The following is a 64,483-nucleotide window of genomic DNA, read 5'->3' on the forward strand; positions in this document are numbered from 1 at the left end:
ACCGATCTCTCCTTGGATGGCTTGTGGTCGTTTCAGGGGAGTGTGTGATCTCCCCATCTTTCCCTATATGTTTCAGGAATCAGAATGGGGATTATTTGAATAACCCTGCCTGGCTTTCCCCGGACAAGTTGTAGATAACTGAGACAAACGGGAAGTACTGATGCACTTGGGAAGTGCACTGAGCAAGCGGGAGGAGAGATATGCTATCAAGCTGTGGCAAGTGACCAAGAACCAACAGGAATTTGGGGAAATAGAACTGTTTGGGGAGTTCAAGGCAAGCTTGTTCTGTAAGCCTCCGGGAGACCTCTTGGTGGGGCACGGGGCCATAGGAACTTCAGGATGAGAGATGGCTATAAGTTAGAACTGTGGTGTTAAGCCAAACTACAGGCAGGCCAGGTAGTTTGGAGCAAGACAGCTGATCCCCTGGGAAAGGTGATAACCACCACATGCTGGGAGCTTGGGGAACTACAAGCAGAAAGGACTTGAGACAGGATGGCAAAAGGACTGTAACTCCAAGTGGCAATTGCTGGAAACTAAAAAGGATTGTAGCAAAGGGAGGCTATGGGAGAGGCAGGCCAAAGGTGGGGCAGTGTTTGATGCCAAAAGGACTGCAGAAAGTAGTCATGTACAAGAAATGACAAAAACAAGAAAGAAGTAATCCTGTTCAGACAGCCAGGGGATCCATAGAGGTGTGTACCAACGAGGAATAGCAACCTATCAGGACAGCTAGGTGGCACTACAGTGGATGGAGCACCTGGCCTGGAGTCAGGAAGACCTGGGTCCAAATTTGTCCTCAGACATTTACTAGCTGTGTGACCCTAAGTAAGTGATTACTTTGCTTCTATTGGCCTCAGTTTCTTCAACTGCAAATTTGGGATAATATAGCACCTACCTCCCAGGGTTTTTGTGAGATTCAAATGAGATAATATTTGTAAAGTGCTTAGCACAGTGCCTGGAATATAGATGCTATATAAATGCATATTCCCCTCCTCTTTCCCTCTTCCCTTATAGTGTCTTTATTAATCATCTTGTTGTAGTCAGTCACTAGACATTTATTCTATGCCTACTATGCGTCAGGCACTACTAAGGGCTAGGGGTACGAAGAAAGATGAAAGGCACTCCCTGACCTCAAGGAGTTTTCAATCTAACGGAAGAGACAACAACCATGCAAACAACCATGTACAGCTAATTTATTTACAAGATAAATAGAAAGTAATCAACAGAAAGATTCCAAGCTTGCCTACCACTTTTGAATTATCTAAAATCTTTACAACTCTGGCTTTTTGTAGTCACCTAAAACATAGTAAATATTGTTTCAGACCCTTAAATAACGATAAATTTTGTTTTTTTAAAGGCTCCCAAAGCCTACCTGGACCCTTTGGATCTGAAGGGAGCTTATCACATGAGTGTTATCACTATATGCAAATGAGGCTTTAAAGGTCTCTGGGAAGGATTGTTCCTTAGTGCGTACTGTTATTTTTTACAGGCTCTGTTATGAGATCTTTTGGGGGGTTTTTTTTAACCTGCAAATAAAACTCTCCTCCTTTGAATTTTGTTCCTCAGATTTTCTGAGTGGAGACAAGGAACCACTGAGCTGAAGCATTCCCTCAAAGTGTGCCGAGATTTTGCATCATGTAACCCATGAGAGGTGATGGGACATAGTGGGTTGAAGGCTAGACTCAGGATCTGGATGACATGGAATTAAGACAAACTGTGTGTCCAGACCAAGTCCCTTAACTTCTCGGTGGCCCAGGCATCTCTCTATGACTACAAGTTGTCCATCTATATCAGTGAAAAGGTTTCTTCCATACCAGTAGTTCTCCATACCAATAAAATTACAGGTCTGAATAAAAAAAAAAAGTAATCCAAAATAACTGCTATTTCCCATGCAACTGGAAATTATTTATTGCCTATGGTTTTATCTTTGCAAGTAATCTTTCCATCCTCTGTCATTCTGAGTAATTCTTATCTGCTTTTTTATTACATGAATCTTTCATAGAAGGTCTAATCAATGTACTGGAAGCCACACTGGTGTTTTTTAAAAGAATATCTCAGGGGCAGCTAGGTGGCGCACTGGATTAAGCACTGGCCCTGGATTCAGGAGGACCTGGGTTCAGGTCCGGCCTCAGACGCTTGACACTTGCTAGCTGTGTGACCCTGGGCAAGTCACTTGATCGCCATAGCCCCACAAAAAAAAAAAAGAAAAGAAAAGAAAAAAAAAAGAATATCTCAGTGGTTAGTAATGTTATATTCAAGCTATCTGCCTGTTACGTTTTATTCTCCCCACATAATTGGTCCACATCCTTTTCTGGTCATAATTATCCTTATTGATGTCTTCTGTGCCATTTACTTCTCATGGCCAAGTCGCCATTGGTGGCTAACAATTGGAAATCACCCATCAATTGGGGAATGGCTAAACAAACTGCATGTATGTATTTACAGCCACATATACATATAAAGCACTCGTTGGTCTATTTTAAAGTTGGAGGTGAAAAATCTCCAAGTTGACAAAAAGGACCAGTGAATGAGCAGATATATATCATATGCTAACATTTCTGGAAGGCCTCTGATGAACCCTTTTATCACAGTCTTATGACGAGATGGAAAAATTTGGACTGAATAATAAAACCATTTAAGGGGATTCAGAAATGAATGAACAACTAGACTTAATAAATATTGATCAATGGATTTATATCAACCTGGGTTGACATGTAAAACATTTTTGATATGCATATATTATTCTGGTGGTTAGAAATCTATCCTTGGCCTTCCATTATGTCCAATATTTTAAAAAATAAATGATTGGATGAAAGAATTGATGTCATGATTATAATTGGTGGAATATACCAAGATAGGAGAAAGAATTCACATGATGTATGGTTAAGGCATGATCCAAAAAAACTCTCAACGGGTAGAATGATGGACCAAATCTTGTAGATAAGTATGTAAAATCAGATACTTGAGTTACAAAAGAGTAGCTTCACATGCACGGGATGAGAGAGATGTAGCTAGACATCTTAACTCAACATGTCATGAGAAAAAAGACCTACTGGTTTTTTTGTGAACCATAAACTCAGTCGGAATCAACAGTGTAATGTGGTCGTCAAAGGCCCAATTTAATTTTAGGCAGCAATTAATAGAAACACTGTTTTCAGGATGAGAAAGGTAACATATAATTCCCATACTCAGTCACAATCAGAACACATGTGACATCTTAAGGACGCTGCCAAATTGAAGTATGCTGATGGAAAGGAGACCAGGGTGGTGAAGAAACCCAGCATTATCACTTGTAAGGAGACCCTAGAAGAACAGCTGAAGGCATGCTTGTCTTAGAGAGGGGAAGACAGGATAGGGAGGAGGAAAAACATGATGACATCTTCAAGTATTCTGAAGGGCTGTCATGTGGTATGCCTGAGCCCTGAGGGCAGAACAGGAAGCAATGAATGGAAGTTTCCAAGAAGCATATTTCAGTTCTCTATATGGAAACATTTAGAAATTGGAAATGGCCAGAAGTGGAATAGGGATACACATGAAAGCAGTGAATTCCATGGCTTTAGACACTGTTGGGAGAACAAACAACACTTGTTAGGAATGTTATGGAGGGGATTCCTACTTAGGTATGGCTTAGACAAGATGTCTTCCACTTCTGAGATTATAAGAGTGCATCATGACTTACATGGAAATGACTACACATGCATAACCTATGCCAAATTGCTTGCCTTTCTAATGTGGGGTGGGGGTGGGGGGCAGGGAGAAAAAGAAGGGAGAAAGTTCAGAACTCAAAATTTGAAAAAAAAAAAAGAATGTTAAAATTGATTTTGCATGTAATTCGGGAAAAATAAAATATTAAATTTAAAAAACAACTAACAAAGGCAACATTAATACTTCAGCTTATAAGAGTCTTCCCAAGTTTCTCTTAATTCTTTAGATGTTATTTCCTAGGATGCAATAATACCAGAGCATACATATACCACACTATCTATTCCTGATATTCATATACATTCTGCACTCTGAGTCTTTCATCTTTCTATCAGGAGGTGTATAGAATGCTTCTTTAATCCTCTAGAATCATAGTTGGTTTGATTTTTCCTTCTTTATCACTTGGAAATGATAGGGAGAGAAGGATGATTTTTGCTGAAAATCAGCAGCTTTGGGGGGAAAATATATATTAGATATACATGTGTGTATAATCAAATAAGAATATAATAACATTTGCTCTCTAGCTCATTGTTCCTTTTTCCAAAGAAGGAGAGATTCTTTCTGAGATTCTGAGAATTATCTTTCAGTTCTGCCCTCTACTTCCATTCTAGTTGGGTCATCATGTTAACAGCCAAGTTGTGAGATTTAAAATTGGTTACTAGAGCATTAATTTCCCCCTCTTTAACCTTTCCCTTAATTTATCTCTCAGACTAGTAAATGGAAGAAACTTCTGGTCTCTAGTTAGAGCTTTTATTGTGTGGTAGTTACCAGGTGATGTTGATTAGAGGGATAGGAAAGTAGAAATACAAAACAAATGGTCTTAAGTCTAAGCTTAGTCTATATTCTGTATAAAACTCACCAAAAGCCCAAGGCCACCTTTGGGGAGAGAGAGAGAGAGAGACTGAGTCAAGCACGTGCTGCTAACAGAGAGCCGGGCCATGTCCAACTCCAGTCCTCATCTGTCTGTGTGTCCCGCCAGTCATTGGACCAGGAGAGCAGGAAGAGCTCCCACTTCTGTTCTCTCCTTGCCTTTTAAGCTCGCACCCTGGAAGTGGAGTGCTTAGCAGCCAGGCTGGCATGCGTAGCCCATGCATGGCCGCCGTTGGTCTCCCCGCCCCCCCCCCACCCCGAAAGGGTGGTCCTTTAAAAACTGGTGTCTTTCCGTATTCACTAACCGACTGTTAAAAAACTTTTTACCACAAAATTCTTGAATTTCCTAGGTCTAAGGCTTACTCAGCTATTCCCTCTTGAGGACTAGAAGCTGTGTCATGGGGCAGCTAGGTGGCACAGTGGATAAAGTACCGGCCCTGGATTTAGGAGGACCTGAGTTCAAATCTGGCTTCCGACACTTGATACTTACTAGCCGTGTGACCCTGGGCAAGTCACTTAACCCTCATTGCCAAGATGAAGAAGAAGAAGAAGAAGAAGAAGAGGAAGAAGAAGCAGCAGCAGCAGCTGTGTTATGCCTTTTGTATTTCAAACTTTATCAGATCTGAATCTTAGTGAGAGTCCCTTTTTTCCAAAAGATGAGGCTGTTTTGAATCAAGGGAGTCCTACTCCTTTCTCAACAGACATCCAATTCTTTGCCTCCACCAAAAAAAAAAAAAGCTTTTGTTTAGGGTTAATCCTCCCCTAATCCATCATCCCTCTAATTCTCTCTACTCCCTGTTCTGTTTTCCTTTCTATTTTCTTATGGAGTGAAAAGTATTTCTGTATCCAACCATGTGTTATCTATTCTTCCCCATTCCTTTCACCAGTTCAGATGAGAATGAAGTTCAAGTGTCAGACACTCTCCCCACCCCTTCTTTCTTGTTTACATAAACTTCTACTTGTGTACCCCAATTACAAAAGACAATTTCCCCTAACTTTCCTCTTCATTTCCCCCTATTGTATTCTTTACCCCTTTCTTTTCCATTCTTTTTATGCACCACTTCACAAATTTGCATGTCATGTTTGCTCAGGGGCCATGCTAATCTTCTTTGTATCAGTCCAATTTTAGTATATGTGCTGCCAAAGCAAGCACTTTTCCATTCTTTTTTCTAGGATTACAAAACATATGGAACCAACCCCAGCCTCGGTCTGCTTAGATTCCCTCTGTGGTTCATGGTAATAATAGGGTTCAGAGGGGACACAAAAGTAAGCAGCTAATCTTTGTTTAGTACTTCATGGTTCTTCATTAACATTTGTCCATTTACATTTCTCACTCCTGTGTTAAACTTTCTCCCAAGTTTCTCCTAATCCCTTAGAAATGTCATTTCATATGGGGCAATGATACCAGACATTCATATACCACACTTTGCAAAAACATTTGCAAATAATCCAACAACTGGTTTGTTTTTAGAGTTGCTTTTTTTTTATTCTTTATAACCACAAAGAGTATGTCTATTAAGATTTTGAGAAATAAGGACCTTTCTTTTTACTTTTGATTACTGACCTATTAGCAATATGTGCCCGATAATGGGATCACTGGGTAAAAGTCTATGAATAATCCAGTGGCTTTCTTTGCATTATCTCAAACTATTTTCTAGAACAACTGGAGCAATTCACAGCTGTAGCAAAAGCGTATGTCTTACTCTGAGCTATCACCTCACATTTATCAAAGTGGCAAATATAACAAAAAAGGAAAAGTTTGGATCTTGGAGGGGATGTGGGAAAACTGGCATGCTAATCCACTGTTGGTAAAGTTGTGAACTGATCCAACCATTCTGGAGAACAATTTGAAACTATGCCCAAAGGGCTATAAAATCACATACCTTTTGATCAAGCACAAGAAAATTTGAATAAAAAATGAAAGAAAGTGAAAATAGCATGCATCAGTCTGTGTTCAATCAATATTAGTTCTTTCTTTGGAGGTGGATAGTGTGCTTCATCCTTAGTCCTTTGGAATTGTCTTAAATCAATGTATTGCTGAGAATAGTTAAGTCATTCACAGTTCTTTTGTTTTTTTGTTTTTGTTTTGTTTGTTTTTTGGTGAGGCAATTGGGGTTAAGTGACTTGCCTAGGGTCACACAGCTAGTAAGTGTCAAGTGTCTGAGGCCGGATTTAGACCCAGGCCCTCCTGAATCCAGGGCTGGTGCTTTATCTACTGCACCACCTAGGTGGCCCCACAGTTCTTCATTATACAATATTGTCACTATGCACAATGTTCTCCTGGTTCTGCTCACTTTACTATACATCAGTTTATATAAGTCTTTCCAGGCCTTTCTGAAGTCATCCTTATGAGATTTAAAATTGGATATAAGAGCATTAAACTCCCCCTTTAACTTTTCCCTTATATATCTCCCAGACCAGTAAGAAAAAGAAGCCTCTGAGGTTCAATCAGTGAGGGATTAGCTTTTATTGTGTGGGAATTAATTAGACAACAAACAGGTGATACCGATTAGGGAAATAGGAAAGTAGAAATACAAATGAATAATCTTAGATCTAGGCTTAGTCTATATTCTTTTATAAAAACTCACCAAATCCCAAACTGCCTGCCAGAGAAACCTAGGAAGATTTCTTGTTGTGGTGGTTGCTTGTCCTTCATTCTCGAAGAAGACTGTGATATTGGAGGTGATGTCATGATTTGCAGTGAATTGGATTTAAGTGAGGCAGTGCTTTGCAAAGTCACCAGCCTCACTCTCTGCTCCAGAGCTATCTGGGTTCAGTAGCAAGATATACATCAAGACGACTGGGAATGGCCCGGGATGTTTAAGGCAATTGGGATTAAGTGACTTCCCTAGGGTCACACAACCAGGTAAGATTTGAACTCAGATCCTCCCAACTTCATGGCTAGTGCTCCATCCGCTACACCACCTAGCTGCCCAGGGAGACTTGTAGACTTGTATGAACCGACGCAGAGAGAACCAGGAGAACAATTTCTACAAAGACAACAAGATTATAAAGTCAAACAATTTTGAAAGATTTAGGGACTCTGATTGGCATAATGACCAACCAGGGCTTGTGGTTATGATGTTCCTGGGACTTTTCATTAGGGAATTTATTTTATAAGGTAACCAGTAGACTCTATTTCCAGAGGTCTAGAAATTTTTCTTTTATGATTTCTTGAAATATGATGGCTACCATCTTTTTTTTTTTTTTTTGGTCATAGTCTTCAGGTGATCCAAAGATCCTTAATTGTCTCTTCTTGATATGTTTCCCAGGTCAGTTGTTTTTGCTTCATTCAACAATACATACTAATACATTGTTGATGGTGCTATGAAATGGTACAACCTATTTTTACTATGATATACTTTATGTTTTCTTTTATTTTTCTGTCTTTTGACTTTGCTTAATATTTCTTATTATCTTATGAAGTCATTAACTTCTATTTGGTCCATTTTAATTTTCAGAAAGTTTGTTTCTTGGGCAAGGTTTTGTACCTTTTGTACCAAGCTATGAATTTCCTTTCCAATTCTTTATTCCACAGCCCTCATTTCTTTTCCAGTTTTTTCCTTCTAATACTCTCATTTCATTTATAAAAATAAATTAACTCTTGCTTCATCTCTTCTAGAAATTCTAGTTGATTTTGTGCCCATGCTGTGTTTTTCTTTGAGGCTTTGCTTGTAGGTGCTTTGGAGTAATTTTCTCCTTCCGAGTTTGTGTCTTGAGCATCCCTGTCACCATAATATATTTTTATGGTGGAATTCTTTATTTTTATTTGCTCATTCTTCCAGTGTCCTTCCTGACTTTGGACTTGATATTAGGTGATGTAAGAAACAGAAAACACTAATTAAAATTTAAAAAATTTAATTCAGAACTATTTTAACAAAATAAATAAAATATAATAAAACACAGATAATATGAGTTTGTGGTTTTTAAGTCAATATGTGGCCAGCAGGGATGTTTCTATCTGAATTTGACACCACTGCTATAGAAGAGAACTAGATAGATATTGTTTAGCTTGGCCTCAGGGGGCATGACTACAACCATTGGGTGGAAATTACAGGGGCATATTTAGTCTTGATTGTAAGAAAATGCTCCCCACCTGAGCTGTTTAAAAGTGAAGTGGGCTCCCTCAGGATGTAAAGAGTTCCCCTCACCGGGGGTCTTGGAGTATGACCTGGATCTTCACCTTTTGGGGAAGTGGTGGTGTTGAATCCTTATTCAGGTACAAGTTGGATAATCATTATTCAGGTACAACAAACCTCTGAGGTACCTCTCAGACACAGATTCAATGATTGTGAGACTTAGAGAGAAAGATTTCAGCTCAGGAAGAATGCAGCGAGATAGCCATCCCTGGGAGTGTTCAGTTGGAGATAGGATGACCCATTGTAGGAGGTAGGTGATACAGCAAGTACACCACGGGTTGGGAGTCAGGAAGACATGAGTTGTGTGAGCCTGGGCAAGCCACTTCACCCTCTGCTTCTCGGTTTCCTCATCTGAAGGATGGGGATAATAATAGCACCTACATCATAGGGCTGTTGTGAGGCTCAAATGATTTAACATGCATAAAGTATTTTGCAAACTTTTAGGTACTATATAAATGCTAGCTATTTATAGTCATCATTATAAGAGATTCAAACATTGGAATAAGGGTTGTACCATATGACTTCTGAGGTCCCATCCAATTCTAATATTCTATGATGCCACAATCCAATGATTTTATGGTCTTATGGTTTCTTATTCTATGGCACTGTGATTCTGTAAGTCTAATGATTGTATAATTCAATGAAAATCAATAATAACAATAATAATAGAAGAAGAAAGGAGGAGAAAAGGAAGAAGAAGGAAGAGGAGGAGAAGGAGGAGAAGAAGGAGAAAAAGAAGGAACATTCATTTATGGAGCTCTTTGCAAAGTACCTTGCATATATTATCTCAATTCATCCTGGGACAACAACCCTGGGAGAGAGGAAAGAAGGAAACAAATATTTTCTGAGCACCTCCTATGTGCCAGGCATTGGGGCTAAGCACATTACAAAATATTATCTCATTTGATCTCCAAGACAACCCTGGGAAGTAGATACTATTATGATCCCCATTGTACAGTTAAAGAAACTGAGAGGGGCAGCTAGGTGGTGCAGTGGATAAAGCACCCGCCTTGGATTCAGGAGGACCTGAGTTCAAATCTGACCCCAAACACTTGTCACTTATTAGCTGTGTGACCTTGGGCAAGTCACTTAACCCTCATTGCCTCACAAAAAAAGAAAAAAAGAAATTGAGACAGGCAGAAGTTAAGTGATTTTCCTAGCATCATATAGCTAGAAAGTATCTGAGGCTAGATTTGAACTTAGGTCTTCTGGACACCAGAGTCTCCACTCTATCCATTACACCACCTAGCTACTTCTTAAAGAGGCATGGAGTGTCAAAAGAAAATGTTATCTACTTCCCAATTTCGCTGCAGATTTCCTGAAATCTTTGCAGATACATGTCTGAAAATAAATGCTTATGGCACAGTGTTCCCTGGGTAATATGATTTCCGCCCAGTTTCTTGGAGCTCCACCCTTGATCTCCCCACTGTCCCAAACCAATAGTACTACTACCACCATCAGACAGTTTTTCTTTTCTTTTCTTTCTTTTTTGCTGATATGGAGAAGTAATACTTGTGGTCAATAACACGATCAAAGCATTTCTGCATGTATGATGAGTAAGCTCCTGAAGAAATGAAATATAGCACCCTGATAGTTCCTATTCTGAAAACTTGCCAAATCCCCTAGAGCCCAACTTCTGTGGCTCAGGAAGCTGAGTGTTTCTTTATCAAACAGAATCTTGAGCCTAGGAAGAAGACTTAATTGGAGCCAGTCCTGTGAAGTAAGTGACTTTTTCTTTTTTATGATTTACTGCTCAAGGCTATGTTGAAAGGGGTGGTTAGAAAGATAGCTGGACTTGGCTTCAGGAGATGGGGGTGTGATACTGGTCTACTAGATTGAAAAAGTCACTCTATCTCAGTTTATCTTGCTTTTTCCATCTGAGAAATGAATAGCTGAATTACAGGAATTCTAAAGGCCTTTTTATTTTTTTTAGTTTTCACCATTCATTTTTGTAAGATTTTAAGTTCCAAATTTTTCTCTCTCCCTCCTCCCTACCCTCCTAAAGACAGCAAGCAATCTGATATAGGTTATGCATTACAATCATGTTAAACATATTTCCACATTTCATGTTGTGAGAGAAGAATAAGATCAAAAGGGAAAAAAACAGAAGAAAGTAACAACATCAACAAAAAAAACAACAAAAGTGAAACTAGTATGCTTCAATCTGAATTCAGATTCCAGAGTTCTTTTTCTGGATGTGGAGAGCATTTTCCATCAAGAGTCTTTTGGCATTGTCTTGGATCATTGTATAGCTGAGAAGAGTTAAGTCTATCACAGTTGATTATCACAGAGTGTTGTCAATATTGTGTACAATATTCTTTTGATTCTGCTCATTTCACCCAGCATCAATTCATGTAAGTTTTTCCAGGTTTTTCTGAAATCCACCTGCTCATCATTTCTTACAGCACAATAGTACTCCATTACATTCATATAGTATAACTTGTTTAGCCATTCCTCAATTGATGGGCATCCATTCAATTTCCAATTTTTTTGCCACCACAAAAAGAGCAACTATAAATATATTTTTTGTACATGTAGGTCCTTTTTCCTTTTTTATGATCTTTTTGGGATATAGACCTAGTAGTGGTATTGCTGGGTCAAAGGGTATGCACAGTTTTATAGCCTTTTGGGCATGGTTCCAAATTGCTCTTGTAAGAATATTTTAAAATGACTAGCTGGGCCTAATTTTGGGGGAACTAATCTATGGAGGACTAATCTGGGGACTTTTGACTAACTGGCTATCTGACTGCTATTAATTTAATGTGGGCCGTTTATAAAGTTCCACCACACTGCTCCACTCTCAAATTGATAAGCAAAATATTAAGAAGTCTCTTAACTAAATAATCAAAGCAGAGTTTATTTATGAGATACTTATTAAAATTAAGAATACAGGGAAATAAAATGTACAACCTGACTGCATTGCAGTGCGTCTCTTTCCCACCTGCTGTGCTTCGAATTTTTTCAATACAGTAAGGGCCTTAGTTGCTGCTTGCCTTAGGGCACTCAGGTCCTTTATTCTAACTCTGAGCCCCTTTCACTTTGTAAATCCCCCTGCTTCTAACTTTCCTCTCCTTACCGCCACTGCTGAACCCGTGTTTCTCTCTCACCAACCTTCTGTCTGTCTGTTCCGTCAGTCTGCCCTTTGGCCTCTCTTTTCTCTGCTCCTAGTCCTTCTCGTCTTCTCCTGCGTCCTTGTAGCCCCGTCTCTCATCTGCCACGCTCCAACCTTTCTAATCTTGTCCGCCCCCCCACCCCAATCTAACCCCCAGGTCTATATATATGTATATACCTTTTCTTCTCTCCACTCAAATCTCAGGGCTTCTTGCACCCTCACAGACCAAGCTAATCTGCCAGCCAGGGCTGCGGCCGGTGGGGGGGGGGGGCGCTCCAGCTTCACGTGCTGCACCAGAGCCCAGCCTGGACAAACCCACGATCTCTCAGATACCTCCGCTCAGGGCAGAGGGAGCTGGGGGCTTTTTCTCCCCAACTGTCTGACCTGGAGTCTTATACAGTCCACGGGGCTTTGGGGCTCAGCTGAAACAGAGGGGGAGGGGCACCAGCACCTCCCACACAGAAGAGACCCTGAGGGCCTGAGGCTTTCTAATCTCAGCCTAAAGGTAGGGTCCCCAAATCAAGATAAATTTCCACACTCTCCAGAATGGTTGGATCAGTTCACAACTCCACCAATAGTGCATTAGTGTTCAAATTTCCCCACATCTCCAATATTTATTATTTTTCTTTTTTGTCATATTAGCCAATTAGATAGGTGTGAGGTGGTAGCTCAGAGTAGTTTGAATGTACATTTCTCTAATCAGTAGCAATTGAGAATATTTTTTTCATATAGCTGTAGATAACTTTAATTTAACTATCTGAAAACTGCCTGTTCATATCCTTGGACCATTTCTCAATTGGGGAATGACTTGCATTCTTACATATTTATTCAGTTCCCTATATATTTTAGAAATGAGACCTTTATTAGGAACAACAGCTGTAAAAATTGTTTTCCAGCTTTCTGCTTTCCTTCTAATTGTGGTTGCATAGGTTTTATTTGTATAAAATCTTTTAAATTTAATGTAATCAAAATAAGCCATTTTGCATTTCATAATGTTCTCTATCTCATCTTTGATCATAAATTCTTCCCCTCTCCATAGATCTGACAAGTAAATCATTCCTTCCTTCTCTAATTTGCCTACAGTATCACCCTTTATGTCTAAGTCATGTGCCCATTTGGACTTTACTTTGTTATATGGTATAAGATCTTGTCTATGCCTTGTTTCTTGCCATACTATTTTCCAGTTTTCCCAGCAATTTTTGTCAAATAGTGAATTCTTATTCCAGAGGCTAGAGTCTTTGGGTTTATCAAACAGCAGATTGCTACATTCATTTACTGCTGTGTTTTGTGTGCCTAACATATTCCATTTATCCACCACTCTATTTCTTAGCCAGTACCAAATAGTTTTGATAGTTGCTGCTTTATAATATAGTTTTAGATCTGGTACAGTTAGGCCACCTTCCTTTGCATTTTTCCCATTAATTCCCTTGAAATGCTTGACTTTTTGTTCTTCCATATGAATTTTGTTATTGTTTTTTTCTAGCTCTATGAAATATTTTTGGTAGTTTGGTATAGCACTGAATAAGTAAATTAATTTTGGTGGAATTGTCACTTTATTATATTAGCTCAGCCTACCCATAAGCAATTGTATTTTTCCATTTGTTTAGATCTGATTTTATTTGTGTGAAAAGCATTTTGTCATTGTGTTCAATTATAGTTCCTGGGTTTGCCTTAGCAGGTAGAGTCCCAAATATTTTATATTGTCTCTAGTTATTTTAAACAGAATTTCTCTTTCTAACTCTTGCTGCTGTGCTTTGTTGGTCATATATAGAAATGATCATGATTTATGTGGGTTTGTTTTATATCCTGCAACTTTGCTAAAATTGTTGTTTCAAGTAGTTTTTTATCTTTAGGATTCTCTAAGTATACCATCATATTGGCTTTTTTGTTTGTTTTTGTTTTTGTTTTTGCAGGGCAATGAGGGTTAAGTGGCTTGCCCAGAGTCACACAGCTAGTAAGTGTCAAGTGTCCAAGGCCGAATTTGAACTCAGGTCCTCCTGAATCCAAGGCTGGTACTTTATCTACTGCACCAGCTAACTGCCCTTATACCATCATATTGTAAGGAATTAATTGTGATTTGGGGTTTTCATAACCATATCTTTGCTTCATTATGGTCAGACTGAAAAGATGTAATCTTAAAAGCCATGCCATGTTAGCATCCGGAAGCTGGCCAGCTTGTAACTGTAGAGCCACCTATTAGTTCTGTCAATCAAAGCTACCAGCCAATTAGCTTGGGGCTGTGTGTGTGTGGACAGCCCTGTTTCTGGTTTTGCATGAGGCTTTGGAAGAAGCCTGGAAGGAGAGCACTCTTCTGGTCGCCCGGTAGTGAGGGAGAGAGTAGCTGGGGTGTTTTGAGCTTCTGACCGAGCCAGGAGACATGGCACATTCTCCTTAAAGCTGAAGATTCCAGGTGGTGGTGAGTTTGTGTTGTTGAAGCTAGGCTAGTTCTTTGGGCTAGCTGGGCTGGAGGCAGGTTTGGGGTGCCTGGGGTCTTTTGACCCTAGAGATTCAGATTCTAACTATCTGGGGAGTGGGGCATATTTTTCCCTTTTTCTATCCCCTTTCTCATTGTCCCTAGCTCTATTAACTTCACCTATGTGGTAGATTTGTTCCCATTAATACAACCTGATTTTTTTGTGGAAAAGAGGCTGATAATCTCCTTTCTTACCCCAATATTATGGTGAGCCGCCCAATTAACCCTTCCTATTTAAATTTGGCCCTTACAATATCATCTGCAAAAGTGATAGTTTTGTTTCTTCCTTGCCTATTCTAATTCCTTCGATTTCTTTTTCTTCTCTTATTGCTAAGGCTAATATTTCTAGTACAATTTTGAATACTAGAGGTGATAATGGGCATCCTTGCTTCACTCTGATCTTACTGGAACACTTCTAACTTATTCCCATTATATATAATGCTTGCTGATGGTTTTGGATAGAGAGTGTTTATCATGTTAAGAAAAACTCCATTTATTCCTATGCTTTCTAGTGTTTTTAATAGGAATGGGTGCCGTATTTTGTGAAAAGCTTTCTCTGCATCTATTGAGATAATTACATGATTTCAGTTAGTTTTGTTATTGATGTGGTCAATTATGTTGATAGTTTTCCTAATATTGAACCTGTTCATAGCATTATCCTGGTGATAAATTGCTGTAATGTCTTTGCTAATATTCTATTTAGAATTTTTGCATCAATATTCATAAGGGAAATTGGTCCATAATTTTCTTTTTCTGTTTTTGCTCTTCCTGGTTTAGGTATCAGCACTATATTTGCTTCATAAAAAGGAATTTGGTAGGATTCCTTCTTCACCTATTTTTCCAACTAGTTTGTATTGTGTTGTAATTAATTGTTCTTTAAATGTTTGGTAGAATTCACTTGTAGACCCATCTGGTCCTAGAGATATTTTCCTTGGGGAGTTCATTGATGGCTTGTTCGATTTCTTTTTCTAAAATGGGCTTATTTAAAGATTTTATTTCCTCGTTGGTTAATATAGGCAATTTATATTTTTGTAAATATTCATCCATTTCATTTAGATTGTCAAATTTATTGGCATATAATTGGGCAAAATAGTTCCTAATTATTGCTTTGATTTCCTCTTCATTGGTGGTGAACTCACCCTTTTCATTTTTGATTCTGGTAATTCAGTTTTCTTCTTTCTTTTTTTAAATCAAATTAACCAAAGGTTTATCTATTTTATCAATTTTTTCATAAAACCAGATCTTAGTTTTATTTATCAATTCTATAGTTTTCTTACTTTCAATTTTATTAATCTCTCCTTTGATTTTCAGAATTTCTAGTTTGGTATTTAATTGAGGATTTTGAATTTGTTCTTCTAAATTTTTTAGTTGAATGCCCAGTTCATTGATTTCCTCTTTCTCAATTCTATTCATGTAGGCATTTAGAGATATAAAATTTCCCCTAAGAACTGCTTTGGCTGCATCCTCTAAGTTTTGGTATGTCGTCTCATTATTGTCATTCTCTTTGATGAAATTTCTGATTGTTTCTATGATTTGTTGCTTGACCCACTCGTTCTTTTTTTTTTTTTTTTTTTTTTTTTTTTTGGTGAGGCATTTGGGGTTAAGTGACTTGCCCAGGGTCATACAGCTAGTAAGTGGTAAGTGTCTGAGGCCAGATTTGAACTCAGGTCCTCCTGACTCCAGGGCCGGTGCTCTATCCACTGCGCCACCTAGCTGCCCCAACCCACTCGTTCTTTAGGATGAGATTATCTAGTTTCCAAATAATGTTTGGTCTATTTTCCATGAACCTTTATTACACATAATTTTTTTTTGCTTCATAATCTGAAAAGGATGCATTTACTATCTCTGTCTTTCTGCATTTGGTTTTTATGCCATAATACATGGTAAATTTTTTTTGTGGGTGCCATATACTGCTGAGAAAAATGTATATTCATTTATATCCCTATTAAGTTTTCTCCAGGGGTCTATAATATTTAATTTTTCTAAAATTCTATTTACCTCCTTAACTTCTTTCTTATTTATTTTGTGGTTGGATTTATCTAGTTCTAAGAGGGAGAGGTTGAGATCCCCCCACTAATATAGTTTTTCTGTCTATTTCTTCCTATAACTCACTTAACTTCTTCTCTAAGAATTTTGATGCTGTACCACTTGGTGCATACATGTTTAGTATTTATATTACTTCATTGTCTATGGTGCCTTTTAGCAAGATGTAGTTTCCTTCCTTATCTCTTTTTACTAGGTCTATTTTTGCTTTTGCTTTAAGATAAGGATTGCTATCTCTGCTTTTTTAACTTCAGTTGAAGCATAATATATTCTGCTCCAGCCTTTCACCTTTATTCCATGTGTATCTCTCTGCTTTAAATGAAATGTGTTTTTATAAACAAAATGTTGTAGGATTTGGGTTTTTAATCCACTCTGCTATCTGCTTCCTTTTTATGGAAGAGTTTATCCCATTCACATTCAGAGTTATGATTACTAATTGTGTATTTCCCTACATCCTATTTTCCCCTCTTGTTTATACTTTTCTCTCTCCTTTTGCCCTGTTCCTTCTCACCAGTGTTTTGCTTCTGACCACTACTTCCCCCATTCTACCTTTCCATCTATTGGCCCCACCTCCCTTTCTTTCCCTTTTTGTCTCCTAGTTTGGGCCTCCCTTCTATCAGTCTCACCTCCCTAAAGACCCTTTTTGCTCTAAACTCTATGAGAAATAGGGGTCCAAGGGAAGTAAACTTTCAAATAAGACTAGGAACTATTTATCCCTGGAAATTCATAAAAATAAGGATAGACTGGGGCAGCTAGGTGGCACAGTGGATAAAGCACCAGCCTTGGAGTCAGGAGGACCTGAGTTCAAATCCGGCCTCAGATACTTGACACTTACTAGCTGTGTGACCCTGGGCAAGTCACTTAATCCCAATTGCCTCACCAAAAAAACAAACAAAAAACAAAACAAAAATAAGGATAGATTAGATTTTCAACTGCCCAGAGGAAAGTGAATGGACTAGATGAGCTACCTCCCATTTAGAGATACTTTCCAATTCATAATAAACACAGAATCATAGAGCTAGAGCTGGAAGGGACCTCAGGAACCATTGCATCCAATTTCTTCATTTAATAGATGAGGCAAAAAAGAATTAGTTAAATGATTGACCCAAGGTAACAGGCAATGAATGTTGGTGACAGGATTTGAACCCAGATACTTTTATTTCAGAGCCAGTGATCTTTCCACTGTACCATACTGCCTCCCCAGAAAAAGTCAGGGGCATCATCTTTGGGGCAGCTAGGATTTGCAGTGTATAGAGTGCTTAGAGTCAGAAAGACTCATCTTTCTGAATTAAAATCCAGCTTCACTTACTAGCTATGTGAATCTGGGCAAGTCCCTTAACCCTGTTTACCTTAGTTTCCTCATCTGTAAAATGAGCTGGAGAAGGGAATGGCAAACCACTCCAGTATCTCTGCCAAGAAAACCCCAAATGGGGTCAGGAAGAGTAGGGCATGACTGAAATGACTGAACAATAAAAATCATCTTAAGGACCAAAATTCAAGGTTGACTTAAATCAGGTCACCAAGGCTTGACTCAGATAGAAAGCATACAGAATAGGATTAGGGAAAAAGCTGGTCTGAGAAAATTTTGAAGATGCTTCAAAATAGTGTTTCCCAAGGAAACCCTTCTTAGTGATATTTGGATGTGCTATCACTTGGCACAATAGAGGAAAAGAGTGCCAATCTCAAAGCCAGGAAGATCTGGGGTCATGTGCTCCCTCGGACACATGCTAGCCACATGACCCTGGGCAAATCATTAGAATTCTCAGTGACTGAAGCAACTTCCTGACTTTAAATTTTAGAAAAGGTACCACCCTGAATTGGCAAGGGGAGTTTCCTCACCTAGAAGTTCCCTGGACCAGTGAAATCACTCCCTACTCCTATCAGTTACTTACAAAGCAGGTGAAAGTTGAGTCAGATGCTGCCTCAATCTGAAGGCTGGATGTTTCCCCTTTTCGGGCTGTTCCTCAAGTTTTTAGGTTCTTGCCCTTACTCAGGTCAGCTTGGGATCATAAATTAAGAGTTGGAAGATAATCTGGTCCAGCCTCCTCATTTTACAAATGAGGAAACTGAGGCCCACAGAGGAGCTTACTTGACCAAAATCACCCAAGTGATTTTGATCAGGGAGGACACAGTGAGTTGAGCATAGGACTTGGAGGGAAGACCTGAGTTGGATACTTCCTAGTTGGGTAAGTCAATCAACTTCTCATTAGAGACAAGATTTGAACCCAAGTCTACTGACTCCAAAGTCAGTGTTCTTTCCACTATACCATATTACCCTTGCCAAGAGACTTGTAACAAAACCAGAGTCTCTAATTTGGACCCACACAAACTTCTAGGCCTGGGAAGTTCCAAAGTTATGACCAAATGCCCCTCAGCCACTGGTATCTCAAAGGGAATTCCCAAGTCATTGAATCTTAGAGCTGGAAAGCACCCTGTATGCCACTCAATCCACCTTGCTTGAGGTATGAATGCCCTCTATGACATCCCTTTGTCAGAAGCATGTCAGCCTCAGCTTAGATATTTGAGGGACTCACTATCTAACAAAGTTGCCTATTCCATTTTCACACAGCTTCTTTCTTAAGTTCAATCATCAGCTCATAGATCTAGAGTTGAGAGGGATCTTAGAGATTCTGTCTAACCTCTTCATTTTACAGATGAAGAAAATGACTGGCCGTCATATGAGGCTTGGGTGTTCCTCATATCGAGTGGAAATCTGCTTCCTTGTAGCATCATGAGGTCTTGATGTATGTAAGCCATAAGAATGTAGCAATGTCTTTCTCATGGATTATGGAGGACAGAATTGCCAGCCATGCACATCTGCTTTTTCTTTCCCAGCGGACCCCAAAGCCTTTTAGGTCATTTGCTTTCTGAGCATTGAAAGGTTTCAGAGCAGCTACACAGTGACCAATGCAACAAGCATTTATTAATCTCCTACTATGTACAAGATGAAAAGCAGAGTGACAGAATTGTATAAAAAGAATGGGTCTTGGCATAGAAAACCTTGGGTTTAAGTCCAGTCTCTGATGTATACTGACTGAGTGACCTTGGGCAGGTCACACCCTTTCAGTCCCCAGACAAATCTCTAAGATTGTAAACTGCAGAGTAGTTATAGATCTGTATCCCTGGAGAGAGTTTGCACACTGGAAGTTCCTAGCTTGAAATCGCGAGTCTGGGGACAAAATTGTACCAGACACTTTGTTAGGTACTGGGGCTATAAAGACAAAAGGAAAACTAGTCTCTGCCCTCCCAGATATTATATTCTCCTGAGAGATACAATCATGGTGTGCTGGAGCTCATGTGTACTGCCCTGTGAGAGCGGAGGGTTCAATTTTTAGTATGAACATCTATACCTTGGAAATGCTCCACATCACTGCTTGACATGTTTTGTTCATTGTCTGGATTTACAATTTCCAGTGCACCACTGGAGACTACACATACACAGACAAATACACGTATGATCATTTTAGTAGAGGTTCAACAAGGGAAGCCAGGAAAGGCTGTGTTGGAATATGACCCATAAACTGAACTTGAAGGAGGATAGTCATGTCCTGGGGAGGGGAGGAGTGAGTGCACTCCAGGCACAGAGGGCTGATGAGAGATGGAATGCCCAGTTCAGAGAATAGTGACTAGGTCAGCTGGACTGGACCATAGAATGCAGGAAATGGACAAATAGGAAATAAGCCTGAAAGGCTAGGCTCCCTTCAGATGGCGAAGCACTTTAAATGCCAAACAGAAGAATTTAATTTATTCTAGATTTGATAGGGAGCCGCTGAAGGTTCTTGATTGACATCATCAGTCTTGTCCTTAAAGAAGATTATTTTGGCAGCAGTGTGGAGAATGGATGGGGCAGGTGAGAGATTGCAAGCCAGGAGTCCCAAATAGGAGGAGGCTGTTAAAATAATAAGGACCAGGATTTATAGAGCACTTTAAGGTTTACAAAAGACTTTGCAAACATGATCTCATTTGATCCTCACCACAGCCTTGAAATAGGTGTCCTTATTATCCCCATTTTAGAGTTGAGGATTCTGAGGCAGACAGAGGTTAAATAATTTATCAAGGGTCACACATAAGTGTCTCCAGCTGGATTTGAACTGAATCTCTTCCTAAATCTGGGTCAGGCACTCTGTCTGTTGCAATTATCCAGGCAAGAGATGATGAGAGCCCAAACTTCTTTCCTCATGAATATGATAGTGATAGTGGTGGTGGCATCAGGGATTGAGTCTTCCCTCTGAAAATTAGTATGTGAAAAGTCTCTTTCCATGGGTTTTTACGTTGTTCCATAGGATGTAGGGTGCTGGGCTATGGGACAGCAGCGCTTGCCATTGTGCAGTTTGTCATTAGTCACTGCCTGACTCTTTTGCTCAGCAGCCTGCCTGACACTTCTGCAGAAAATGGGCCTTCTCCTCCTCTAGGTGCTAGCTGGCTGACTGAATTCTATTGTCTTCCACACAGCGGGCAGGAGACAGCAATATGTACTTCATTCATTAATGGTCTTCTAGTTAAGAGACCAGTATCTCTGACCAAACAGATGGATTCAAAGACTTAAAAACTCATGGGCTCTTAATCTGGGTGGAAATGGGAGAGGAGAAAGGAGGGAAAGGGTAGAGACAGAAGGAGGAGGAGGAAGGGAGGGAAGGAAGGAGAGAGAGAAAGAGAAAGACAGACAGACAGACAGAAAGACACAGAGACAGAGAGGGCCTAGGAACTTTAATTAGTTCAACTCCCTCATTTTGTAGATGAGGAAGCAGAGATGCCTACCTAGGTATGTGACCTTGGACTTGTAATTCCTTAACCTCTTCAAAACTTGTTTCCTCATTTGTAGTTCAAGGGAAGAAGGAACTGAAGGCATAAACTAGGGAAGGGCAAGTTTTAATGGGGGAGAAATATCCTAAGCCTCAGTTTTCTCTTCTCTTAATCAACCCCATGACCTCACCCTGAGTGATTTCCTGGTGATTTATGTGCCTCTCTAGCATTTAATAAACAAACTGATGACTTGGCTTCACAAGAGTCAACCTTGGTTGTACATCATATGGGGACCCCAGCTCTGAGACAGATAATATACTTGTATCTCAATACTTGAGAACATCCTCACAGTTGGTGCTTCCTCCCCAGATGTAGAGTGCCATCCCCCATTCTCCTGTATGGGATCTCATGAGTTTCCACGGATCAGAAATGCTGTTGCCTCTCTAGATGATGAGCCAACCCTCTCCGGTCCTTTCTTAAACAATCCACACCCAGTCCATTTCCAGTCCTCTGATTTGAGCCAATCCAACAAGCCTTTATTAAGCAGTTAATATGTATCAGGCACCATACTCTGTATCTCTGGAGATACAAAGACAAAAATCAAAACAATCTGCACCCTCACAACGCTTCCATTCTACTGAAGGGAAGTGCCTGGAACCTTTTCAGTTTGGTGTGACCTATCAGGGCCTGTGATCCCTTAGCAAAGCCTTCAACCTCACCACCATATCCCAATGATGGGAAGAGAACTGTAGCAGAAATTGATTGATCAGTGATTAATCAGCAAGCATTTATCAAGTGCCAGGAACCATGTTAGTTGTTGGGAATACTAAGACAAAAAGAAAACAGCCCCTGCCCCCAGTGAGCTTACATTCTGTTCAGAATTGCAAAATTATGTACTGGACATGTTAGACAACAAGGCTTGATGACCAATCAGTCCACAAGTATTAATTAGGCACCTATATGCCAGGCACTGTGCTAGGCGCAATGGCTATACAAAGGAAACAATCCCCACCTGTAAAGAGTTTACATTCTAATTTGATCAGACTACTTGGGAGGTTTGTGGAAGAAGAGATTCTTGTTCAGGTGTGGGTTACGTTAAGTGGTCACAGAAGTCCCTTCTCACTCTAACATTCAGTGATCTGTGATTCTATGAGCCTCTATGAATCTTTTGGCAAAACGAACACACAAGTCAAACCTTTTCCTTTCTTACAGGGCAACCCAGGATGGACAATTCTACAGTATCACTGGATCCCACTACAATTGAATATTATGACTATGGTGAGGATGCCACTCCATGCCACAAAACTGATGTCAAAGAATTGGCCTCCATGTTCTTGCCTCCCCTGTACTTTCTGGTGTTCATCATAGGCCTGCTGGGCAATGCCATGGTGGTGCTGATCCTCGTGAAGTACAAAAGACTCAAGACCATGACAAACATCTACCTGCTCAATTTGGCCATCTCAGATCTGCTTTTCCTCATTACGCTTCCATTCTGGATTCACTATGAGTGGCATAGGAACTGGGTCTTTGGGAACATCATGTGTAAACTCCTTTCAGGGTTGTATTACATGGGCTTATACAGTGAAATCTTCTTCATCATCCTGTTGACTATCGATAGATACCTGGCCATCGTCCATGCAGTGTTTGCTATAAGGGTCAGGAACGTGGTCCTCAGCTTCATGACCAGCATCATGACTTGGGGCATGGCCTTCCTGGCCTCTCTCCCTGACGTCATTTTCACTAGATCTCAGAAGGAGTTTTCTAGTCACACCTGCAGCCCTCATTTCCCGTATGAGAATGCAAGGATGTGGAGACAGTTTCAGGCTTTGAAACTGAACATCCTGGTATTCGCGTTGCCCCTGCTGGTCATGATCACCTGCTACACAGGGATTATAAAAAGACTGCTCAGACGGACGAGTGAGAGGAAATGGCGGGCGGTGAAGCTGATCTTTGCTATCATGGTTATCTTCTTTCTCTTTTGGACTCCCTATAACCTCACAGTTCTCGTTTCTGCTTTCGAAGACTTCTTTTTTCCACCCAAGAGCAAAGAGCTTTCGTGTGAGAGGAGCAAAGAGCTAGACTTGGCAATGCAAGTGACCGAAGTCATCGCTTTCACACACTGTTGCGTCAACCCTGTGATCTATGCCTTTGTCGGGGAACGTTTTCAGAAATACCTCTCTCATTTTGTCCGCCATCACATCGCAGTGCACCTGTGCAAACGTATCCCGTTCTTCTTGAGAGACAGGCTAGAGAGGGCCACTTCCTTCTCTCCTTCTACTGGGGAACAAGAACTTTCAGATGAGTTCTAGACTGGCCTGAGAATAGCTTACCTAGGAAGGCAGGTTATGGACATTAAAGGTTACCTAGCTGGAATGGGAAAATCAAAATCCATGCACTGATCTCCAGATTGAGCTTCTCAGATGGGACAAAGTCAAGACTCAACTGGGAGGTGACACGTCCAAGAGATTGGGATCTAGGCTTGCCTAGACGATAAAGACAGAGCTGTTTGCAAAATTGCTCTATAGACACAAAGAACTTTGTAGACACAAGCAGAACTTAATGTAATTTATTTCCTTTTGAGGTTTGTTATTAATTATAAAAGATTCTGTACCCTCAGACTTGAAAATCACGCTTTTCTACTGTGCAGAAACATAACAGAATAATGTATAATATATAGATATATACACACACCTGTATACATATACATGTGTGTATATATATATATATATATATATATATATATATATATGGATGTATATGTTTTTTATATCTCTGTTCTTTTGTTGTTTTCAGTCATGCCCAGCTCTTTGTGATCCCTTTTGGGATTTTCTTGGCAAAGATACTGGAGTGGTTTGACATTTCCTTCTCCAGCTCATTTCACAGATGAGGAAACTGAGGTAATTAGGGAGAAAATGACCACCAGAAAGAAGAGTAGCCCTAGCCTGGCCTGTTTTACTAGAAGGCGGTAGGCCAGGAGTTCTTTGGAAAGTACCTAACAGCAGTGAAATGTAAAACGCCTAATCATCTCAACATATTCTCATGACAAGTGAGGCATAAAAATGAAGCTGAATTCCCATTTACTCCTCTGTCCATTTTCCAAAAGGCCAGTCCAATTCTTTACCTATCCCTCTCCTTCTACAACATGAGCAATTGTTGTTTTGGTGTAAGTGTGCTTATCACACACTCATTTCCATTGTTTCTGTTATGGGATTGTGAGCTCTATTCTTTGAGCAGCTGGGTCAGAGGACCCAGATTCAAGTCTTACCTCTGACCTTGGGCAAAGCACTTCACCCCCGTTGGCCTGAGTTCTCCCACTTGTAAACGAAGGGGGGGGTGGTCTCTGAGCTTCCTTCCCACCTCTGTGTCTTGAATCTGTACCCTCACATCTTGTTATCCATTCTTTAAGTCACATCATATATAGTTGTCAATTGACCAACTGGCTGGTTTCAGAAGACCATCCTTTTCCTCCTTATCTCACATTTTCTTATTTTTAAAAATTTAATTTAATTTAATTTTTTGTGGGGCAATGAGGGTGAAGTGACTTGCCCAGGGTTACACAGCTAGGAAGTGTCAAGTGTCTGAGGCTGGATTTGAACTCAGGTCCTTTATCCGCTGCCCCCAATCTTCTGAATCTCTTAGCCAGCTTCCTTATTTGGAAAACGAAGGTATTGGTCTAGGTGACATCTATAGGATTGGGAGTCTATGAATAACTCATTTCTATTTTAGTGACTATGTTACTCGAGAAATTTCTCATCTATAAAATGAGCAGGAGAAGGAAATGGGAAACCACTCCATTATTTCTGCCAAGAAACCCCAAAATAGGGTCAGACAGGACTGAAACTACTCAACTACTCTTCCTTCCGTTTTCCTCTTTTCTCACTTCTTTCCTTTCCTGATCTCCCTTCTCCTCTGTTCTCCTACTCCCAACCTTCTCTTTTCCTTTCCCACCAACTTTTCCTTCCCATACTAAGCCCTGGAATGATTATCTCTATTCAGGACTGGAAAACAGGGGCCCAGGGGAACATAAATAGAGATGGGTAGAGCCAAGGTTAAGGCAGGGAATAGGGAATGGCTAAACATAGAGACCAGTACTTTGGGGGCAGAGCCAGGTTGCTGACAAAGTGAGGAGGGTGAGGGTGAGGGTAAGGGAGAAAAAAAAAAAGAGTGGAGGAGAGGAAGAAGTCATGGGGAAAGGGGAAGGATGGATTGCTTTAGTTCCCCTTTCCCCCACAACTTCAGGCACTGATCTTAGATGGTGAAGTTTCACTTGTACTGTAAGTCCAGCAAGGGAGGATGGGGAGCTGTGGTGAAAATGACCAGACCAATGCGGGCCCATTAACCTCTTCAGTAAGGTGATGTCATGGCATTTATTACTGTTGGGCCTTTTTGATCAAACACTGGCCCTTGGAAATTCTCCACTGTGCCTATGGATCTTTTTCTTTTCATGAGTTGCAACATCCAAAGAATCCATCTCCAAGTGGCCATTCCATAGATTATGAGCCTCTCAATATTCAGCTAGGTTGGTCCTTGGGAATCAGGTTCAATCTGTCACCTACATCTGAAGCCAGGGTTTGTGCTCCACGAACAGCCCTGGAATCAATCCGTTTACCATCATAACATCTCGGGTCATTGCAATGTTCAATTTTCTATAACCTAGAGTGACCCAAATGGGGCAGCGAGGCAGTGCAGTGGACAGAGCACTGGGTCTAAAGTCTGCAAGATTCATCTTCCTGAGTTCAAATTCAGTCTCAGACACTTCCTAGGTGTGTGAGCCTGGGGAAGTAGCTTAACTCTGTTTGTTTCAGTTTCCTGATGTGTAAAATGAGCTAGAGAAGAAAATGGCAAACCATTCCAGTATATTTGCCAATGAAAAGATTATCACGTGGCTAATGTGAAAATATGTTTAACATGATTGTAATGCATAACCTATATCAAATTTCTTGCTGTCCTCAGGAGGGGGGAGGGAAGAGAGGGTGAGAGAAAACTCTGGAACTCAAAAAAATATCTTTACATGGAATTGAAAAAAATAATTAAAATAAATATTTTTTAAAAAAATTAATTGGAGAAGGAAAAAATTAATCCACTATCATTTTCTTATTGATCCTTTTTACAGTTGTTTTTGTCCTGTAACTGCTTAAGTCATGGTTCTTTGTCTCTGAACTCAGTTCATCATTCAGCTGACCTATAATGGATTAATTCTAGAAATACACTGAACTTTTCTTGCCTCAAGGAATTTTGCTAACTTTGGGGAATGTGTGAAAGAAAGGGAGTCAGGCCTGATATCTTTGTTCCACCAAGCTATCCTTTAAGGACGTCTGGTTTGCTGTCCAAAAGTCTGGGCCTCAATCTCCTACCTGGACTCCAACAATGAGTACTTCTTAGTCTCTTGAGAGAAGAAAAGGGGTTGTTGCTAGCTCCCCATACCAAACTTCAACCAATCCTGTTGTTTCTACACCTCTGTAACCAATCATTTTGTACTCAACCACATGATGCCATCTCCCCTGTTCTTTTCTTTGTTCTGTGCTCCCCAACACCTATAAAAAAGGAGCTATCTATCTGCTCGGGGTCTTTGGCATAAGTAGGCAGACCACTGATCCATTTATTGGCAGGTAGAATGTCCCTGCTAATAAATGTTATCTTTCATGGAGATCTGCCTCAGTTTACCCTTTTATTACATCTCAAATGCAACACCAAGAAGACTCCAAATGAGATCACAAAGAGTCAGACACAACTGAAATGACTTGAACTGTAGCAACAGGGTTAACCAAATCCATAGATAGCTCCTGGTTTCCAATCTCTGTTTCCTCTACATTTTATTTCACCTGCTAATTACTAGTATAATGGGACTGGTTTGAGTTTCACAACCTTCTTTCCCCCCCTCATCTTTAGCGGGAATCCTGAAGTGACTGGAATAGGAGACAAAGAGAGAATAAGCATTAGATGTGTGGTCATAGTCAAGTCACTGAAATTCTCTGGACCTCAGTTTTCTTATCTGTAAAATTATGGAGTTGGACTGCATGACCTCCAAGGTCCAGGGTCCTGGAGCCTATACTATATTTATTCAAAAAAATTTTACTCAGGTCATTTCCTTTGCCAAGTCTTGGTAAAGACTCATGGAAAAGTGTAAAAGCAACCTGGCTAATATTGGGGCCTCACTGACAAAGAGGTAGCTGGTGGGATTTGGGCAATCATGATACTTGAAGTTTCTTTGCTTGGCTTCTTTCTGGGCAATTGAGAAAGGAAGGGAAGAGAGTTAATCACAACACCAATATGGGAAGAAGAAGATTTGGAAGAAAGTTTCTCTTTTGACAAGATCAGTTCCAGGATAATTAAGAATGGTCACTGCTCTCAAATTTGAAGTATTCCTAAAGAGGGACTAGACTTGGTAGTTTCATTGATATAGGGAACTCTCATCTGAGGGAACTGACTTCCAGTACACCTTGAAACCTCTATTTTTGTTGCTGTTCAGTCATATCTGACTCTTCCCGACCCCATGGACCACAACATTCCAAGCCCTGTACAATAGAGATAATTACCAACTACCTTAATGTGAGGATGAAATGAGATAATAATTGTAAAGTGCTTAGGGTTATTGGAATAGAAATCCAGGGAATTCAAGGGAGTACCACTTACATCTCAAAGACTCATCCAACTTTAGAGCATTACCATCATATAAAGGGTGAAATTATTTAAGGCTTACTTTTGGGCTCACATCCAGGGTCTCTCCAAAGGGTGGAGTGGAAAGGTATTTAATGTACAATATGAATCAGGTATGGGACAGGTTTATTTCCTACACATAAAAGAAATGTAATAAAAGGACAAACAAGATTCAGTAGCTTCCCTTACGGCTATTTTATACCTCTCCCATGAGGTTTATACTTAAATCTCATCACAACATAAAGAAATTTGTGGGACCACTGAATAGATATTGTTAGATTTCACCTCATCTCTACACTATACCCTAAAAATCCATGTCTAATCAACCAGAAGGACAGTGCTTGGCCTGGTCGTCCTGTAAGTGGCTTGTTTCTGATACTTACTAGTTGTGTGACCCTAGGCAAGTCATTTATTCTCTGTTTGCCTCAGTTTCCCCAATGAAGATAATAATAGCACCTTTTTCAAGGTTGTTGTGAGGGTCAAATGAAGTATTTGTAAAGTGCTTAATGAAGTACCTGTCATATAATAGGCACCCCCTCCCCTGGTCATCTTATCCAATGCAGAAACTTCCCCTTCTGCCAGCCAGTTTGACCAGATGGACCCAGGATTTCTGAACCTCTTGAATTCACAAGATTGCTGACAAACCTAGGCATGTCCATCTAGAGAAGAGAAGGGGTCAGAAAGCATTTGAGGTGGATCACTCATTTTAAAGATCCACTGAGTCATCAGATTGCTCTGCTCAGTGGCTGCCCACAATGAGGAGATGACTTCCTCATCTTTAAGGTCTGATTCTCATGTGGCCGGAAGCAGCTTTGTCGTCCCTCAAATGCTTAAAAGCTGATCCAGCACACATGGTTGGCCAGAATCAGGAAGAACAGTTTTGTACATAACCCTATTCAATGCAGACACATTCATTTTAGCAGTGCTGTAAGAGAACCCTGCATTAATGCTACCCCTTGTGTTGGGAGCAGACAGACAGACAGAAAGAGACAGAGAGAGACAGAGACAGAGACAGAAACAGAGAGAAAAGGGGACAGAGAGAGAAAGAGAAAATTAAGGAAAAAGTGAGGAAGAGAGAGAGAAAGAGAGGAGGAGGAGGAAGAAGAGGAGGAGGAGGAGGAGAAGGAGAAGGAGAAGAAGAAGAAGAAGACGGAAGAGAGAAAAAGAGACACACAAAGAGAGGAAAGGAGACAGAAAGAGAAGAAGAGAGAGAGAATGAGAGAGAGGGAAGGAGAGAGAGGAAAGGAGACAGAAAGAGAGAGAGAGCCTCCTCAGTAGATATGATTTTGACTCTATTCGAAATTATAGGGCATAATTTTACCCTTCCCAACTTCACTGTAAACATTTTTCTTTTCATCAGTTTCAGAAAACACAAAGTTTATATTCTATCCTATCTCTGGGTCTATTACCAAAGCCAGCTCTATATGAGCACATAAATCCATTGCTAAAATATCTCCCAAAAAGTATAATGCATTAACATAATAACCACTTTCACATTAGTGTCCCTGTTCTATTTAATATTTTTATCAGGGACTCAGCTAAAGGCATTGCAGACAGTTTTATCAAATCTTCAGGTGACAGGCGGTTGGAATTCAGAGCTATACTGTAGGTAGCATGTGCTGATATAACAGCTTACATTTATATATCACATATATTTTTTTAAAAAATTTTAATTAAAAAAAATTTTAATAAAAGTCATTTAACCTTCATTGCCCTGCAAAAAAAAATTTAAAAAAAGACATAAGGAAAAGCAAAAGTCTCCTCTCAGCTCTCATTAAAATGCCTGGAGACAACATGCAAAAAACAGTGTGCCAACCAACACTTGACTCAAAAGTCTATTTGGGTAACACTCTCTTCACTGGTGGAGATTGATTACAATGTTCCTCACCTACATGAGGGATGGTAAGAGCTGGAGAAGAAAGAAGATATACCATTCCAGAATCTCTTCAGGTCCCTGAAGGGAGAGAAAGAAACCAACACATAGAAAAGCTAACATTTCTGCCATGATCCTTATTACTACACTTAAGATTTCAGGGAATTTCCCCTTGGTGAGATCCAAGACTTTCCTTCTTTTTTAAGTGAGGCAATTGGGGTTAAGTGACTTGCCCAGGGTCACACAGCTAGTAAGTGTTAAGTGTCTGAGGCTGGATTTGAATTCAGGTACTCCTGACTCCAGGGCTGGTGCTCTATCCACGGCACCACCTAGCTGCCCCAAGACTCTCCTTCTTGATTGAGCTGAGTTACCTCAATCCCAATGGAAGACCTTGTTTACTCTGTGTATTGTCTGGTACATATTCTCATAGTCTTGAAAGCAGGGACGGTCTTTTGCCTCTTTTTCTATTTCCAGCACTTAGCACAGTATCTGGCACATAGTAGGCACTTACTAAATATATGTACATATCTACATAGATACACAGAGAAACACATATATATGTAAATATATATAGTTGGTAGCAAAACAGAAATCAAAGTATAGATAGATGATGGATGGATAGATAGATAGATAGATAGATAGATAGATAGATAGATAGATAGATAGATAGATAGATAGATAGATAGATAGGCTTATTTGCTGCATGTATTAACCTATTTGCATGTTAGCAATGGATTTCTGTAGTCAGTTCTTTAACTGAAAGGAGTGATTAATATTATACATTTGAGGCAGCTAGCAAAGTAATGGGAAAGAATGTTTGGGACAAGTAGGCCTTTTGCTTCCCTTCAATTTCTATCCCATAGGTGGCTACTTACTCTGTGCATATATAAAATTGGCATTTGGTGGGAAGGAAGTTAATCTTTATAGTTTGAGAGATTCTTTCCACTTTAAGGGATAGTGATCAGAATAACTGCTTGGACCTAAAAATTATTTCCCCCAGACTAAAATATTTAATGGAACAGAGAGTTAAAATTCTAGTCCAATAATCCCTCTCTCTGAGGAGAAGAAAGCAGCCAGCCTCTGGACCCAACTTCTTGCTTCTTTGCCTGGCAAGACTCAAAGTCTCCCTGTAAGAAGGGTGGGGGAAGAAACTCTAGAGCTATCTATCTTGCCTCCCAGCAAGCTATATGTAGACACTCGTGTAGATACATACAGCCCACCTGTTCAAAACAACTTAATGCCACATATCTCACACATACAAGATATATCCAGTGTAAACAGAATGTAAACTCAAAGGGAAGACACTGGCATTTGGGATGGGGAAGAGGAGACTATGAGATGCCTCTTGCAGAAGGCAAGATTTTTAGCTGAGTCTTGAAAGAAGCAAGAGAAGCCAGGAGGCTTAGATGAGGAAGAAGAGCACCCCCAGGATGGGTGTAGAGGCTAACCAGAAACCAGGGGCAAATGGTGATGATGGGATGATTCTGAAGTCCAACCCTCCTCCCCACCCCCTCTGACTTGGAGATCTGTTTCTTCTAGATTGTGAGCCTGGGCTATGGCGTTTTGCTTTATCCCTCTTTCATTTTGGTGTCTCTTATCTTAGCTCACTGCTTCTAATCTCTGGGGCTCCTGACCTGGGGTCCTTTGTGGGCAACCTTGGCAACACTCTAGGTCTTAATCTCCATGTCTGATAATGTGGCCTCTGACTAGAGAACCCTGCTATAGGGTCTCAGTAAAGCACTAAGAACCTTCCCTTAGAATCATAGGAGAATCTTTTCCAAAAGAGAGGTAAGCTAGAAAGCAAAGGGTGGGCCTGATAGGTATGTTTCCAGTTTGAGAATTTTTCCTACTCTAGCTATTTGTTAGTGAATCACATTCACTTCATTTCATTAAGAGATGAACCTACTCACTCCAAAATGAACCTAAAAACTCCAAACCTACTCATTTTAGCTGAAGAATAATCCGTAGGTCAACTTAGATCAGGCTCAAAACAAAACAAAACAAAACCCCAGCAACCTGAAAACCCTTAAAACACAGCCTAGGAATCAATTTGACCTTCAGATGCTTTTGTTAAACCACAAACTTTCTTGAATAATAACAAGTAGATTTATCACTCATTAATAAGCTAGGTTTTTGAGGGCCAGGCATCTTAATAATGGGCATTTGGGACTTAAAGGAGGGCTAATTTCTAGCACAGGAAGAATAATTAGCAATGTCATGATTATGGGTATGTTTATACTTTGTCATTTGGGATCATATTTGGTTTTTTAGTTGGTACTAAAGTCAGCACCTACATGTAAATGATTCAACATCCGAATTTTTCACAATTGCATTTAAATTTGACCATCTCCATCACAAGGCAGAGGCGTCTATTTATTCAGGACATTCTTGTTATTGACACATAATGAAGACATAAGGTCCTTAAATATTTCCTATTTTAACTAGGAATCTGGGTAAAAAGTTGTATGACTGATAGTGATACAGCACCATATGTTGTAACAAGAGTGAAGGCAGCTGGGAAATTCTGTGAGCTAAGAGCCAGGGGGAGGTAAAGGGTTACCAATAACTGAGCTTCTCAAAATCTGGTAAGATTAGCCAGTGATTGAAATGCTGGAGAGTCAGGTGGTGCTCGGCTTGGAAAGAAGAGAACTGAGTTCAAATCAGGATTTGGAAACTTAGAGCCATGATAGCATGGAAGGAAAGATACAAGCATTTATTAAGTGGCTAATCTGGACCAGGTATTGTGCTAATCCCTTTACAAATAGTATCTTATTTGATCCTTTGACAACCTTGGGAGCTACTATGATCCTCATTTTACAGTTGAGAAAACTGAGACAAACAGAAGTGAAGTGACTTTCCCAGAGTCACACAGCTAATAACCTTCTGTGGCTGAATTTGAACTCAATTCCTTCCTGACTCAAAGTGTAGTGTTCTATTGACCCACCCAGCTGCTTCTCACAGCCTTAACCTCTCAGGACTAGATTCCTCAACTGCAAAATGGATTAATAAGACTTGTCTAACTGGAAGGAAGTCTTGTTAGGAAAGTGTTTTTGAAAGCTTCAAGTGCTACATAAATATGAGCTATTATGTAACTTCTGTGACTTGAAGGTATTCCTCTCCTTTCTGCTATTCTGTGGAATTATCTAGATGCAAAGCGTATCACCTTCTGTGTTTTGGCTTCAGGCAGCTCCCTCTCCTGGCTATTCCCCCTCTCTTAAAATTTAACCCTTCCATGGGGGCAGCTAGATGGCGCAGTGGTTAAAGCACCGGCCTTGGATTCAGGAGTACCTGAGTTCAAATCCGGCCTCAGACACTTAACACTTACTAGCTGTGTGACCCTGGGCAAGTCACTTAACCCCCATTGCCCCGCAAAAAAAAAAAAAAATTTAACCCTTCCTTGAAAGTGTCTTAGACTAACCTCCAGTAATGTGCTTTTCTTCATCTGCTTCTCATCCTCAAAATCTTAGCACTTATGGTATTTACTGGTATTTATGTTTTGGATATACATATATTTGTACATATCTACATATGCTCATGTGAATGCATATATGTATTTATGTTTTTGATATAGATATCTATCTATATATATATACACACATGTGCCCATAGCTACACATATATGTGTTTATGTTTTGAGATACATATGCATATATATGTGTATATGTACACATATACACATGCTTATATGTATGCATACACATATTTACATATGGCTAGCTTTAGGACCCAGAGGACCTGGGTTCAAGTCTCCCTTCTGACATAGACTACCTCTACTACCTTTGGCAAGTCACTTAACTTTTCAGTGCCTTCAGGCAATTCTCTAAGATTTGGTCTTTTGCAGTGGATAGAGCACTGGCCCTGGATTCAGGAGAACCTGAGTTCAAATCTGGCCTCAGACACTTACTAGCTGTGTGACTCTGGGGAAATCACTTAACCCCAAATGCCTGAACAACAACAACAACAAAAGATTTGTTGGTTTTTAAACAAAATGGGATGATTATTTGTTGTATGTCATAGCAGGAATTCCTTTGAGATGTGGGTTGGACCAGATTGTTGCTGACATCCCTTCCAACTTAAAAAAATCTAAAATAAAATTTTTTAAAGTTTTTTTCCCTCTCTAACATCAAATCTAAATTAGTAGCATCCATCCATTGCTCCTGGTTCTACTGTCTGGAGCCAGGAAACACACTTCCATGTGACAATCCTTCAAATGCTTGAAGGCAGCCATCATATAACCCATAAGTATTCTTTTCTCCTGGCTGAATATTCACAATTCCTTTGTTCTTTTTATGTCACTGACTCAAGACCCATTGCTTCCCTTGTTTCTTTTGGAATATAAGCTCATCCACCAGAATGTAAGCTCTTTGAGAGCAGGAATTGTTTCCATTTTGTATCTGTATCCCCAGCCCCTGGCAAGTAAATCCAAGTCAAGTGGAAAAAAATTTAAAGCACCTACTAGAAGCCAGGCATTGCTAGTGTCTGGTACATAGTAGGTGCTTAATAAGTGCTGATTGATTGATTGATTAATTGTTTCTCACTTCTGCTGACCTAATCAAAGGGTTTATTGGTGGCATAACAACCAACCTGGTAGACAAGGAATATCGAGGATGCATGTGTATACCCTGACCACCTCAATGTCACCTGAGACTTAATATTACTTGAGTTTTAAAAGATGAAGCAAAACCTCTGACAACCCCAGGTAATCCTCCTCTGTCCAGAAATAGAGAAATGCACACTGACTCTTAGTGACCAGGGCAGGGCAGGTCTATGGGATTTTATACTGAGTAGGTAAAGGGAGAGTGGGACTAGCAGCAATGCACCAATGTAGGATCAGCAGACACAACTCTCCCTCACCCAGTCACATTTGAATATACCAATTAGGGATTGGTTAGGTTAAAATAACACAGGTGGTGGAATCCTTCTGATGCCAGGGGCTGTGCTTGAAGGATTAATACTCAATAAATATTTATTAAGCATCTACAATGTGACAGGCACCATGCTAAACATTGGGGTTACAAAAAGAGGCAAAAGACAGTCCCTGCCTTCAAAGAGCTCACAGTCTAATGGGAGAGGTAATGTGCAAACAACTCTTTACAAACAAGAAACATAAACAGGTAAAGAGGAAATAATTAAAAGAGGGAAGGTACTAAAATTAAGAGGGGTTGGGAAGGGCTTCCTGTAGAAGATGGGATTTGAGACTTAGAGGATGAATGAGTTATTCTAGCTGGTTTTGCCCACAGGTCCCCCCCCTCCCCTGGGGGAGGAAGTATGTAAAAGTGTGTGTGTGGGGGGGGAAACCAGTTTATATGAGATCATCCTGCATCTTTCCATTGCATTCCATGATTTGCAGCCATAAGCTACAACCAAGTGAATCCTAAGCCTTCACAACTGTGAAAAGTTAGGGATCATTGAAAACACAGGCATTCAGTAACTATGTAGTCTCATGAAGGGTAAGCAAGAGAGATATCAGACCTTGTGTTTAAGTTTAAACAAATGTGATGAAATGGTTCCATTGCTGTTATCCTTCATACTTGAAGAGGACTAAAATGACATTGAAATGTTGGGGTCAAGGTGCAGTGTGTCCAACTGTGGCTGATCAGATCAACAGGAGCTCAGAAGGCTCTACCACAAGTTGGGCACAAATAGTCCCTATGAACATTTGGAGTGGAGATGGCTCTAAATTTGCTAGGTTTGAACAATGCAATAAAGGTTTCCCCCTACGATTCCCATAATTGGGTAGAAAGGGAATTGAGCTAGATCCAGAATTGAGTCACAAGATGGAGGCAGTGTGGTTCACTCAATCCCATAATTCTTACAGGGGTGAGGGAGGGGAAGTTTTTGAGAGATGGGAGGCCTTCCCAGTGTTGCTCAAATTATCCTAAATTGTCATCAAAGTCTTAGTGCGGTTTTAAACTTTAATAGCTTTAGTAAAGTGCACTAAGACTTTGAGAAGATATTTTTAAGCACTTATTTGTGTACCAGATACTGTGCTAAGCTGTTGTTGTTGTTGTTTGTCCTTAATTCTTTTCTTTTTTGGGTGGGGCAATGAGGGTTAAGTGACTTGCCCAGGGTCACACAGCTAGTAAGTGTTAAGTGTCTGAGGCCGGATTTGAACTCAGGTACTTCTGACTCCAGGGCCTGTGCTCTATCCACTGTGCCACTTAGCTGCCTCCCTTGTCCTTAATTCTTCTTTTTTTTTTTTTAACACTTCCTTTTTTTTATTCTGAATAGAATTTTATTTTCCAAAATATATGTAAAAACAAAATTTTAACATCAATTTTTAAAAAACTTTGTGTTCCAACTTCTCTTCCCCCCTCCATTCCCATCCCCCACCCACAAGAACTCAAATCAATTCAAAATAAGTTATACATGAGTAGTCATGGAAAAATTCCCATATTAGCTAGTTGTGAGAGAAAACAGTCAAAAAACCCAAAACTTCAGATTAAGGAATTGTCAAAGAGGAAATGAAAAAAAAAATTTTTTAAATGTGTTTCCATCTGTTTTCAGATACTATCAGTTCTTTCTCTGTAGATGGGCTGCAATCTTCCTAAGTCTTTCAGGGTTATATTGGATCATTGTCTTGCTGAAAATAACCACATTCTTCCCAGCAGATCATCCCCGACTATTGCTGTTATTTTGTATACAGTACATTTCACTCTGCTTCAGCTCATATAGGTCTCTCCAGGTTTTCCCGATAACATCCTATTCATCACAACCTCTATATAGTACCTTAAGCTTGACAGAGAATCTTCTTCACAAAAGCCCAGCAAAGTAGGTACCATACATTTTGCCATTATAATCAATCATTATAACTATTTCCCTCCATCCCACTCCCTTCGCATGACATTTACTCTATCTTCTTTTTACCTATTCCTCCTCAGAGGTGCCTTACTTCTGACTATCCTCTCCCTCGCTCTGCACTCCCTTTTTTCACCCTTCCTTCCTTGTCCACTTCCCCTCCTATTTTCCTGCAGGGTTAAATAGATTGCTCCTCCCAATTGGGTATGAAAGCTATTCCCTCCATGAGCCCACTCCAATGAGATCAGGGTCCCTGAGCTAATTCTGTGTTCTAAATTTTTCTTCCTCCCTCCCTCCTCAACCCTCTCTATGAGATCAAGCAATTCCATATATCATACTGGTACAGTAATGCAGAACATCTTCATCTTCCTTGAAAGTGTTTTGCTTTTTACTGCTCTCTCCCCCAATCTGTCCTTTCCTCCTTCCCTTCTCCCCCAGCCCTTTTCTCCCTCCCCACCCCCACCCCCAGGCAATGCCTACTTGAGTATGTATGTTAGTCCTTCTTTGAGCCAATTCTGATGATATTAAGGTTCACTCACTCCCCAACTCCTTCCCTCTCTTCTACTCTCCTCCATAAGCTTTCTTCTTGTTCCCTTCATGTGAAATACCTCCCCCCAGACCATCTCACCCCTTCTCCTTCCCCCAGTTTATTCCTCCTACACCTCAGCCCTATTTTAATGATGTCATCATGGATTAGCTAGGTGGTACAGTGGACAAAGCACCAGCCCTGGACCCAGGAGGCCCCCCAAGCTCAAATCCAGCCCCAGACATAAGATACCCTTCCCCGTCTGCCCTACAAAGAACACAACATAAATGCTTTACAGATATCAACCCTTCATATGCAGTTCAGCCCTGTCTTCTGTGAATTTCTTGTGAAGAATTTTTGTTTTGTTTTGTTTGGGGTTTTTTGGTGAGGCAACCGGGGCCAAGCGACTTGCCTAGGGTCACACAGCTATTAATTGTCAAGTGTCTGAGGTCACACCTGAACTCAGGTTCTCCTGAGTCCAGGGCCAGTGCTCCATCCACTGCACCACCCAGCAGCCCCTGAATTTCTTATTGAGATAGTTCTTATGATTTCAAAGTATTCTCTTCCCATGTAGGAATATAAACTGTTTGATCTTTTAATATCCCTCATGAAGTCTTTTTCCTGTTTACCTTTTTATGCTTCTCCAGGATTTTGTATTTGAAAGTCAAATTTTCTATTCAGTTCAGGTCTTTTCATCACAAATGCTTGAAAGACCTCTTTCTCATTGAAATCCCATTTTTGCCTCTGAAAAATTATACTCAGTTTTGCTGGGTACATGATTTTTGGCTGAAGTCCCAGTTCCTTTGCCCTCTGGAATATCATATTCCATGCCCTTCAGTCCTTTAATGTAGAAGCTGCTAGATCTTGCTTTATCCTTATTGGAACTCCACAGTATTTGAATTCCTTTTTTCTAGCTGCTTGCAGTATTTTCTCCTTGACCTGGGAGTTCTGGAATTTGGCTATAATATTCCTAGAGGTTTTCCTTTTGGGGTCTCTTTCAGGAGGTGATCGATGGATTCTTTCAATTTCTATTTTAGCTTCTGCTTCTAGAATATCAGGGCAATTTTCCCTCACAATCTCTTGGAGGATGGTGTCTAAGCTTTTGTTTTGGTCATGGTTTTCAGGTAGTCCAGTGATTTTCAAATTATCTCTCCTAGATTTATTTTCTAGGTCAGCTGTTTTTCCAAGAAGATATTTCACACTGCCCTCTATTTTTTCATTCAATTGGATTTGCTTTACTGTGTCTTGGTTTCTCATAAAGTCACTAGCTTCCATTTGTTCAATCCTAATTCTTAGGCAGTTATTTTCATCAGACAGTTTTTTAATCTCCTTTTCCATTTGGCTTTTCAAAGTGTTGACTTTTTTCTCATGACTCTCCTGCACCGCTCTCATTTCCCTTTCCATTCTTTCCTCCTTTTCTCTACATCTTCTTTCTATTTCTCCTACTTTCTCTTCAAAGTCCCTTTTGAGAGCTTCTATGGCCTGAGACCAGTTCATATTTTTCTTGGAAGCTTTGGATGTTGGAGCTTTGACTCTGTTATTATCTTCTTCTTCTGATGTTGTATTGTGGTCTACCTTATCCCCAAAGAAGTTTTCAATGGTCTTCTGCTTTCTCTGCCTGCTCATCCTGGCTTACTATTTCTTGGCTTTTAACTCCTTCTTTAAGTGTGGTGCTGCTTCCAGGACACACTGTTCAAGCTACAGCATGGCCTGGGGGATGATTGGGCTTCTTCTCAGCCTGGCTGACCTAGCTTTTATTTGATTTTAAACTCTCCACTGGGGGGGGGGGGGGCTGCTTTGCGGCTCCACTCCTGTTCTCAGCTTCAGAGGGTCCCAGGTGTTTTGGGTTGAGGTGGGGCAGGCTTTAATCTCACCTGGCCAGTTCTCAGGTCCAGAGATAACCTCAGGCCTATTTACTAAGAAACCAACCAGCAAAGCTTTCTGTGGTGTGGTTCTCAGCTTCCAATGAGACTGCTCCCCTGCTTCCCTCCCCCACCTGGGTCCCCCGCCACTCAGGATTTCTTTCTGGTTGCCCGCTGGGGTGGGACAGTCGAATCCTTCACCCCCAGTCCACTGGTACCCCTGCACTTACCCCCCCCCCCAGGCCAGCCGTTCAGTCTGACCATGCGTTTGGTTCCAGAAGACACCGGTGCTGCTGCTGATTCAGAGGCACTGGGGCAAATTCCTCCGGCGGGTGTCTGGTGTGTCGGCCGGATTGTGGGGTTAGGCTTTATTCGTGGCCCAGCACGGCCCCCTGAAATCTATCTATAGCTGGAGAAAACTCTCAGCCGGTATTTTTGTGTGTTTTTCTGCCCCAAGGGTTCTTTTATTGCTATTTTGGGGGTTATTGTATCAGGAGCCCTTTGAGCTTAATGTCTTTCCTCAGCCATCTTGGCTCTGCCCCCGTCCTTAATTCTTAAAGAGGACCTTGACATCAGGGTGATATCATGACTTGCACTAATTGGATTTAAATGAGGGAGGGTCACCAACTTCACTCTCTCCTCTAGAGTCATCTGGGTTCAGTGGCAAGATATATAAAAGGAAGACAAGAGATGGCCCTGGATGTTTAAGGCAATTTGGATTAAGTGACTTGCCCAGGATCACATAGCTAGTAAGCATCTGAGGTCACATTTAAACTCAGGTCCTCCTAACTCCAGGACCAGTGCTTTAACCCCTGCACCACCTAGTTGCCCCACTGTGCTAAGCACTGGGGTTGCAAATATAAGCAATAATTCCTGCTTTCAAAGATGCTACATTCTAATTATGGAAGGCAATACCTAAAGGGGATCTGAAAAGCAGGTATGGGAACAGATATGAGTTTTTCCACATGACACTAGAGATGGCCCAGAAGTGAGATGGAGACCTGTTGAGATTCTATGATCCAATAATACTATGGATTTGGTTGTGAATAGAATGAATTGTAACTAGAAAGGAGGGAATGAATCCCACCATAATATACTTCTAAAATATATTTTATATTGGGACTTGGGCCTTAAAAAACACACAAAGGTAACAAATTCACCTGGAGAATTGCAATTAAATATAAGGCGGCTCAACCAGAAAAAAGGTATTTGGCAAATTGAGGTCAAAGAGGCAATGTGGTTTACAAATGGTAGAAAACCAAGGGGCCATCTTGACTTGGGGAATGGGGAAAAGTCTTTTGGGTACTAGTTTGATCTTTCTTTTAAGTCATACTTGAAGTTTCCTTCTGCACCTCCACATCCTGTTGTAGAGAGTGCCACCCACTCAAGACAAAGGACTTGATGTACACATAGAAAGATGCACATTACAAAAAAAGGAACTGACCTTTGACCAAAAAGTTCCTTTTATCACTAGTGCTAGTCATTCAATTCTTACTGTCTGATTTCCTTTCTACTCAGAAGCCAGCTTGGTAGAACTGAAAGATAAATTAATTCCTGAAAGCCACAGTTGATCCTTTAACCTTTGATTAACCAATTAATTGTTTCAATCTCTTCTCTCCTTCACCCCAATAACACTGTTGACCTTTTGAGTTCAAATCTAATTATTCCTCTCACTTTCTCACACACCGCAGAGATTACTACCTTCTACTGGAGGTTCTAATAATCAAAGAAAAACCACAAGAGTGACCAGTTGAAGGGGGATGGGAACAGGCCTACTGTAAATCAGGCTCTGTGCTAAGCACTTTACAAATATCTCATCTGATCCCCACAACAACCCGATAAGGTAGGTGCTATCTTTATTCCCATTTTCCAGACAGGGGTCAAGTAACTTGCCTGGAGTCATACAGCTAGTACTAAGTATCTGAAGCTGGATTTAAACTCCTGTCTTCCTAACTTCCTAACTCCAGGCACAGAACTTAATCTACTTCTTGGTAGAGTAAAAAGATCTTAGACTGATGTTCACAAGACTTGATTTCTTTTCCCTACCATTGACAAGATATATCATTTAATTCAATTCAATTCAACGAATGTATAGTATGCATCTACAATATATCAAGCACTGTGTATTCTGTGTACACAAAACCAAAAAATGAAACCATCCCTGCCCTCAGGGAGCTTATACTCTATGAAAATGGAAAAAATGTACCACAAGTAAATTAAGCATTTATAATCTAGCCACTTAGGAAACTCATGAGGGAGTTTAGACATCGCTAGGTTGCTTTGGTAGCATTCTTATGCCAACACATGCTGGTGAAACTCTTCAGCTAGGCGTTGTGTCTATTTTTCATCTCTAGAAACAACACTCTGCCCCCAACCTTCCTCTCTAGACCTTAGCTCCTGAAATGCCTGCTAGAAAGCTTTTAGCCTCTCACTAACCTATAGGAATGTTTCTTTTCCCCTAAAATGCATTTATTTCTGCACTTCTATTTACTTTACAGAAGTGAAGGAACATAGGGTTATCTTACAAGGATTATTAAAGGTAGTACCCCTCTCTCTGTTCCACTAACACTCTAGTCCCTCACTCAGACTCTCTGGAAAACAAGCAAACAAACTTGTCTCTGTCTCTGAAAAGGGGAAATTTCCACTCTGCCCCCTTATCCATATCTGTGAATTAATAAATACAACAAATGATTTGGCAGTCTTTTTTGCCAACAAGTTGTATAAGATTTTAAAAAAATTTGCAGGGCAATGAGGGTTAAGTGACTTGCCCAGGGTCACATAGCTAGTAAGTGTCAAATGTCTGAGGCCAGATTTGAACTCAGATCCTCCTGAATCCAGGGCCAGTGCTTTATCCACTGCACCACCTAGCTTCCCCCTGTATAATATTTTAACATCTTTGAAGTGAAAGTCAACATTCAGGGAAGGAGCCGAACTTCTCCAACTGTCCTTTCTCAGCCAATGTTGGATGGGTTGTGGAACAAAAGGCATATTAATATATTGTTGGTGGAGTTGTAAATTGGTATACCCATTCTGGAAAGTAATTTGGAACCGTACAAATAAAACTACTAAAATGCTCAAAACTTGGACATATACCCCAAATAAGTCACTGACAAAAGGAAAGTCTCTATATACACCAAAAATATTTGCAGCAACCCTTTTTGTGGTAGAAAAGAACTGGAAACAAAGTGGGTGCCCATTAATTGGGGAATGGATAAACAAATTGTGGTACTTTATATCTAACTGGGCTGTCAGAAATAAGGATAATGATCCATACAGAAAAGTGAGGAAAGACATGAACTGATGAAAAATGAAGTAAACTGCATCAATACATACAATGACTACAGCAAATGGAAAAGAATAACAACCACAAAACAATTGAAACAGAATTTGGAGAAATTCTATGACTAAGCTTGGCTCCAAAGAGGAGGCATAAGATAAAATCTCACACCACCCCCTTATTGTGGAGATCAAAGGGGTGGAACATTGTATATAATATCAGACATGTTGATCACTTTTGCTGGTTTTTCCCTCTTCCTCTTTTTATGCTATAAGAGATGGCCCTCTGGGAGGATGGGAGGATGGGGGTATCTAGGTGATGTAAAAACAAAAGAGAGCAACGAAAACTTCTTTTAAATTGTCACATGATTTTACTTGTCAAAATAAAGGTTCAAAATTTATTTTGATCAGAAGCAAAATGCCTGCAACATTGGAGAGGTTTCTGTGACATTGACTTTGACATGTAATTAGAGATAGGGATTGAATCTGTGATTTAGTTGGTATAAAGATTTCCTTGATGAGAAAAGTCTCTCTACACTTACAGGTTGGCAACTGCTCTGCCAATAGTCTTAGAAGAAAATAACCTTGTAACAAATATCCATAGTCAAGTCAAACAAGTTCCCACATTAATCAGGTCCAAAAATGTAACTCACCTTGATTCCATCACCTCTCTGTTGGTAGTGTTCTTCATCATTGGTCATCTGGAATTATGGCTGGCCATTGCATAGATCAGAGCTTTTTTTCAATGGAGAGATGGGAGGAGAGAGAATAAATGCTTATTAATTGAAAAAAATAATTTTAAATAAAAAAAAATAAAATAAGGGGATTTAACGAGATGACCTCTAAGTTCCTTTTCAGCTCAAGATCTATGATTATAATGTTAAAGGGTTCTAGAAACATTTTTTTAAAAGTCTTACAGAGTTGCCTGTGCCACTAAGAAGGTAAGTGACTTGCTCTGGGTCACACAGCAAGGATGTCAGAAGGAGTACTTGAACTCAGGTTTTTCTGGCTCTGAGGCCAGCTTGCTGTCAATTACACCACACTGACTTCTCAATGTAGGCTTATACCTCTCCACAACTACACAGTTTCATGTTTATTCAGTCATGAAGGAGAATATGTTTTTAAGTCCAAGAGGGAGCTGTAAGACAGCCATTTGGTGTCATGGAAGGACGATAGATCAAAACATATGGTTCAAATGTTGGTTCTACTTTAAACTATTTGTGTGACTTTGAGGAAAGCCAAACTGTGACTTTGGAGACTTGAGAACTCTAATCATATTTCCAGAGGGTGATGAAACATGCTTCCCACTTTCTGACAGATAGGTGATAGATTCAAGAGGTGGGAAGCAACATGCATTTTTGGACAGGAATTTATTTTTCTTGACTGTGCATATATATTATATGTAATGTCACACATTATATATTAGTGTATGTTATATATTTCTATGTGCGTCAGGTTTTTATTTTATTTTTCATGGGGGAAGTAGAGAGGAATAGGGAGAGGGTTGAAAGAGAAAGAGATTGAGGAGAGACAGAGATAAAGAGAGACAAAGAGAAGATCATATACTAAGCATCAAGGGGTAGCTGATGAGAAAGTGCTTAGTAAGGTTCATCAGCATTCTGAACTAAGCTATGCTAAAGCCCCTCTCTTACATCCATGTCTCTAAGGGTGAAATAGGAGATGATGGAGCAGAGGACGTCAGCTCACATCCAGAGCTGGCTATTGGGCTCCTCAGCCCTTTCTTGTGTTTCCCAGTAGCCTTGAGTAGCCCTAGGAGGCCATGTCCTGTGGGATCTTACTCCTGGTTGTGACTTTAACTCACATGTGCTCCGTCTTTGCCTACACATTGGTCAGACAGGAGAAGGGTTGAAGAAAAGGGAGACGGTGGGAGTCTGGATCTCCAAACTTCCTGACCTTGGCTGCAAATAGGCTATCTGCCTTTTCTTGACCTGGTTCAGGTCCACAAGGTAACTCTCAGCTTCCTGAGCCCCTCTCCCTGAGGTGATGCAATGATAAAATGGTAGCTCAGTTTGGGAGCCAAAACGATCATAGTAGGGTGGACTATGGATGGATGTAGAAGGACTTGTCACATACCCCTCTGGGAGGAAGATGATGGGATAACTGGCAAAGCCAGAGCCATCCCCCGGGTTGAAGCTAAGGGCCCTGCAAAGATGACTTAAATTCATGAGCCTGAGAAGATAGAACCAGGAGCAGATTTCGACCAAAATTTGGTCATAACTTACTTCTCTAGAACAGGGTTCTTAATCAGGGGTCTGTGAGTTTGTTTTTTAAAGTGTAATTATATTTCAGCATAATTAGTTTCCTTTATAAGCCTTTGTGTTTTATTTTATACATTTAAAGCATGATTCTGAGAAGAGGTCCATAGAATTCGCCAGGCTTCCAAAGGGTCCATGATGCAAAAAGTTTAAGAACAACTACCCGATAGGTTCTCAGTGAAGACAATTGACCATCCCATCCCTTCAAGCTATATTTCTCTTCCCTTCTTATTGCTAAATTCCTAGAAAAAGCAATCTATACTTCCTCTCCTCTTCCACACTTTTCAGTCCCCCCACTTCTTTTTTTAATCGCAAAAGTATTTTATTATTTTTCCAGTTACATATAAAGATAGTTTTCAACATTTGTTTTCATAAGATTTTTAGTTCTAAATTTTTCTCCCTCCCTCCCCAAGACAGAAAGCAATCTGATATAGGTTATATATGTACAATCACATTAAACATATTTCCTCATTAGTCATGTTGTGAAAGAAGAATCAGAACAAAAGGGGAAAACCTCAAAAAAGAAAAAACAAAAACAAAAGTAGAAACAGTATGGTTCAATCTGCATTCAGAATCCACAGTTCTTTTTTCTGGATGTGGAGAGCATTTTCCATCATGAGTCCCCTGGAATTGTCTTGGATCATTGTATTGCTGAGAAGAACCAAGTCTGTCACAGTTGATCATCACACAATGTTGCTGTTGCTGTGTACAATGTTCTCCTGGTTCTGCTCACTTCACTCAGCATCAGTCCACTTAAGTCTTTCCAGGTTTTTTCTGAAATCTGCCTGCTCATCATTTCTTACAGCACAATAGTATTCTATTACATTCATATACCACAACTTGTTCAGCCATTCCCCAACTGATGGTCAGTCCCCCACTTCTTGACTGAAATTGGTAATTTCCAAGGTCACCAATGATCTCAATTGTTCAAACCTGTGTGTTTGGTTTCTTTCCTCAGTTCCCATCCTTCTTGGCTTTTCTGTAGCGGTTAATATGTTGGTTGCAGCCTGCTCTCCTGTATTCTCTCTTGGACACTGCTCTTTCTGGACCCTCTTTCTACCTCTCTGGTTGCTCCTTCACTGTCTGTTAATTCATCATTCAGCTCCTACTTCCTAACTCTAGGTGTTCCCCAACACTCTGTCCTCGGCCGTCTTTTCTCTTCTTTCTCTACAACTTCTCTTTTAGTGATCTTGCCAACCCTTATCATCTCTATGGGGGGATTACTTTCAAATCTCCATAATCCATCTCTTGTTTTCCATCTCATTAACTGTTGGATAGTTCCAAATGGATATCCCAAAGAAAAAGTCAACATCAACTGGCAATATGGTGCAGTGGAGAGAGCTCTATATTTGGCATCAAGAGATTTAGGTTCAAATCCTGACTATAAATATTTAATGTGTATTATTTAACCTCCTGGGCCTCAGTTTCCTCATTTGTAAAATGAAGGGTTTGGACTGGATGCCCTCTTAGGAGCTATAGCTCTATGAACCTGTGAATGAAGACAACTCTAAGAATAGTGAGAAAGATTTAAGAAGGAAGAGACTGGAAAACTGTTCAGATTTAGTAAAGTGGAGATGATATCTATCTAGAATTTTAGCCCCTTACAGATGGTGATATTATGGATTGCAACTTTATAGGCATTACTAGTTACGATTTTGTCTGATTTTCAAGTCGATACAGGAGATAGAATGCCCTCAAGTTACTTCACGGTTATACGATTAGATCAATGGGAGAACAAAATTGGACCTGAACTTCTAAGCAGAAGGAGGAAATGTGCCATAGAATTTTAGATTGTTCTTGATAGCATGTGGTTTTCATGAAGGCATAGCCACCTCATGGAAAACCTAAAAAATAAAAAGGTTAGTCTCTTATCTTTTGTCTTACTCTTCATCATCCTTCCTCCCTACCTTCCTGTTTTCTTTTTTCTGTCCTCTCTGCCTCCTCTCCGGATATCTCAGGACTTGAACTTCTCCTGCAACAGGTACATGTGGTCATCATCCATCACACAAGATGGCTGGGACTTGTTGCTCAACTTAATTAGATTATACTGGAGGACCCAGCTGTACTTCTGATCCCTAAAGTTCACAGCCTCAGAGTCAGAGACATCTCTGACTTTTCACTCTCTCTTACCTCTCACCTACCCAATCAGTTGCCAAACCTCATTGACTCTACCTACACAACATCACTCATATCTCTCCTCTTCTCTCTACTCGTGCACCATAGTCCAGATCTTCCTCACTTCTCACTTCCACTGTTGCAACAGACTCTTTTTTGTTTTTTGGTTTTTGGGTGGGGCAATGAGGGTTAAGTGACTTGCCCAGGGTCACACAACTGGTAAGTATCAAGTGTCCAAGGCCGGATTTGAACTCAGGTCCTCCTGAATCCAGGGCCGGTGCTTCATCCACTGTGCCACCTAGCTGCCCCTGCAAGAGACTCTTAATTTGTATTCCTGGCTCAAATCTCTCTCTTTTTAAATTCATCTTCCATAAAGCTGGAAAAAAATTAACATTCTGAATGCACAGGTCTAACCACAGCACTCTCCCGATTAAACAAACCAACCAGTGGCTCCCTCTTGCTTTTGAATATAAGGCAAACTCTTCTGTTTGGTGCTAAAAGCCCTTTGCCATCTTTACTATGTTCTACCTTTATAGCCTTATTACATGCTGCTTCTCCTCAGGCACTTTATGTTCCAGTCAAACTGGCCTAATTTGCTATTCCTCATACGTGATGCCCCATTTCCCATATCCATGCCCTTGCACAGGCTATGTCTGTGCTCATGCCTGAAATGTTCTCTGTCTTCCTTACCTATACCTCTTTATCCTTAGGTTCCCTCAAGTCTCGTCTCAGGTGCCACTTTCTATATGAGACCTTTCCTGTTATCCCCAGGTGCTCATGTTCTCATTCCATCTATTTTTTTTTTGTATTTCCATATATGTTTGCCTGTCTATCATCTATCTATCTATCTATCTATCTGTCTGTCTGTCTATCTGTCTCTGTCTGTCTATCTATCTATCTATCTATCTATCTATCTATCTATCTATCTATCTATCTATCTATCTATCTATCTATCCATCTGTCTGTCTGTCATCTATCTTTTTTACCTATATAGCTATCTATCTACCTACCTATCTATCTATCTATCAACCCACCTACCTATCTACCTACCTGTCTATCATCTATCTATCTGTCTATCTACCTATGTAGATATCTATCTATCTAGATATAAATGTATATGTAAACATATATACATATAGGCATACATATAGGCATGTATACATATATGCGCATCTACATATTATAAATATACATAGAACCACATATAGATACATATGTATGTGTATGTTTCTACAACACTGTTTTACCAATGTGAGGCCAGGAAATTCCCTCATAGAGAAAGAGAAATGGTTTAGCCAGAAGTGAGACTGCCCCCATCCTTTCTAGTTCAGAAAGAGAGACATCTCCCCACCCCCAAATTCTATAACAAACTCTACTGCCCCAAGCACTCTGGAGGAGGAAACCGCATGATAAGATCAAGGAAGCCAGGGATCTGCACACTGGCATCCAGGATTGGCTACCCTTCTTTTTCCTTTTGCTGCCTTTGAGGTACAGTTTTCTAGGTCATCAAAGGAGACGGGGCAGGGAGCCACCATCATTATACTGAGATGTCCAGGCTTCCATGAGGTAGGCTGGAACAATGGGATCTTGGATTGGAACTATTTCTGTAGCCCAAGCTTCTAACAGCGTGGCCACCAGAGACCACTTTGCAGAGGTGACCCAAACCCTGGTCCAGAGAAATAAACTGGAGTGTAAGTAGGACAGGGCACTCCAAGTCTCCACATTGGCAGCAGTGGAGAATCTTGTTCAGTGGGCAAAGTGAGGTGCACTGGTTTCTCTTATCATTCTCATCCTGAGTTTCCCTTGTATAGACTGTAGCATGGAACATAGCCCCCCCCACACACACACACACACAAATCTCCTTTATCCCATTCTCATTCCATGATCTATAGATGTGGATTATATTGGAACTTTTTCCTGAGCTGGGAGGTCAAGGTTTGGGATCTCAAATCTCCATGTAAGTTAAATGGCCTTCACTTTTTTCCTTCTATATTTGGTCTGTACAATTATATATAGTATATTGGGTATCTGAGTCCTGAATGCAAAGGGTAGAGAGGAAAGAAATAGAAGAAATCCTAGACATAGGGTGCAGGCTCCAAAAATGATAGATTTCCTCACTTCTCACTTCCACATTTGAAAGTTGGTCAGTGTGGATTTAAATCCTTTAATGTTGCTATTTGAAGCCACATGCATTTGGGGAAAGAAGGGTGGAGGGCAAGGGGGATAGGGCAGCCTGAATATTACAGGGTGAGTGCTGTCTAGGAGATACCTTTTAGGAAGGCTGTACAATGCAAAACTGCTAGTAAAGAACTGAGATGGCTAGTGGATCAGTGGCTCCAGAAAAGTGACACCTGGTGGACACCAGATGTAACACTTCCACACAGGATCATTAATACAGTGACATGCTGTCATCCTGGTGGCTTAAGAAAGGTACAACACAAATTTATTTTAATTGCCACTACTACAATGTCCCAAGTGTCACAGGAAGGGCAGTTAGGTATCACATAAAATTTCATTTCATAGAGGCAGCTAGGTGACACAATGGATAGAGCAGGGCTTCTTAAACTTTTCCCACTCGCCACCCCTTTTCTCCTCAGAAATTTTTATGTGACCCCAGATATATGGGTATATAAAATAAGTGTACATAATCTTTTACTGATGCAAATTTTTTGCAACCCTCACATTCAGTTATGCGACCCCATATAGGGTTGTGACCCATAGTTTAAGAACCTTTGGGCTAGAGCACTCAGCTTGAAGTCAGGAAGACCTGTGTTCAAATTCAGCCTCATATGCCTAATAGCTATGTGACTGACCTTGGGCAAATCAGTTAACCTCTGCCTCAGATTTTTCAACTCTAAAATGAGGAAAATAATTGCACTTATTGTTATGTGGCTTCTGGGTAGCTCAGTGGATAGAGCACTGGGCTGGGAATCAGGAAAATTCATCTTCATGAGTTCAAATCTGGCCTCAGAAACTTACTAGCTGTGTGACCCTGGGCAAATCGGTTATCCCCATTTGCCCCAGTTTTCTCATCTGTAAAAGGGGGTGGAGAAAGAAAAGGCAAACCACTCCATTATTTCTGCCAAGAAAACCCCAAATGTGGTCATGAAGAGTCAGTCAGACACGACTGAAAAATGACTGAACAATCCTGGGTTATCCTGTGGCACATAAGAGGTGCTTAATAAATGCTTATTTCTTCTCTCCTCCTCATTTACTTATCTGTGAGCATGTTATCCATCTTCAGTAGAATGTAAACTCCTCTAGGGCAGTAACTGCTTTTGTCTCATCCTGTGCACAATCACTGATACTATAGTAGACACTTAATGACTCTGTGGTAAACAAATGAATCAATGTTAAACACCTGCTATGTGGAAGGTGTTTTGGAAGGCATGCTCTAGGCATCAGTGATACACAGTAACTCAAATTTAGAAACCTTGCTCTCCAGGAGATTATAATCTACCAAAGGAACTAAAATAACCATGCCCACAAAAAAGAATATGTCAAATCCAAACAATGACATATACTTTTAAGTAGGAGAGATCAGGAAGGCTTCATGCAGGAAGGGGCACCTGACTTAGACCTTGAAGAAGGGAGAATCTTCTAATGGAGAAGAAATAGGACAAAGGGGTGTCCATTTTAGACACAGAGGATAATGTAAGCACAGATATCAAGATAGGCAAGGTTAGGACAAAGACTAGTGAGTAAGTAGTCCAGTTTGAAGAGTGTGTAGAATATGGGAATGGGTAGTGCAAGATAATCAGTCAAAAGTACTTATTAAGTGCTGGGGTAGCTAGGTGGCACAGTGGATAAAGCACTGGTCTTGGATTCAGGAGGACCTGAGTTCAAATCCAGACTCAGACACTTGACACTTAACTAGCTGTGTGACCCTGAGCAAGTCACTTAACCCTCATTGCCCTGCAAAAACAAACAACAAAAAAAAAGTACTTATTAAGTGCTTAATAGTGTAAGGAACTACACTAATATAAGCCCTGGGGATTCATAAAGAGTTAAATCAATCAACACACATTTATTGAGCTCTTACTATTTGCCAGGCATTGTGTTAAGCCCTGGGGATAGAAGGAGCTTACATTCTAAAGAGGGAAAGAACAGGTAAATAACATAGTACATGCAAGAGTGGATGGAAAGATGCAGAGAAGGCTTTTGACAAAATAGAGCACCCATTCCTATTAAAAAACACTAGAGAGCTTAGGAATAGGTGGAGCTTTCCTTAAAATAATAAGCAGTATCTACTTAAAACCATCAGCAAGCATTATATGTAATGGAAATAAGTTAGAGGCATTCCCAATAAGATCAGGGTGAAATAGGGATGTCCATTATCACCTCTATTATTTAATATTGTACTAGAAATGTTAGCTTTAGCAATAAGAGAAGAAAAAGGAATTAAAGGAATTAGAATAGGCAAGGAGGAAACAAAACTATAACTCTTTGCAGATGATATTATGGTATACTTAGAGAATCAACTAAAAATTACTTGAAACAATTAACAATTTTAGCAAAGTTGCAGGATATAAAATAAATCTACATAAATCATCAGCATTTCTATACATGGCCAACAAAGTCCAGCAGCAAGAGATAGAGAAATTCCATTTAAAGTAATGGTAGATGAGGACAGCTAGGTGGTGCAGTGGATAAAGCACCGGCCCTGGATTCAGGAGGAATCAAATCTGGCCTCAGACACTTGACACATACTAGCTGTGTGACTCTGGGCAAGTCACTTAACCCTCATTGCCCTGGAAAAATAAAATAAAAATAAAGTAATGGTAGACAATATAAAATACTTGGGAATCTACTTGCCAAGACAAACCCAGGAACTCTATGAACACAGTTACAAAACACTTTACACACAAATCAAATCAGATCTAAATAATTGGAAAAATATCAATTGCTCATGGATAGGCCAAGCTAATATAATAAAAAGGACAATTCTGCCTATATTAATTTACTTATTCAGTGCCATACCAGACTACCTAAAAATTATTTTATAGAGTTAGAAAAAATAATAACAAAATTCATCTGGAAAAACAAAAGGTCAAGAATATCAAGGGAACTAATAAAAAAAATGCTCAGAAAAGTGTACTAGCTATACTAAATCTGAAACTTTACTATAAAGCAGTAGTCATCAAAAGTATTTGGTACTGGCTAAGAAATAGAATGGTGGATCAATGGAATAGGTTAGGCACAGGAGACACAGTAGTAAATGACTAGTAATCTACTCTTTGATAAACCCAAGGACTCCAGCTTCTGGGATAGGAACTCAGTATTTGACAGAAAATGCTGGGAAAACTGGAGGATGCTATGGCAGAAACTAGGCATAGACCAACATCTTACTACACCTTATACTAAAATAAGGTCAAAATGGGTACATAATTTAGACCTAAAAGATGATACCATAGGTAAATTAGGAGAGGAAGGAATGGTTTACCTCTCAGATTTATGGAAAGGAGAACAGTTTAAGTCTAAAGAGATAGAGAATATTATGAAATACAAAATGGATAATTTTGGTTACATTAAATTGAAAAGGTTTTGTACAAACAAAAGCAATGCATCCACAATTAGAAGGGAGGCAGAAAGCTGGGAAACAATTTTTATAGTCAGTATTTCTGACGAAGGCCTCATTTCTAAAATATATCAGGAACTAAATTAAATTTATAAGAATCCAAGTCATTCCCCAATTGAGAAATGGTCAAAGGATATGAACAGGCAGTTTTCTGATGAAGAAATCAAAGCTATCTATTGTCCTATGAAAAAATGTTCTAAATCACTATTGATCAGAGAAATGCAAATTAAAACAACTTGGAGTTACCACCTCACACCTATCAGATTGGCTAATATGACAAAAAAGGAAAATAATAAATGTTGGAGAAGCTGTGGAAAAATTGGAACACTAATGCATTGTTGGTGGAGCTGTGAATTGATCCAACCATTCTGGAGAGCAATTTGGAAATATGCCCAAAGGGCTATAAAGCTGTGCATACCCTTTGACCCAGCAATACCATGATTAGGTCTTTTTCCCAAAGAGATCATCAAAAAGGGGAAAGGACCTACATGTGCAAAAATATTTATAGCTGCTCTTTTTGTGATGACAAGGAATTGGAAATTGAGGGGATGCTCATCAATTGGGGAATGGCTGAACAAGTTGTGGTATATGAATGTAAGGGAATATTATTGTGCTATAAGAAACAATGAGCAGGCATATTTCAGAGAAACCTGGAAGGATTTACATGAACTGATACTGAGATGAGCAGAACCAGGAGAACATTGTACACAGTATCAACAGCATTGTGTGTTGATCAACTGTGATGGACTTGACTCTTCTCAGCAATACATTGGTCCAAGATAGTTCCAAAGGACTCATGATGTCCAAATCCAGAGGAAAAAAAAAAGAACTATGGAATCTAGATGCATATTGAACCATACTATCTCTATTTTTTTGTTGTTTTTTGAGGTTTTTCCTTTTTGCTCTGATTCTTCTTGCACAGCATGACTAACGCAGAAATATGTTTAATGTGATTGTACATATATAACCTATATCGGATTGCTTGCTGTCTTGGGGAGGGGGGAGGGAAAGGAGAGAGGGAGAAAAAATTGAAACTAGAAATCTTATAAAAACAAATATTGCAAAATATCTCTATATGTAACTGGAAATAAAATACTTTTATGGGAAAAAAAGAAAAAAACAAAAAAGAAAGAAAAAGAAAAAAGAGTGGATCAGAAGAAGAAAGAACTGATACTGATTGAATACAGACTGAAGCATGCTATTTTCACTTTCATTTTTTTCTTTTATTCAAGTTTTCTTATCTAAAATGACTAATATAGTCATGTTTTACATAACCCATATCTGATTGCTCACCACCTCAGGAAGGGGGAAGGGAAGGGAGGGAAGTAGGGGCAGAATTTGGAACTCAAATTTTTAAATAAAAATGTTTATTATTATTTTTTTAAAGAGTAGATGGGGGCAGCTAGGTGGCGCAGTGGATAAAGCACCCGCCCTGGATTCAGGAGGATGTGAGTTCAAACCTGGCCTCAGACAATTGACACTTACTAGCTGTGTGACCCTGGGCAAGTCACTTAACCCCAATTGCCTCACCCCCCCCCCAAAAAAAAAGAGTAGATGGGAAGAATCTGAAGGGAGAAGACAGTGGGAGGGACCAGGAAAGCCTTCCTGCAGAAGGCTGGATATGAACTGAGTCTTAAAGGAAGCCACTAAAACCAAGAAGGGGAGATGAGCAGAGAGAGCACTCCAGGTGTGAGGCACAGCCATGCAGAAGCATGGAGAGAGGGCATAGAGCGGGGTCTTTTCTTTGAGGAACTCTAAGTAGGCTAGAATATAGTGGGTGGAAGGGAATAATGTGTAAGAAGCCCAGGTTATAAAAAGCCTTTAATGCCAAAGAGAGGACTTTATAGTTGATTCTGGAGGAAGTAGAGACCCACTGGACATCACTGAGCAACAGGGTGACATGATTAGACTTTAGCTTTGGAAAAACAATCGAGTAGTGGAGGAGAGATTAGAATGGGAGAGACCTGAAGAAGGGAGGCCAGTTAGAAGGCTATTGCAGTATCCAGAATCAAACAATTCCTTGAGAGTAGTTTTGGGCACTTGATGAGGACAGATGATAGATTGCAAGGATCTGAGTTGATGGTTTAGAAGTGGGGATAATAACCTACGTCAGTTTTTTTAGCCTACATCAGGGATGGGTGAAAAGAAGGAGGGAAGGATAGAATTTGAAACTCAAAACTTTAAAAGCCCATGAATTTTTTTAATGATTTTACATGTAATTGAGGGGAAAATAATAATTTGAAAAAAAAATAGAGAAGACAATGGGTTTACATTATTTGTAAATTCTATGTATGTGTATGCTGATGTAAATTATGCTTGTCCACATGGGTTGTCCAAATGTGGTTCACAGGAGGATATCTTAGATGGATATATCTGGAATCTGGCCCCACCTCTATCCAAGGGACATGGTTTCTACCCTAAGGGAAGCTGGAGAAGGGCTGTGGGTGAGCTCCTATCACCAAGGGAATATCAGGCTAGGATTATATTTATCTGCCTCCCTAAATATTGATGGTCTAGGGGTATGAATCTGGTGTGGAACAAAAGTCTCTTCTATGATCGCTAGCCCTTAACTTACACCCGCTGTGTTGGCCCCCACCAAATACCAGTCACACAAAAGACCATCCCAAATAGTGAAGAGCAAGTAATACCATTATCCAAGACAGCAAACCGAAATTGGGTAAGTTCTACAGATAGACTCTGCCAGAGTGAATAAGCCCTTTGCTGGGAGGAAGATAAGATCTCAGAGAAAGGGCTTAATCTTAGCCAAGGGGAAAGTCTTCAGATAAGACTAGGTCTCCAATATAGGCAAACTAAAGATCAGGGATATGTTGAGGAGTCAACTTCTGTAACTTTCAAAACCTCTCCCTCTCTCTTCCCTGGAGTCCCTGCTGAACCAGATTTCTCTCTCAGCTCTCACAGCAATTTATCCCTTACTCAAGTACTCAAACTGACATCACACTCAGCATTCCCCTGCCAGACCAGACTCATGTCTCTTTTTGCCCAGGTTTGGGTGAAAACCTAAATGCATAGTCTTTTAAGAACTTCAGTGAACAGAAGAAGAAATGTGAGACAGAAGTTTAAGAAGATATCAGGGGCATCTAGGTGGCTCAGTGGATAGAGCACTAGCCCTGGAGTCAGGAGAACCTGAGTTCAAATTCGGCCTTAGACACTTAACTCTTACTAGCTGTGTGACCCTGGGCAAGTCACTTAACCCCAATTGCCTCACTAAAAAAAAAAAAAAAGAAGATATCAGGATTAGTCAAGACTACATTGTTTAGAGATAATCCACTGAGTTAACAAGGAATCCCACACAATCCCCAGAATTCCAAGACTCCTTTGTTTTTCCCCTCTGTGGGGATAAGATATTGGACACAATAAGAACCAAGTAGTTGCCACGATCACATTGACACTTATGTGTACTTTCTCCAGTTACAACAGGCTAAAATATATCTGCATTTCTGGACTCCAGTAGCCATTGAAAACAAACACTGCTGTTGCTGGTTTTCAAGTAAATTCCCGGAATACTCCATTGAGTCATTTTTTCTCATTCTTTCTGGCTTGCACTTGTGAAAGATTTCATGTTAGAAAACTCCTTTTCTTCCGAGACTTGTCTAGTTGGGTGCCTGTTGCTGACAGAAATGAAAGGACATCCAAATGATTCAGATTCTGACTGCTACTTTTAGTTCTGATTCTCCAGGGAATTGACCCAGGGAGGAGCGCAGTACCGCCACCACAAGACAAGGCCTATGCTCCAAGCCATGGGCACTCGGCTCTGAAACCATCAAGTGTCCTATTTAGAGATTTGTCTCCTTTTGCCACAACTTCTCTTGTCTAGGGGAACAGTAAAATGGCATGCTATTCTTAAATCACAGAGGTGAAGTCTCTTTATGTGGTCATACCCAACATGACTGTTTTCCTTTTGTGGTAAGGCAATTAAGACAATAAATAATAACTGATGTTAAGTTGTTTGCATGTGGTCACAGCATTTAACTCAATGCAATAAACATTTACTAAATAAATGCTTATATTCAAAGCACTGGGCTGGGTACTGGGAGGGGGGTGTCGGGGGAACAAGCATCAGTGGCTTGTTGGACATTTAGAAGTGGCTCCAGAAAGCATCTGAAACTTAACAAATTGGAAACAGAACCCTATCTTTCCCCAACACACCCACCCCCTCCTCAGAACTTCCTTATTTCTATTAAGGTGACTACAATCCTCCTGGTCAAACAGTTTTGCAACCTCAGTCATCACTGACTGTTCTTCATCACATCCTAGCCAGTCCTTTGCCAGGTCTTGTTGATTCTGTCTCCAAAATATCACTTAAATTTGTCCCCTTTTCTCCACTCACATGCCATCACCCTAGGGTAAATCCTCCTTACCTCTCATTTGGACTACTATAACAGTGTCCTAAATGACCTCCCGGCTTCAAGTCTTTCCGGTGCACGCTCCACACAGTGGCCAAAGAGATATTCCTAAAGCATAGGTTCTGGCCATGTGGCTCTGCTACTCAGTAACCACTCTCTCCCTTTCTTCCTCCCTCTCCCTTTCCTCCTCCCTCTCCTTCTCCTTCTCCCTCTCCCTCTCCCCCTCCCCCTGCCCCTCTGTCTTTCCCTCCCTCTGGTTTAATTGTTTCAGTCATGTCTGACTCTTTGTGACCCCCCCCCTCCCTTTGTGGTTTTCTTGGCAAAAGTACTAGACTGGTTTGTTATTTTTTTCTTCAGCTTATTTCACAGATGAGGAAACTGAAACCAACAGGGTTAAGTGACTTGACCAGGGTCACAAAGCTAGTGTCTGATGTAGGATTTGAACTCAGGTCTTCCTGACCCCAGGCCTGATACTTTATCCACAGTGCCACTTAGCTGCCCCAATAAACTCCAGTAGTTCTCTATTATCTCTAGGATCAAATACAAATATCCTCTATTCATGCCTGACTCCAGTCTAAATTGATTACTCTCCTTTCCCCTTTATGCATGCCACCATCCATTCAAACTAGCTTTCTTATTGTTCTTACACCCATTCTCTTTTCCCTCTCCTTGGTTTTGCAGAGACCATCCCTCCTCTGCCTAGAATACACTCACTCCTCTTAGAATCCTGAGGTTTTTACTTTTTTTTTTGAAATGTGTGTAATCTTTGTCTTGATAAATAGAGGTTTACAAAATGGAATGGTACTATTTCCATGTACTGGTCATTAACTTTGTGAAACAATTATATCTATTTAGATATTTAGTATTTAAAAGACAGCTGACAAAATACTATTGGAATCTTCTGCGTAATGAGGCAGGTATCCATTTAAAAAACTGAAATGTGAACACGTACAGTTTAAATTTTTTTCTGAACTTAATACAAAAGAAAATGAATATTTCTGTATCCAAAGTAGAACAGAAAAGGGAGATTGTACAATGAAACCACAAATCTCTGTTGTGTATGTCTTACTTTTCCTTTTTTTTTTTTTTTTGTGGGGCAGTGAGGTTAAGTGACTTGCCCAGGGTCACACAGATAGTAAGTGTCAAGTGTCTAAGGACAGATTTGAACTCAGGTCATCCTGAATCCAAGGCCAGTGCTTTATCCACTGTGCCACCTAGCTGCCCCCTGTTTTTCATTTTAGAGAATAAATTCAATGTGCAACTTTTAAAGCTGTCCTGCTTGTGTGTTTCTATTCTCTTCTGTGCATTTAAAAAAATGCTTCAATGAGCCTCCTCTCTTTAATTTTTTTGGAGGTAACTCTGATGGTAGTAACCCTCCTATAACTCTGTGAAATGAACAGAAAAATAAATAAGCATAGTTATGCAAAATAAACTCCACATTGGCCATGTACATCTCTCATTCTGCACGTTGAGTCCAGCAGCTCTCTGTTGGGACAGTATGCCTCATGATTCCTCTGGAACCCTTCTTGCACTAGTAAGAATTTTAAGCCTTTCAGAGCTGTTGGTCTTCACAATTTTTTTTTTAATAAATTATTCTCTAGGTTCTGCTCACTTCACCCTTCATCAGTTCAGGCTGGTCTTCCTGGGTCTCTCTGAAACTGTCAAGATTGTCATTTGTAACAGAGCAAAAACATTCCCTTATATTCACATACCACAACTTGTTCATCTAGTCCCCAATTGATGGCACTTCTTCAATTTCCAGCTTTTTAACCCCCCAAAAAGAGCTGCAACCCTTTCCTCTGTCTTTGATTTAATTTGATATGACTGTTTATAGCTCGAATTTCTTCCTTTGAAAACTTGCTCATCTCTTTTGGGTTTAGGCCTAACAGGTATTTCTGTGTCAAAGAATACACACAGTAGAAGGATTCTCAACCTGGGGTCTGTGAGCTTGTTTTTAAAAACATTTTCACAAATCTATTTCAAAATAATTGGTTTCCTTTATAATCCCCTGTATTTTGTTTTATTCATTTAAAATATATATATTTCCAGAAGAGATCCGCAGGTTTCATTCACCACACTGCCAAAGGGATCCCTAATACAGAAATGGTTAAGAACTCCTAGTTTAGTGACTTTTGAGGCATGGTTCCAAATTGCTTTCCAGAATGGTCAGAGCAATTCCCAGCTCTATCAACAGTGCGAAAGTCTTCCTGTTCCCTCCTCCAAAAATTGCCATTTGTGGTCATATTCACCAATATAATAATTATGACTTAAAATCTCATTTGGTATGGCTGTTGATAGCTCATATTTCTTCCTTTGAGAACTGCATATTCATGTCCTTTGCCTATTTTTCTTTTAAAGAATGACTCTTATTCTTATATATTTGAATGAGTTCCTTATAATGTCTTGGACATCAGACCTTTGTCATATAAACTTGCTGCAAAAAAAAAAAAAAATTCCCAGCTAATTTTCCCTTCAAATTTTAACTCAATTGGTTTTGTTTATGCAAAGTCTTTTTGATTTTATGTAATTTAAAAGGGTCCATTTTATTTCTTTTTTTAATAAATAAAAGTATTTTATTATTTTCCAGTTACATATAAGGATAGTTTTCAACATTTGTTTTCATAGGATTTTTAGTTCCAAATTTTTCTCCCACCCTCCCTTCTCTCCCTCCTCCCCAAGACAGAAAGCAGTCTGATATAGGTTATATATGTACAATCACATTAAACATATTTCTGCATTAGTCATGTTGTGAAAGAAGAATCAGAGCACAAGGGAAAAACCTCAAAAACGAAGGGAAAAAACCAGCCCCAAAGTAGAAAGAATATGGTTCAATCTGCATTCATAATCCACAGTTCTTTTTTCTGGATGTTGAGAACATTTTTTATCATGAGTTCTTTGAAACTGCTTTGGATCATTGCACTGCTGAAAAGAGCCAATTCTATCACCATTGTTCATCACATAATGTTGCTGTTACTGTGTACAATGTTCTGGTTCTGCTCCTCTCAGTCAGCATCAGTTCATGTAAGTCCTTCCAGGTTTCTCTGAACTCCTCCTGCTCATTGTTTCTTACAACACAATAATATTCCATTACATTCATATACCACAACTTGTTTAGCCATTCCCCAATTGATGGGCATTCCCTCAATTTCCAATTCTTTGAGACCACAAAGAGAGCTGCTATAAATATTTTTGTACATGTGGGTCCTTTTACCTCTTCTATGATCTCTTTGGGATACAGACCTAGCAGTGGGACCACTGGGTCAAAGGGTACGAACAGTCCCATAGCCCTTTGGGCATAGTTCCATATTGCTCTCCAGAATGGTTAGATCAGTTCATGGCTCCACCAACAATGCATTAGTGTTCCAATTTTTCCACAGTTTCTCCAACATTTATTATTTTCCTTTTTTGTCATATTAGCCAATCTGATCAGTGTGAGGTGGTACCTCAGAGTTGTTTTAATTTGTGATTTAGAGCATTTTTTCACATTTTATTTCCTATAATCCTCTCTATCACTTGATTGGCCATAAATTCTTTCCCTGTTCATAGTTATAAAAGGAATTTCCTTCTCTTCCTAATTTGTCTATGATGTGACTTTTTATATCAAAGTCATGTACCCATTTGGAGATTGTCTGGATGTGAGATATTGGTCTAACCCTAATTTCCGATAGACTGCTTGTCACAGTTTCCCCAGAAGTTTTTATCAAATATTGTCCCAGTAGTTTGGAGTCTTTGGATTTATCTAACACTATGCTATGTGGGCACGCGTCTGTATGCTATATACCTCATTTGTTCCAGTGAGTAATTTCTCCATTTTTCAACTAATATAAAACAGTTTTAATCATTACTGCCTTGTAATATAGTTTGAAATCTTCAACTGCTACACCCCTTCCCACTTTGGGTCATTATTCCCCTTGATATTCTTGATGTGTTTTTTCCTCTAGATCAATTTCTTTATTCTTTTTTCTAACTCTATAAAGTAATCATTTAGCAATATGATCAGTAGAGCATTGAAAAAGTAAATCAGTTAGGTAGAAATGTCATGTGGCAGTCATGAATAATTAATATCCCTCCAATTATTTTGGTTAATCTTTATTTCTGTAGAATGTTTTGTAGTTGAGTCATATGGTTTATCTGTGCCTAGGTAGGTTAACTTCCAAATATGATATAGATTTTGAATGGAATTTCCCTTTCTATCTCTTCCTACTGGTTTTTATTTGATCACATGTAGGACGGTCAATGACTTGAGTGGTTTTATTGAGCTTCTTAAGGTGAAGGTTGATATCTGATACATTATTCTCTGCCCCATTGCGCCTAGCCCAGGGCCTTACCCAGAGCAGGCCCAACAATAATAGTCACTGTACAGGCAGTGCCCATAGGTAGAATGGCTCTAATCTCACCTCTTCTTCTTGGAATCCTAAACTTCCATTAAGGCTCTGCTCACTTACCCCTTGTATCACTCACCTCAGGCGAGATAATTCTCTTCTTTAGGCCTCAATTTCCACATGGGTAAAATGAAAAAGGTGGCCTGGGTGATCTTTAAGACTCCCTCCATCCCTAATGTTCTATGATCCTAACCACCTTTGGTCTTTGAGGGATATACCAAAGAAGCTAATTATCTCTTCCCAGGCATGGATTCAAGTAGCTAGTTGTCACCAAATAAACACTACATTATGTCAGCAGGCAATCCCAACTAGAATGCCTTGAGTTATGATAGCGTGGGCCAAATGTAGGCTTCTCTCAGGTGCAGCTACCTGAACCACAAGGATTTCATACAAAATCAAACCAATGCTATGTATTTACTATATTAAAAGAGCAGATTGAAATGAACTAAGCAGTAGTTGATAACATTTGTACAGGTTCAAGGCAATAGATAAATGCTGATTAATTTTTAGTCATGACAATCAGACAGGAATGAAATGTCTCCTATTGGAGGTGCTCCACCACTGACTAGGCAGAGTCAGGAAGACTTGGGTTCAAAACATGCTCAAGACACTATTATCTGTGTGACCATGGGCAAGTTATTTAACCTCTCTGGGCCTCAGTTTCCACATGTGTAAAATGAGAGACTTAGATCTCCAAGGTCTTATCCAGTTCTATATCTATGATCCTCTAACTATTCTCTCTCTCTCTCTCTCTCTCTCTCTCTTTGCAGGGCAATGAGGGTTAAGTGACTTGCCCAGTGTCACACAGCTAGTAAAAGTGTCAAGTGTCTGAGGCTAGATTTGAACTCAGGACCTCCTGAATCCAGGGCTGGTGCTTTATCCACTGTGCCATCTAGCTGCCTCGCTATTCTCAATCACTTCTTGGTCTCATCCTGATTCTAAATAGAAAATTCACTCTGACTCCTTAAGACAACAACCAAAAAAAACACAAAACCCTAGTATTTTTTCTCCCCAAATTAATAAGCATTTGTTTTCTCTACCTCCCACTCCTTTCCCGCATTGAACATTAAAAAGAAAACCTCCACAACAAATATGTGTGGTCAAGACAAATTCTCACATTGACTAGTTGGACCCCACAGTCAGAAGCCATTCAAACTGGACTCATCTATCAGTGATCCATGGCTAGGGAGGAGGACTCAGTTTTAAAACAACCCCCCCCCCCAACCCCCACTAGTTTCTTCTTCCTGTTTCTTCTTGTTACTGTAATTTTACCAGTTTCCTTTCTAAACCCAAATGGAAAGTCCTTCTCTAGTCTTTCTCCTTGAGGCTGTGCGCATGCACATGCGCGCACGCGCACACACACATACACGCCACAAACTATTTCTATTAGTATTCTTTCATTCTATCTCTCTCCCTTTCTCTCTCTCTCCCCCCGCCCAAACTCATCTTCTCTTTCCTCTCTGTCTCTGTCTGTTTTTATTTCTGTCTCTATTTTCCCCCTTCCCCTCCCTCCCTCCCTCTCTCTGTCTCCCCTCTCCCTTTCTTTCTCTCACATTGTTTGTCTCCTCTCTCCCTCTCTGTCTCTGTGTGTCTCTTTCTCTTCTCCCTCCCTCTGCCTGTCTCTTCTCTCCCTTTCTGTCTCTCTCCCTCATTGTCTCCTCTTTCCCTCTCTCTCTGTGTCTTTCTCTGTCTCTGTTTCTGTCTCTGTCTCTCTGTTTCTGTCTCTGTCTCTGTGTCTCCCCAGTCCCTTCCTCTCTCCCCAGACTTTTAACATCTCTCTTCTTTATCAGTGCTTTACTATCAAGGTGGGGTTGGGGGGCAAGAAAGCTTTCTGTCTTGGAATCATAGATTTAGAGCTGGAAGAGAACTTTGAGTTCATCAAGTTCAAGACCCTCATTTAACATCTAACCCCCAAGAGGTTAGATGACTCACCCAAGGTCACACAGAGATTAAGTGGTAGCCTCAGGATTTGAATCAGGTCCTCTCAACTCTAAACCTAATATTCTGTCCAATGCAACCTCATGCCCTACCCTATTCAAATGTGATGTTTAAAATCTAATGTGTGTTTGACTTACCTGCCCTCCCCGGCCCCCCCCCCCGCCCCCAGTGCTCTTGAGTAAAGGAGTAACATGATCAGGGCAGTGAATGGCAAGATTTCTGACAGTGGAGTAAAAGATGGATAGGGGAGGGATTCATAGATTAGAGATAGGAAGACCAGCGAGAAAATTATAACATCTAGGCAAAAAAAAAAAAAAAAGAAAAGAAAAGAAAAAAAGAAAAGAATGAGAGCATGAAGTGGGGCAGGGGCTAGTTTGTAGTGGGGGTAGAGAGGAGTGGCCATGTACAAGAATTAAGTAACATTAGCAGGACTTCAAAACTGATTGGATGTGGGGAGTGATGGAGAGAGAGGAGTCAAGGATGTATCCAAGGTTATAAGCCTAGGTCACCTGGAAAATGGGGTGACCTTAACAGAAACAGAGTTCATGTATGATTTCCAGATCCTTTGGCAGAACATACCTCCTGAAGGACCTCCTCAAGGCATGGCACCAGTAAGGAGTACTGGGGACTTAATTCTAAGACTAATAACTCATATTTACACAGAAATTTCAGATTTACAAAGTATTCTCACTACAACCCTGTGAGGTAGGTAGTGTAGATATTGTTATCCCTGTTTTCTACATGAGGAAACTGAGTCTCAGAATGTTTCAATGATATAGCCAGGACTACCAATAGTCAGAGCCAGGACTCAAACCCAGAGTCCCAGACTTCCATGGTACCTTGATGTGTAAATCTCATAAACAAAAATGTAAACTTTTAAAGTAGAGAACATGATGGAAAATATTTACAGTATATAAAATTTTCACTTCATAAAAGGATTGACTGGGTTCCCTAAGTCTATCCAATACACATAAAATTAGAAATTGATTCTATATCATAGTTTATATAAAATGTGTATCATATTTTATGTAAAATAGATTGACCAGACATCTAAATGCAAGACAATAAATGCTAAACCAGAATGATCTTACTCAGTACCTAACACCTAATCACCAAACCACAGACATTCTCTCAGTGGAGAAGCAAAGTATGGGGAATTGATGCCCCCTATCTGCAAAATTTGGTGGTGTTAGAATTCATTTCTAGGAGTAGAAAAAGCTTCAAGGAAGAACTAGAGAAGCCAGGTAATTCTGAAGGCAAAGGGGTCTTTTGTTTGTTGTGTGTAAAGGAAGGGCATTGGGCTTGACTAGAAACACCCAAGAGAGTCCATTGAAGGAACCAGGATTGAAAAGCATCAGGGACAGGATAAAACCAGGCATGTTACCAGGGAGCCTCTGGTTTGATGTCCTAAGAAACTCTGGGATTGAGTCACTCAGCTGTTTTATAGGGAGAGCCGGGATCTGATTGGCGTCTCATCTCCAAGGTCACAGGAAGGGAGGCACTAATCAGATAATAAATTAACTAAGTGGCAGAGTAGAAGAGCAAGTCCTTTGCTAAGAGCTCCCTACTCTGATGAAATCAAATGTTTGATTAAAAAAAAAGAAAAATCAATTCAATGATTCCAGTATTTACTCTATGTGTCAGACATCATGCTAGGTGTTGGAAATCCAAGTACAATGAATGAAACGATTCCTCATTCCCTTCCCCTTCCCTTCTCTCAAGGAGCTGCTTACATTTTAACAGGGGAGACAATCATTAA

At 40.1% G+C, this 64,483-nt stretch overlaps 1 protein-coding gene and 1 non-coding gene across 2 annotated transcripts; one reads left to right on the forward strand and one right to left on the reverse strand.

Annotated features, from left to right (window-relative positions):
- Window positions 1-5,615: 5,615 nt before the first annotated feature.
- On the reverse strand, window positions 5,616-5,722 carry LOC122730208. The gene has a single exon (XR_006353417.1). It is a non-coding gene; the product is annotated as a U6 spliceosomal RNA (small nuclear RNA).
- Window positions 5,723-10,394: 4,672 nt separating this feature from the next.
- LOC122729261 (C-C chemokine receptor type 1-like) lies at window positions 10,395-23,654 on the forward strand. The gene is made up of 2 exons (XM_043968017.1): window positions 10,395-10,428; window positions 22,292-23,654. Exon 2 carries the CDS (start codon window positions 22,303-22,305, stop codon window positions 23,386-23,388), a length of 1,086 nt encoding a protein of 361 aa, XP_043823952.1. The 5' UTR covers window positions 10,395-10,428; window positions 22,292-22,302; the 3' UTR covers window positions 23,389-23,654.
- The last annotated feature ends 40,829 nt before the right edge of the window (window positions 23,655-64,483 follow it).

This window comes from Dromiciops gliroides, chromosome 5 (genome assembly GCF_019393635.1).
Source record: "Dromiciops gliroides isolate mDroGli1 chromosome 5, mDroGli1.pri, whole genome shotgun sequence".
NCBI classification, from domain to species: Eukaryota; Metazoa; Chordata; class Mammalia; order Microbiotheria; family Microbiotheriidae; genus Dromiciops; species Dromiciops gliroides.

Excerpts from the sequence above, each read along its gene's own strand:
- LOC122729261 (XM_043968017.1), top strand. The coding sequence starts at position 22,303 with ATGGACAATTCTACAGTATCACTGGATCCCACTACAATTGAATATTAT.